Here is a 72,089-nt window from a genome sequence, read left to right as displayed (position 1 = left end):
GCCTCTGCTGTCCTCCGGCGCCGGCATCGGGCCCTATGCGGCTCACGATGCGTTCCACGGCACCGGAAGTGACGCGGACCGGAAGTCCTTTGCGTTCCATTATGCGTTCCAGGAGACCGGAAGTGCTTTTTCCGGCGTCCGGACGCATCGACCAGACCCTATAAATGGGTTTTATATTGACTGGCATTCTACCTGGGCCCAAAGCAGGCTACTGGGGGAGTCTTGGCCAGCACCAGCACTATGTAAGTCTTGCTATACTTTTTAAATCTCCTGAGAGTTATCTACTGAGCTGTGATTGATTATTATATCTTATACTGAAGTGTCCCCTTTATACTAATTTTTTTTCTAGGTATCACGTGTTGATGTAGTTATCCTGCCCTTGGTAATACTATATCTACGCTCCCTCCTTTGACCATCTATAGCTAAGTATCGGTTTAATTATATTGTCATTTTTTTGTATCATTGGTCACATCTACATCTTTGCTGGACTCTGTCCAAATGTTTACCTACCTCCTGATGAGCCTGTTTCTATACAGGTGAAACGCGTTGAGGTTTGTGTTATAAGATTGGCATATTTTTTAAAAACGTGCGTACTGTGTATTGGAGTGGAATGGTGATCCACAGAGCATCTGGACCCCCTGCCACCCACTTGTTTATATTTATTCTTGGATTCCGGAGAGGAGGGGTGGTGACCTTGGCCATCTTAACCACCGGTCCCCTCCGGTGTATAATTATATTTTTTGATACTGTCACTGTATTTCTATTATCTTTCCCTGGTTAGGGTTAATCTAGGGATTTGACAGTCCTAGGTTCGGGGACAGGGAACCTCCACCATCAGGGGGTTACCCTGGGCTGAGCAGTTTTTAGGGCTTTTAGGGTAAGCATCCTGTCTGCCCTGCCCTCCTCAGACCGTGTACTATTTTTCGATTTAATCCTCGATCCGCCTGAATCGATTGACAGTTTTTTTGTGTCACTAGCATATGTGTTAACCAGGGGTCACTACTCCCCTGTCAAAAGAATTTTATATATAAATCCTTTTGAAATTGTAGTACACCTTTTTTGGTATGAACATACCTATACCCGCACTATAACAAAATAAAGATATTTTTAAAAGTCACTAATTCCGAATAGCAATTTATGTTAAACTTCTGTGATAAATTAATCCAATAAAAATCAAATTATTAGGCAATTATTATGCCATGGAAGATTATATTAAGGAGAGCCTTGGTAAAGGGCATATTAGACCTTCTGTCTCTCCTATGGGGGCAGGGTTTTTCTTCGTTAAGAAAAAAGATGGTGGTCTTAGGCCATGTATCGATTACCGGAGATTAAATAAAATCACTGTCCAGAATAGATACTCCCTCCCATTGATTCCGGATTTATTTAACCAGGTCCTGGGGGCAACCTGGTTTTCCACAATTGACCTGAAAGGGGCATACAATCTAATCCGAATCAAGGAGGGAGACGAATGGAAGACGGCGTTCAATACTCCGGTAGGACACTTTGAATATCAAGTGATGCCTTTTGGACTCAGCAATGCCCCAGCTGTGTTCCAAAACTTCATGAATGACATTCTTAGGGAGTACTTAGGTAAATTTGTTATTGTCTATCTTGACGACATTTTGATATTCTCTCCTGACTTCGAATCCCATGTGTCTCATGTTAAACAAGTATTAGAGGTGTTGAGGGAGAATCAGCTATCCGCTAAACAAGAGAAATGAGTCTTTGGTGTACAGGAGATTCTGTTTCTAGGGCATGTTCTGACTCCTCACGCCTTCAAGATGGATCCTGGTAAGGTACTAGCAATTAAGGAATGGGTAAGACCTTCATCCTTAAAGGCCTTACAACGGTTCTTAGGTTTCGCCAATTACTATCGTAAATTTATTATGAATTCTTCCGTAATTGCTAAACCGTTGACCGACCTTACTAAGAAAGGGGCCGATTTGGAGAATTGGTCTACTGAGGCCATTTCTTCATTTGAAAAATTAAAAAAGGCATTTAGTAGCGCTCCCATTCTGATCCAGCCTGATCAGGAGAAACCTTTTATTGTGGAGGTGGATGCGTCCGAGGACGGCGTAGGAGCAGTCCTTTCACAAGGTCCTGCTAGCCTCACTAATCTGAGACCATGTGCCTTCTTCTCCAGGAAATTCTCTCCCACGGAGAGAAACTACGACATAGGGAATAGGGAGCTGCTGGCCATTAAATGGGCATTTGAGGAGTGGAGGCATTTCCTGGAGGGGGCAAGAAATTGTGTAACTGTTGTCACTGACCATAAAAACCTTATGTTTCTCGAGTCTGCTAAGAGGTTGAATCCCCGTCAAGCCAGATGGGCTCTGTTTTTTACTCGTTTTGATTTTTCCATCACGTTCAGGCCGGGAAGTAAAAATGTGAAGGCGGACGCATTATCTCGGAGCTTCCAGGCTTTTCAACCTACTGAGGTACCACCTGAATCCATCCTACCAGCAAAAATCTTCTTAGCAGCTCTTACCCAGGATATCTCGGCTTGCATTAGGTCTGAACAACATCTGGCACCGGTATCCACCCCAACAGATAGGTTGTTTGTTCCCGTACAATTTCGTCTCCAGCTGTTGGGTGAGTGTCACTATTCTGCCTTTTGTGGACATCCGGGTGTTGAGGGCACTAAGGATCTGGTTTCTAGATCTTATTGGTGGCCCACTCTAACTAGGGATGTCAAGTCCTATGTGTCAGCCTGTGAGGTTTGTGCCAGGTCCAAGACACCTAGGACTCGCCCTGCTGGTAACCTACGACCCCTACCCATTCCCAGTAGACCCTGGTCCCATATCTCGATGGACTTTATAACTGACCTACCGCTGGCGGAGGGTAAGACTGTGGTTTGGGTAGTGGTCGATAGGTTTAGCAAGATGGTTAATTTCATTCCCCTGTCTAAACTTCCGAATGCTAAAACCCTGGCGTCTATTTTTGTGAGAGAGATTGTTTGTTTACATGGCATCCCGGAAAATAGTGTTTCTGACAGGGGTGTGCAGTTTGTGTCCAAATTCTGGAGGGCCTTCTGTCAAAGATGTAAAATTTCATTGTCTTTTTCTTCCGCCTACCATCCTGAGAGTAATGGGCAGACTGAACGCCTTAATCAGTCTGTGGAACAATTCTTGAGATTGTATGTTGCTGATGACCAGCAATTATGGGTCAAATTCCTTCTGTTGGCTGAATTTGCTTTGAATAACCGTGTCAATTCTTCTGCTGGGGTCTCCCCTTTCTTTTGTAACCATAGATTTCATCCCCGTTTTCATTCTGGGTCGTCCGTCTCCTCCTCTAACCCTGAAGCGGATAAACTCTCCTCCGAACTGTGCACAGTTTGGGCCCGGGTTCAATCGAACCTAGAAAAGGCTCAATGTTCTCAAAAACTCAAGGCCGATAGGAGACGTTCAAGGGGGGTAAACTTTCAGGTTGGGGATAAAGTATGGTTGTCCTCCAAGAATCTATCTCTCAAGGTAACTTCTAAAAAATTTGCTCCTCGTTTTATTGGACCATATAAGATCATGGAAGTGATTAACCTGGTATCTTTTAGGTTGGAGCTGCCTGAGTCATTCCACATTCATAATGTGTTCCATAAATCTCTGCTTAAAAAATATTTTGAACCGGTAGTACCATCAAAAGCCTCGCCTCCGCCGGTTCTTGTTAATGATGCTGTCGAGTATGTGGTGTCTAAAATAGTGGATGTCAGGAAGGTGCGTAATTCCTTGCAGTACCTGATTCACTGGAAGGGGTATGGACCTGAAGAGAGATCTTGGGTACCTGCCAGGGAGGTTCATGCTCCTAGACTTGTTCGTAAATTTCATCTAGAACACCCTGAAAAGCCATCGGCTGAAGTCTTGGGTCCGGTGGCCCCCTCGTAAAAGGGGGGGGTACTGTCACGGGGTTCCGAAGGTGCACTCGGTCCCCCATTGCCCGCAGAACTGTTGCTTAGCTTTTGGAATGAGGTTCTGTGTTTGACCTCATTCCCAGGGCGGCTTTACTAGCTGGGTGGCTCCCTGCTCCTAGTCTGCCTTGAGCGCCGAACTGATCACTCGGTGCTCGACTGGTTGGTCTGTCGGTCATGTGACGCTGGCCACGTCACATGACCCTCACTCCCCACTATAAATACAGGCAGCCTGCTGGCTACAGGTTGCCTGTTAATTTCTAGGTTCCTGGCTATTTATTGGACTGCTGAATACTTACCTGATCCTGTTCCCTGACCATCCTTTTGCCTGCTCCTCCTGTACTGCGCTTCCGTCCTGGTATTGTGGCCTCGGCTCCCGCCTGACTACTCTCTTAGGAATCCTCTTGTACTTCTCTGCTCTCCTGGTATTTATGACCCCGGCTTCTCCTGACAATTCTCTGCTTGCTCCATTTGTACTTTGCAGCTTTCCTGGTATTGATTCGGTCCGTTCACGTCCTGTTGTTTGTCTGTCTGTCATCCCTGCACTTACTCCAAGGTAGGGATTGCCGTCCAGTTGTCCCCTGTCATTAGGACTCGCGAGGCAAGTAGGCAGGGCCAGGGGTAAGGGTGGAGCGCAGTGGTCACTTCCCTCCCCCCTGTGTGTGTGTGTGTGTACACGCGACCGTTACAGTGAACCTTTAAGCCCTTGGGGAAGTCTCCAATAACGAGGTGCAAAAAAAGCATAACAAGGTGGGTAAATATTTTATTTTTCTACACAAACATTTCTTTGAGTAGGGTTCACAGATATAACTTTGCTTTAGACCCCATAAATGCCAAGTCCACTTCTGGGAAAGTAATGCATTCCCATGTAAGACAATTTTGTGAGAAAAAAAAAACTGACACAGATTCACTAATCCTATAAATTGCATAGACAGGTGGTCTAGACTTGCACCAAATGTATCACAGGTGACCCTTATCTAACTCTTTGCTTTTCTATTGGTTAGCTGAGTTTGCGACCGAAATTTACTCCAGAATTGTGGGGCAAAATATTGCATCTTAGAGCAGGCCCCTTGGCATAAGCCATTTGGTGGTCTAGAAGCAGTAAATTTTTCTAAGCCTAGATTCACTAAATTGCTCCAATTTGCACCACATTTTGGCTCAATTTCCAATAATGTCTAGGTTCTCTAACATTGGTGAAATGTGGTCCACTGTTTCGAGAGTGACAGTTTTTTTTACATATCAGATACTGGCCTGGGAACGTATCCTGTATCTTACTTTAGACTGGAGTACACTATAGAAGTGTTCATCGCTACGCCTGGCTCAGGTGATATCGAGAAATCTAAGTGCATGTTGAATACTAAAACCCTTTGGAAAGGCAGGTATTTTCCTCCCAGCATATGCAGCTGGGCTCGTTTCCGGTTTAAGTGCCGGTCCGGGTTTTGGCAGCACCTGGCTGTCCTTAAAGGGAATCTGTCACCTAGTTTGAGCATATTAAACTGTTAACATAGCAATGTTCAGTAAAGTACCTTCATTCCAGCATGTGTCTTCTTTTTATTTTTTTTCAAGTTTTCATTTTGATCAAAAAGCGATTTTTCAAATATGCTAATTAAGCTTAAAGGTGCCTAGAGGGGCCATATTCCTCTCCTCTAGTGCCCAGTAACGCCCCCCTGCAGTGCCCAGCCGGACTTTATTTCAAGCCCAGCACGCCTCCTCATAAATTAATTTACTCCCACATCGGAGCTGAATGGCGCCGCCCCCTCCGCTACATCATGTAATTTATTCACCCCACGATCCTTGCGTCCTCCTTTCTTTCCCCATAAATCTTGCGTAGCCGCGCCTTGCCTGCGCCTGTACGATACTATGGCTCTTGAGGGCAACAGCCTCAATAGTGTCACTGGGCATGCGCTGAGCCCAGTGACGTAATCAGAGGGCTGTTGCCTCAGGAGCCGTAGTATCATACAGGCGCAGTCGGATGCAAGGATCGTGGGGTGAATAAATTACATGGCGTAACGGAGGGGGCGGCGCCATTCGGCTCCGATGTGGGAGTAAATTATTTTATGAGGAGGCGTGCTGGGCTTGAAATAAAGGCCGGCTGGGCTGATATGTTGTGGAGGGCTCTGCCACCCCTCTCTAGCACTGGATCGGCCAGGTGTCTCCTGGCAATTCCCTAGAAATGGTGGACCTGGTGGAGCGCTATGAGGCTACTAAGACTGTTACAGGGGGTTCTTTTGGGAGGGGGCAGTCAAACCCCGTAAATCTCCATCCCAGACCCGGCGACTTGTACCAACTAAACCCACCCGGGGTGTACCCTCTACGGAATTGGATCCGATAGTCTGCTGGTGGTGTCAGGAGCCGGGCCATGTAAGAGCTGACTGTCCCTATCAGGTAGAACCCATGAATACTAACTATGGCTACCGTCAGTCGCTAAATGCCAGGAAGCTGTATGAAGCAGGTACCACAAAATCTCTAAACCACCTGTGCCAGGTGGAGGTAGGAGACACTCCAGCGGAGGCTCTGCTTGACTCAGGGAGTCTGGTGTCCCTAGTAAGGGGTCCTCTGGTACGGTCAGTGGAGTGTACTGGTCGGAAAGTCGAGGTCATGTGCATCTATGTAGACTTAAAAGACTATCCCTAGTGTCTCTAACCACAAGGGCTGGAAAAATAGACTCACAAAGTGGCAGTTGCCCCAAATTTACACTACGAACTTATAATAGGGAGAGACTACCCGGCCTGCTATGAGAGTGACTGATACCCATGATACTGGGGTAACCCTAGCAGAGTGGCCCGGCTCAGGGGGGAGACCTGAGACCGAAGGGCCAGCAGTAGGGGTGATCACCACGGTGGAAGAGGGGGAGGCAACCCCACTAAGTGTGATGGTGGGAGATGTGGAGGACTTGCCGCCGGGTCCTGAATTGGCAGACATCAATGTATGTCTCCGGGGATAATTTTGGTACTGCCCAACGTCGGGACCCAACCCTATACAGCGCCTGGGAAAATGTGTTAAATGTAGATGATGAACCACAACAACCTGGGGCAGAGTCAGTGTTTTGTGGTTTATCAGGATATGTTGTATCGGGTAAACCAACTACGGAGTGAGCATATTGAACAGTTGGTGGACCCCAAGGCTTATCGCAAGCTTGTGTTAGATCTAGCCCACCAACATGTTCCCGGGGGTCACCTGGGGCTTCAGAAAACTCAGAATCGTATTCTACAGCGGTTTTACTGGCCCAGCATATTAAAAGAAGTGGAAGAGTTTTGTAAGTCTTGCCCGAGCTGTCAGATAACTAGCCCCCAGCCACATTTCCATAGTCCCCTAGTGCCTCTCCTGATTATCGAAGTACCGTTTGACCGAATAGCTATGGACCTCATAGGCCCAGTACCAAAGTCTGCCAGAGGGCATCAACACATATTAGACTTTGCCACTCGATACCCGGAGTCGGTGCCACTGCGACATACCTCGGCCAAACTCATAGCTAATGAGATAAGCAAAATAGCTTGTCGGATTAAATTCAGGTCTGAATAAGTTAAACCCTAATCAAGTGTCCTAATTGCCCTGAAAAGTCTCTCTTTCTCTAATGCTTGTTTCTCCCAAATCAAATCACACAAAATTCAAATTCAAAACTTTTGAAAAATTTGGGTCAAATTTCAGCATTTAAGGAATTTTGCTTATCTCTATCCATAATACAAACTCCGTACTTTATCATGACATGCTAGCAAAACCTTCCACAGGTTGCAGTACACATCACATCCATGGGGCGGCCACATACAGACTCATAGAGAATAAATAACTCCATTTATTGTGGAGTATGTCATGCCCAGAGGAAAGGTCACTTGTTTTGTGCATTAGGTCTAAAGAAAAGGAACAAGAAAAGTCAGGGTGTCCAGTTCTAATTCTGCTATTCTAATATGTCCATGGATGTTGTCTGACCAGTTTACCAAAGAGCCCTCACTGTAGAATATTTTATTAATATGTAAAATTGAACCTTAGTTTGGAAAATCAAACTGTGAAAGAATGAGCGCAGATTTATTTTCTGCCTGAACCGTTAAATTTAATCTACTTTTTCCTTGGTGACAGTTTATGCAAAACCTTCTTACAGTTGTTTATTTCACTGTTTTACTGCTATTTCTATTTATGTTGGATATATTAATAAGGAGCTGCCCTTCAAGATGTAAGAGGTTTAAATTTACCAAGCTTTTTTTATTTTTTAGTGGAACCGCTCTTTCCCAGAGATACAGCGGTACATCAATTATATAGTCTCGTGAACAGAACAATGGCTTGGCAACTTTGGAAATGAATTTGGTTTAGGGTTTAGCTCACAGATGCGTGATTCTTTATCATTAACATGTGTAGTGTGCTTGTATAGATGACTATAAATAAGGAAAACTACATGTTGGAGATAAGAAAAGTCTCTCATGGCTTGGTTCAATGAGCAAATCTCAGTTTTGGGCTAAAAGTATTAATTTCACCACATCACTTCACAAGTTCTTTATTAGAAGGTGAACATAACACGAATGGAAAAAGTTAATTATGTAAGTTTGTATTTTAGTATTGAAGATGTTAGTTATCACCACCACTACCAACTGGGTGGGTATGCTTAAATGAGTGCGAAAGTCCATTATTCTGGGAATCTTTGGTGGACATAACTCTTAGATACCCACCAATGTTCTGATGTAGATTGATGATATCTTAGAAGTAGACTATCAGTTTCAGACCATATACAGGCTACAAAAAAGGTGTCTTACAAGTGACTATAATGGATCTCCATCTGGCACAGAAGGGTTGGTGGCATATCAATCCATATGATATCTTAGAAGTAGACTATCAGTTTAAGACCATATACATGCTATAACAGAGGTGGCTTGCAGGTGACAATAATGGATCTTCATCTGGCAAAGGAGAACGGTTGTGGCATATCAATCTATATGCTTCATTTGGTTGTACATCAAAAGATATTACCTTTGCTAAATCAATTTTTATGGTTTTCTGACATTTTTCAAACATATGACATTTTGCTTAGTTATAGAATGTTTGTGTTGTTTATGAAGGAAGACAAGCAAAGCAAAGGATTTCTGCAGAAATGACTGTTGCTATCTACCAGATTGGTTGGAGATTATCTGGGTTGTCCAAGATTAATCTTCAATATACAAAAAATAATGGCTTTCTCAGTTGTGGGTGGGGTGAAGACTGGTCATTGCTTAAGTAATTCCAAATATAGTCTGCTTATTATTTATTAAGAATAATTGGACAGATATGAGTTATACCTTTGTATAGTATGCCTTCTAGGCTCTCAATTGGTCAATGTTAGGGTAACTAATGTAACAAATACACTTCTTATCCTCTAAAACACAATTGCTTTGCTACTGGTTACACTGTGGTGCAGAATCTATGGAATCTCTCCGTTCTTCACCCTTAAACCCTTCAAGGAGGTATGGTCTTTGCCAGTCATCTTGCCAGGTCGCTATCCTGAGAATAGTCACCGATTGGTGGCAGGTGAGCTGTATAGAAGAATTAATTAGGAAGTCCAAAACTTAACCTTTGGTTGAGAAGGGAATAGCAGTCAGGATACCACAGGAGGGAGGATAAGGTAGAACTATAGGTGGAAGTCGATACCAGAAGTAGAACCACAGGAACTAGACAGCAAACACAAACAAATCAGGCATAGCATGCTATAATTCAGATCGAAAATCAAGCTCAAGGTTACAAACAAGATCAGGAGTCAGAACAAAGTCAATAACACCGGAATACTAACCAGTCAAGGATGTAGTTTGATCTGTAGGTAAGGGATGGCAACATCTGCATTAAATAGGCCTGATGTTCTCAGAGACTGCCGGATCATCGCTTTTAATCACCACAACTCGACGGGGGAAATGGTCATGGTTCATGGCTTCAAACTAGATTGGAGAGACTATTCCACAATTCATTCTATTATGGAATGCTAAACACATAATTTTTTATCTCTTTGGAATCAAGCAATTCATTCTCTGTTTAGTTCTTGCAGTCACAAACATAAAAGAATAGAGGCAGGTAGGGAAAAATGAAGTATTGATCATCCAGTACCACGTGTGATAGACTGAAGCCATCATGATTGCCATTACAATGGAAATCATTTCCATTGCAATGGGCCATGGATAAGAAAGTTTGATTTATGATGACTTTTTACTACATTGTCAGACAGTGTCAGCCTGATCTCTATATTGGCAGTGTGCTAATCAGCATGATCTGCCATTTTTGAGAAGCATGTCTTTTCAACTGCTACTGGCACCTGGTATGTGAAAATAGCATATGAATAATCATTAGGAGATCGGGAAAGGTTATGGTACTAATGAGCCTTTTTCACACCTATATTCCAATTCAAAAACTAAATACAGACACAAAATAAAGTTAATCTTTCTGTCACCTGAAGCAAGATGGCATGGTGGAAACACAGCAGTAGACTAATAGAGATGCATAAGGATACATGTGGCAGTTTTGTTATAGTAATCCATGTGTTTATCACCAAAATGACCCCATTCAGATAAGTAATACTAATTTTCAGTCTCAGGCATTTATGCAATAAACTCACCTGTACAGGGATGATAGGTTCTGCGACTGTACAAATTGGAACATGTATTGGGTATACTTGTAGAGTAATGCAAGTGCTTGAAGTTGAATCACCTTCCATGTAGTAATGCAATCGCATGCACAGACATTGCTTGCTATATTACAACGCAACTTTGAAATCTTCGTGCTACGCGTCAAAAAGTAGTCCTAGCTTAAAGGGGTTGGCCCATCTCAGACATTGATGGCATATCGCTAGGATGTGCATCAGTGTCAGATAAGGGGCTCCCAAAGTGACGCCAAGCTATTTTTAAAGTCCCATAGCAGGGAACAGAGAGTGCATTGCACATAACATGACCACCTCTCCATTCACCACTTTGGGGGTGGGGGTAGAGGTGTTCTGGAGATAGCAGCAGATCACATCTGTGTTTGGTCCATGGTTCTCCATTGGTTGGAGATATCTTGGAAACTAATTTGTAGCCTAGCAATGTCTGAGGAATATGAATGATACACAATGACCAAATGTAGAGCATGAGCATCTTCACAAACCACTAACCATCTTGTCATGGATGTCATCACCGACGTGTGAAAGAGGCCCTAGGCAGTAGGAGGCACATATGCAAACTGTTGTAATTCCTACACCGTTCATCTGATTTGGATGTAAATACCCTCAAATTAAAGCTGACAGTTTGCAGTTTTACTATTATGCAGCTTGATTATATACAGTCAGGTCCATAAATATTGGGACATCAACACAATTCTAACATATTTGGCTCTATACACCACCACAATGGATTTGAAATGAAACAAACAAGATGTAAAGCACATCTTGTTCGTTTCATTTCAAATCCATTGTGGTGGTGTATAGAGCCAAATATGTTAGAATTGTGTTGATGTCCCAATATTTATGGACCTGACTGTATATAATCAAGCTGCATAATAGTAAAACTGCAAACTGTCAGCTTTAATTTGAGGGTATTTACATCCAAATCAGATGAACGGTGTAGGAATTACAACAGTTTGCATATGTGCCTCCCACTTGTTAAGGAACCAAAAGTAATGGGACAGAATAATAATCATAAATCAAACTTTAACTTTTTAATAATTGGTTGCAAATCCTTTGCAGTCAATTACAGCCTGAAGTCTGGAACGCACAGACATCACCAGAAGCTGGGTTTCATCCCTGGTGATGCTCTGCCAGGCCTCTACTGCAACTGTCTTCAGTTCCTGCTTGTTCTTGGGGCATTTTCCCTTCAGTTTTGTCTTCAGCAAGTGAAATGCATGCTCAATCGGATTCAGGTCAGGTAATTGATTTGGCGATTGCATAACATTCCACTTCTTTCACTTAAAAAACTCTTTGCTTTTGCAGTATGCTTTGGGTCATTGTCCATTTGCACTGTGAAGCGCTGTCCAATGAGTTCTGAAGCATTTGGCTGAATATGAGCACATAATATTGCCCGAAACACTTCAGAATTCATCCTGCCACTTTTGTCCGCAGTCACATCATCAATAAATACAAGAGAACCAGTTCCATTGGCAGCCATACATGCCCACGCCATGACACTACCACCACCATGCTTCACTAATGAGGTGGTATGCTTAAGATCATGAGCAGTTCCTTTCCTTCTCCATACTCTTCTCTTTCCATCACTCTGGTACAAGTTGATCCTGGTCTCATCTACCCATAGGATGTTGTTCCAGAACTGTGAAGGCTTTTTAGATGTTGTTTGGCAAACTTTAATCCGGCTGTATATAATCAAGCTGCATAATAGTAAATCTGCCTTTGTTGTCCATTAGTTGTCTATAGCAACCAATCAGAGCTCAGCTTTCATTTTTTCAGAGCCCTGTAGGAACTGAAAACTGAGCTCTGATTGGTTGCTATGGACAACTAAGACAGATTTACTATGATGCAGTTTGATTTGGAGTTATTGGAGGTGGCTACTTTTTTTGTGAGCCACCCTGTATATGAGAAAACACAAACTTAAGCTAATAACACACAAAGAATTAAATGTTACCATGTTTTTATTGAACACACCATGTAAACATTCACAGTGCAGGTAGAAAAAGTATGTGAACCCCTAGACTAATGGCATCTCCAAGAGCTAATTGTAGTGAGGTGTCAGCCAACTGGAGTCCAATCAATGAGATGAGATTGGAGGTGTTGGTTACAGCTGCCCTGCCCTATAAAAAAAACACACCAGTTCTGGGTTTGATTTTCACAAGAAGCATTGCCTGACGTGAATGATGCCTCGCACAAAAGAGCTCTTAGAAGACTTATGATTAAGAATTGTTGACTTGCATAAAGCTGGAAAGGCTTATAAAAGTATCTTCAAAAGCCTTGCTGTTCATCAGTCCACGGTAAGACAAATTGTCTATAAATGGAGAAAGTTCAGCACTGCTGCTACTCTCCCTAGGAGTGTCCATCCTGTAAAGATGACTGCAAGAGCACAGCGCAGACTGCTCAATGAGGTGAAGAAGAATCCTAGAGTGTCAGCTAAAGACTTACAAAGGTCTCTGGCACATGATAACATCCCTGTTAGCGAATCTACGATACGTAAAACACTAAACAAGAATGGATTTCATGGGAGGCTACTACAGAAGAAGCCACTGCTGTCCAAAAAAAACATTGCTGCACGTTTACAGTTTGCACAAGAGCACCTGGATGTTCCACAGCAGTACTGGCACAATATTCTGGGGACAGATTAGGCCAAATTTGAGTTGTTTGGAAGAAACACAAAACACTATGTGTGGAGAAAAAGAGGCACAGCACACCAACATCAAAACCTCATCCCAACTGTGAAGTATGATGGTGGGGGCATCATGGTTTGGGGCTGCTTTGCTGAGTTAGTGCCTGGACGGATTGCTATAATCAAAGGAAAAATGAAGAATTCCCAAGTTTATCAAGACATTTTGCAGGAGAACTTAAGGCCATCTGTCCGTCCACCAGCTGAAGCTCAACAGAAGATGGGTGTTGCAACAGGACAACGACCCAAAGCATAGAAGTAAATCAACAACAGAATGGCTTAAACAGAACAAAATACACCTTCTGGAGTGACCCAGTCAGAGTCCTGACCTCAACCCGATTGAGATGCTGTGGCATGACCTCAAGAAAGCAATTCACACCAGACATCCTAAGAATATTGCTGAACTGAAACAGTTCTGTAAAGAGGAATGGTCAAGAATTACTCCTGACCGTTGTGCACGTCTGATCTGCAACTACAGGAAACGTTTGGTTGAAGTTATTGCTGCCAAAGGAGGTTCAACCAGTTATTAAATCTAAGAGTTCACATACTTTTTCGATATGCACTGTGAATGTTTACATGGTGTGCTCAATAAAAACATGGTAGCATTTAATTCTTTGTGTGTTATTAGTTTAAGCAGACTGTGATTGTCTATTGTTGTGACTTAGATGAAGATCAGATCACATTTTATGACGAATTTGTGCGGAAATCCATATCATTCCAAAGGTTTCATATATTTTTTCTTGCAATTGTATGCTGACAGATGCTCCTTAGACAGGGGTGTAGCTATAGGGGAAGCAGCTGTAACAGTATTATACAATGATATTATATTTATATATATTATATATTGTCACGACCGCTATTCCAGCAGCAGTCGTGTCGCACCAGACGGAGGGGAAGGGGGACCCTTATCTACGGATGGGAAATAGAATGGCCACCCCTGAGTAACCCTAAGCTGGCACCTGTCTGCCCTGATACCCTAGACGGGGTGTGAACCCGTGCGGCGAGCAGGATGCCTAAACCCTTAGTCGCCCTAACACTGCACTGGGTAAAGGCCGATGGGAGCGCTAGTCACCATCACTCACGTCTAGGAAAACAACAGGGGAAGACAACAACAAACAAACAACAGCAGAGATAGACTTATCCAGTCACGAGCAGAGAAGGCGATCCCAAACACGACAGTCCACGCCGGACAAGAGCTCCACAGCAACACCATCAAACGATCTCCTTCCAAGGTCAGAGTAGCACTGGAAGTAAGGACTATATCTGGCAATGACTGCAAGTGAAACTGAAACTAATATAGTAGCTGGGAGTGGCAGACAGGACTCACCTGAGAAGGATGCCTACAAACTCCCAGTCAGGACAAAAAGGTTCACAAGGCAAAACCCAGATGACATACCCTGAACCACGGAGCAAACTCACAAGCTATCGCGAGTAGCAAGTCGCTGCGACCTTCTCCTCCCAGACCTGTCTGGATCAGTCACAGTCGTGACATATATGTTGTGACACAGTAAAGGGAGTTGTATGGGGAGGCAGGCCTTTTCCTCCCAGTTTGTGCTGCTTGACTGGTTAGTGGCCAAGTGGGATCAAACACCGTACTGGACTCATGTGCCGGCCCAGGTTTTGACAACACCTAGCTGCCTTTAAAAGACAGCTGGGTTCAGCAGAAAGGATCTTTATATTGGGACCTGAGGCTTGTGCTGGGCTTGGAGGTCTGAGACCAGTGTGAGGGAAAACAGGCCGCCTAAAGTCTGTTCATGGACTCTTTGAGGCAGAACTGCCAGCTGGGTGTAAACTAACACCAAAACCAAAAGGTGACTTTTTGTGTTGAATGTGACTTTTTGTTTATGAACTTGCCAAGAGTGTGAATAAACACTTAACTCTTCGATTTAAGAACTGGTTGGTGTCTCTATACTGCGTCCGCTTATCCTGTCTACCAGAGCGAATCCCCACAATGTGTAGCTAACAGATGGAGCGGCTGCCGGTCCTGGTCTGAGAGAGCGATGTTGACTAGTCACAGGAGTGGGGGATGTAAAGAAATTGTTGGGGGGGATAGTTCAAAAGTTTTTTGTGGGACCCAGTCATTTCTAGTTACGCCACTGGCAACGGATGCCCTGTTTCATTACTAGACTTGTGCACATCTACTTCATTTCATGACCACAGTACACACACAGGTTTTCTGAGATTTTTTTTACTGATGACCTATCCTCTCGATAAGTCACCAGTATCTGATCGGTGGGGGGTCCGACACCCGTTACTCCCGACGATCAGCTGTAGAAGGTAGCAGCTCCTGTGAGTGCCGTGGCCTTCTCGCTGCTTTTCCTAGGCCAATGACGTCCCGTTCATTTTTCACGTGGCCTAGGAGCATTGAAGTGAATACCAAGCATAGCCACTATATAATGTACGGCGCTGTGCTTGGTAAGCTGCAAGAAGGCAGCGGCGCTCACAGTATTACCTGTGTCTTCTCAAAACAGCTGATCTGCGGGGGTCTCGGGTGTCGGAACCCCACCGATCAGATACCGATGAACTATCTAGAGGATAGGTCATTGGTAAAAAAATAAATGTCAGAAAACCCTTTTAATGTTAACCCAACACCTGGCCATGATTTTTCTACTCAAGAAATTGTTCCTGGGCTGATTTAGTTTAGTGAATGTCCTATGACTCGGGCTTGGATATGCTAGCTGTGAGCACTTCTTTGCATTTTTAATGCTTGCGTTTTCATTTCTCCTCTATGAGATTTGAATGTTAAAAAATGATTTAAAAAATAAATAGAAACCAGTGGACAGTTTCAATGCCTTTAGGCCATTTGGGCACCGACAATTGTCCTGTGCTTTTTATACAACTGTTGGATCTTCTTCAGGATAAGTAAATATATTTTCTCTAGCTTGATAAGCATTGATAAGTTGATATTTCACCTGCCTATCTGGCTTCTTGAGCGACACAGTTGGCAAATTTCAATATACCTTCCTATCACTAGGTTTCCCAGAGCTGCCAGCTTGATATGTTTTTACTCAGCTATGTCAGCATCTTTGGAACAGGTGAGGCTAAGCTGTAACCAAGTGTAGCAGACACCGTTGAGTGAGAATTGAGGAGACAGAAAAATAGGTTTGAAGGAAAAAGGTTTTATTTTCAGCAGAATCCAAGCAGCAGCGACTGTAGCTATCAAAAGCACAAAGAACTAGTGCAAGTAAAACTGGAGTCAAGTTCTTCTTTGACAGAGTAAAACCAAGTGCACACCTTGCACAAAGTTTAGACTGGACCAATCACGTAGGAAACCTTTGGCAAAAATGAAATCTATAAGCTTTAACAAATCTCAAGATCATGAAAACTTGAAAGCATGAAAACACGCAGCGAAATGCATGAGCACGAACTCAATATAAGAACTTGTTCAAACAAGTCTGCTTCAGGTTCTTACCTTCAATAGTTTTTGCCTGTGAACATCAAGAATAAAGAAAACATATCATTATCTTCATAAGTGAATCCAAAGAAAAACATACTAAAATGGTCACAAAGGGGGCATGCTACAATTAAAGAAAAGGCTCTAAAACTGCTCCAAAATGCCACAAAAATCATTTAGTAGGATAACAGCCTTTTAAGTTGTACATGAAATGTGACTAATCTGCAGGCATCATGTCACAGACAGGGGTGCACCTAGCCTTTCTGCTGCCTGAAGCGAAAACTGAAACGGTGCTCCCCCCCCCCCCCCCCCCCCCCATTGCCAATTTCTTAACCTACCCTCTTTATCACAATGAAAGCACTCATTGTCCATGGCCCTTCTGCTGCCCCCCTCTTGCCACAACCTGGTGCTACCTGAGGTGATCGCCTCACCTGGCCTCATTGGTGGTGCACCCCTGGTCACAGACCAGGAGGAACTGAGCAGATTGATATATAGAGTTGTGTTAAAAGATTCAGTACAACTTAATTTATTAATGCAAATCCCATGTCTTTCTATACTTAGGAGTCCTTGAAAGAGGGGAGATAGGATAAAGGGAAAGTCTGAGAGATATGATGGGCTGGTGACCTGGGCTTCACTTGCTTATAGCACAGATAACAAAACAGCTGTATGGTGGTGTTATTCAGTCAGTGTATGAAAGTATTATTGGGTCACTGTATGGCACTGTTATTTAATCTCTGTAAAGTGGAATTATTCAGTCAATGCATTGCAGTTTTATTCAGTTACAGTATAGTGATGTTATCTAGTCACTGTTCGATGGCGTTTTGGGATGACACCTTTAAGGCCAGCCCTGTCACCCAGAGCAAGAAGGCCAAATACAGTAAGTAATCTGCTCATGCCCTCATCATGCATACTTACCCAGGGCCGGTGCAAGGATTTCTGACGCCCTAGGCAAAGATCCATTTTGCCGCCCCCTCATGTCACTCACTCACTGACAGACACACACACACACTGACAGACAGACACGCACTCAGACACTCACTGAATGACGTACACAGAAACTCACTGACAGACAGACATACACTTACTGACAGACACACATACACTCACTGACAGACACACATACACTCACTGACAGACAGACATACACTTACTGACAGACACACATACACTCACTGACAGACACACATACACTCACACACTCGCTAAATGACGTACACAGACACTCACTGACAGACATACTCACTGACAGACACACATACACTTACTGACAGACACACATACACTCACTGACAGACATACATACACTCACTGACAGACACACATACACTCACACACTCGCTAAATGACGTACACAGACACTCACTGACAGACATACACCTATCCACTGAAACACACACACACACGGAAACTCACTGACAGACACTCACTCACTGACAGACATACTCACTGACAGACACTCACTCACTGACAGACATACTCACTGACAGACACTCACTCACTGGCAGACAAACATACACATACTCACTGACAAACACACACACACTTACTGACCGACAGACATCCACACTTACTCACTGACATACACACACAGACACTCAATGACAGACACACATACATTTACTGACAGAAAGACAGACATACATACATACATACACTCACTGACATAAATACACAGGCAGACACTCACCCAGTCAAACACTTAAACACTCACCTCCCTGGGGTCCAGTGTGGTGCAGCTCCTCAGTCCTCCAGCGCGCCGTTTAGTATGCCGGGGCCGGAATGACGTCATATTCCGGCATCACAGAGGGCGCACGAGGGAGGAGTGGGGAGCTGCTAGAACAGCCTCCCTTGCGCCCGCCTCCTCTCCTCCGGTAATTTACTGGCAGAGCAGGCACCTGCCATCAGGGTAAGCAGATGCCTGCTCTGCCATATTTAAGAAGGACTTCCACCTCCTGGCCCCCCTGTAACGGCGCTGGGGCCGGCTCAAGAGCCGCTCACCCTGTCGCCCGGGGCTGCAGCCCTAGTCAGGGGGAGCCCACCAGGGCACCCCCAGCAGGCCGGCGCCCTAGGCGAACGCCTAGTTCGCCTATATGGTTGCGCCGGCCCTGTACTTACCAGCATTTTAGTTGGTAAATTTGGGGCATATAAGACCTCCCTGGGAACACTCCTAAACCCATCCGCGAATTAGCCAGGTCTGTCTCCGAAAATTAGGTACAGTCCCTTCAAAGTTCGAGACCCTTGGAAACCATGCATCATGAGTGCCCGAAACATCACATTTGTACGGCAACATGGTTCTTTGTAGGCTAACTATAATCGAAATTCAGGAAATGTACATGACTTGAAGGCCGAGTGTATTAAATATTCAATTATTGAGGAAATGTGCTCATTTATGCAAGATAAATAAAAAAGTCTCTACTCCTGCCACATAATACCAGTTCTTCACAATCTGCCCCACTGTCTACTCTACATGACTAATGTATAGACTGATGAAGGCTATGGTCGAAAAATTAACTAGTCTGGTCTTAACACAAAAATGCACTGGACTAATATGAGACACATTTATGAAAACTTTGATAAATGTGTTGCATCTTTGCCTTTCCGGGTGCAAGATAAGCAAATCTATTCCAGTTACGAGCTGCTGTAGATTTGTGGTGTAATTTACAAAACAGTTTTAGAAATAAATTACAGTAAATCTGCCCGGTCATGGGAGGCTAAGTTAACCCCACAAAAAATGTGGCATGTCTCAAATGAAATTGAAAAAAAGTTGTAATTTCTTTGGACCCACACAGGCATGCATTAAAATGTGCGACTTTATGGTAGTCACATACAGTGACAGAGCCTAATAGCAGTGGCAGCCCCAGCGCCTCTATAGCAGTAGCAACCACAGTCCACCAGAACAGTTTCAACCATAGTTCGCAACCAACATTCGCAACTTCTTTCCCTCCACAATTCTGGTGCATGGAACATAATAAATTCCGTCTTGTACCTATTATAAAGGTTTAGTATGGAGGTACTGTTGTGATTCATAGCAAGGCTGATATTATAAGATGACTATTCACATTTTCCTAGAATAATAAGGCTCGTTTTATTTACATACATACAATATTTTTTTATTGAAGGGGTTTTAGGGATTTTGAAATTGCATAAGTCAGGGATGCTCAACCTGAGGCCCTCCAGCTGTTGCAAAACTACAACTCCCAGCATGCCTTAATAGCTGTACTTTTGCAACAGCTGGAGGGCAGCAGGTTGGGCATCCCTGGGATAGGTTATCAATATCAGATAAGCGGTGGTGTCACTCCCGGCATCCCCAACACTCTTCCTCGGCCATGTGACATCACTTTCATCAGTCACATGGCCTAGGTGCAGCCCAGTCCTATTCAAGTGATCTGGACTGAGCTGCAATACCAAGCACAGCCGCTATCAAATGGACGGCGCTGTGCTTGGTAAGCTGCGAGGAGACTGCAACTCTAACCGGAGCTATGGTGGGCGCCGTGGCTTCCACAAGAAGCTGATCGGATGTATTTTGAGGATAGTCCATCAATATGAAAATCCCAGAGAACCCCTTTAAGTGATTGCATACCAATAGGATATGCCAGCACTTTATTATCAGAGGGGGTCTGGCCTAGGGGGATCCTGAGAATAAAGGGAGTTTAGAACTAATTTATCAATGTGTTCCGGTCAAGATTTTCTCTGTACAGATGTAGCAAGTGTTATCCTGTCTCCAGACATGCCACGATGTATGATGGTAATGTATTACCATACAGTATTACATGATTTGCTGCATTACTGAGATATGATTTTGTTGCGTTAAGCCTGTCAAGATAACATTGGCTACATCTGTACATTGGTTCTACCGGCCACCTAACTGCAGGCGACTGTAGCTTGACCCATTCACTTGAATGGAGCTGAGTTGCAGTTCCCTTCATAGAGATGCCATAGTGGAGGATACAGCGCCCCCAGAGGCCAGACCCCCATAAAGTGATGGCCTGTTTTAGGAATAGGCCATCACGTCATAAGATGATGCTTTGTGCTCTCTTTGCCGTTTTCCCATTTGATTGCTACTGACAACACAAGGTTGGGCTCCTTCATTCGCCTGATGAGTCAGGTTACCCTGCCATGATTTTATTTGCTCTGGTTAATCATCAAAGCATTTTTCACCATTCGCCGCTATATTTGATGACCTGGAACAAACCTAAACTGCTAAAACAAATCCTCTGACCCCGACGATGAACTACTGCTCCATGCACTGCCGCGTAATAAAATCATTTCTCAACCAGCTGGAGTCCTGCAGTGGCCTGATTTTACTTTAAAAGGGACCAAATGAATGCATTAAAAGGCAAACAAGCCATAATCGATCGGCCAGCAGAATGAGTTTATCCAGCGCGGTGTGAAGATTTGTTGCTTTAGCTGTAAGCACTTTGCAGCATCTTTCTTATGTGTGATGCATGGCAGCCTGAACATGAAAATATGGAGCGAGGAGTAACCAGAGATTGTGACCCAGACAGTTTGCTAGGCCCAACGTGGGTGTGGAGGGTGTTAAGGTGCACCATGACACAGTGTAGTCTGAACTAAAAGACTGTCCTGTGGATAGTAGTAACTGCCTGTTAAACCTATAGTACGTACATTGTCAGCATGAAAAGAGACTGTCCAGTTTGGAGAAACTGCCTGGTATGAGTACCCTGTGTGTGGAGTATAGAGACTGTCCTGTTATCAGTGACAACCATCTGTTTAGTATATATACTGTCCTATTATCAGTGACAGTTATCTGTAGAGTATAGAGACTGCCCCGTTATCAGTGACAATTATCTATGGAGTATAGAGACTGTCCTATTATCAGTGTCAGTTATCTATGGATTATAGAGACTGTCCTATTATCAGTGACAATTATATATGGAGTATAGAGACTGTCCTGTTACCAGTGACAGTCATCTGTAGAGTATAGAGACTGTCCTATTATCAGTGACAGTTATCTGTGCAGTATATAGACTGTCCTGTTACCAGTGACAGTCATATGTAGAGTATAGAGACTGTCCTATTATCAGTGACAGTTATCTGTAGAGTAGAGACTGTCCTGTTACCAGTGACAGTCATCTGTAGAGTATAGAGACTGCCCTGTCATCAGTGACAATTATCTATGGAGTATAGAGACTCTCCTATTATCAGTGACAACTATCTATGGAGTATAGAGACTGTCCTGTTACCAGTGACAGTTATCTGTAGAGTATAGAGACTGTCCTATTATCAGTGACAGTTATCTGTAGAGTAGAGACTGCCCTGTTATCAGTGACAACTATCTATGGAGTATATAGACTGTCCTGTTACCGTGCATACAACATGTTGTTTCTGTATGTGTGTGCACTGCTCATGTTTCCTGGCCTCTCCCCAGTCTGGTGGTTATGGGGTTAAGGTGTGGATCTTGGTGTGGCCTCATGGCTCTACTTATTCTAGTGCTGTGAGCTTGAGGTCAGTGGTTTTCCAGCCTTGGTTGGTGATGGAGCTTTGCTCATGTCTGGATATTCCATCTGTCCAGTGTGAGGGCCACCTAGTTAGACATACTGTCACGGTGCAGTGTGGGGGAACTCCACACCGAATACCGATGGGAAGCGGAAGACGAAACTAGGCCTGGATACTGGGATAAGGGAGCAGGACACCTCGTATTGAAACCCTGATCCTAGCCCTGACTCCTAGATGGTACAAGCACTCATACACAGGAACCTCAGACCCTTAATCGCCATGATGATCCCTGAAATTAAGGTCAGGAACTAGAGACGACATGTTCCTCCACAACACGAATGAACAGGGGTCTCCACAGGCCTAGCAGCAAAGATAGGGGAAATTACAATTACAATTCCCAAGCCTGTTATAAGGATTACAGCTAAACCAATGAGTCATATCTTTATGTCATATAAATGAACTGTGCTGACTACCTGGAGACAAGTGATCTAAGTAAAAGTTCAACTGTTTTATTACAACCGACTCCTCGTCTTTTCCACTATCGACCTTTGCACCTAACGGTGCTGGCGTCACGAACACCAGGGTCCCAGCCTCAAAAGCACCTTAAACACTTACCCCATCAAGGGCACCTCAACTACCATCTGGCTGGTGATCCCTGCACTAGAGAGTGCCCCGGAGAATTTAGTGCTGTCTTCCTCTTCACTGCACGGGAGGCTCTGATAACCGTGAGTATAGACTACTACTACCCTCATCAGCCCACCGTAGCCTCACGTGTTGCCACTGCGGACCCGGTCGCTGCATATAGAGACTGTCCTGTTATTAGTGACAACTATCTATGGAGTATAGAGACTGTCCTGTTACCAGTGACAGTCATCTGTAGAGTATAGAGACTGTCCTGTTACCAGTGACAGTCATCTGTAGAGTATAGAGACTGTCCTGTTATCAGTGACAGTCATCTGTAGAGTATAGAGACTGTCCTATTATCAGTGACAGCCATCTGTAGAGTATAGAGACTGTTCTGTTACCAGTGACAACCATCTTTAGGCCCCTCCCTTTTAGACGAGCGAGTTTTCCGCGCGGTGCAATACGTGATGCAAATGCATAGCACCCGCACTGAATCCTGACCCATTCATTTCAATGCGTCTGTGTACATGAGCGTTAATTTTTCACGCATCAGTTCTGCGTTGCGTGAAAAACACAGCATGTTCGGATGCAATGCATTTTTCACTGATGGTTGCTAAGAGATGTTGTTTGTAAACCTTCAGTTTTTTATTACACAATGAAAAATGCATCAAAACGCATTGCACTCGCACGGAAAAAAAACAGAACAACTGAACGCAATCGCAGACAAAACTGACTGAGCTTGCTTGCAAAATAGTGTGAGTTTCAATGAACGCATCCGGACCTAATCCGTATTATTCGTGTGAATGAGGCCTTAGGCCCCTTTCACATGAGCGAGTTTTCCGCACTGGTGCGATGCGCAACGTGAACACATCGCACCCGCACTGAATCCTGACCCATTTATTTCAATGGGTTTGTGTACGTGAGCGTTTTTTTTTTTTCACGCATCAGTTCTCATCATGCTCTATGTTCTGCGTTTTTCACGCAAACCTGGACCCATAGAAGTTAATGGGGCTTCAGTGAAAAACGCATTGCACCAGAGCGGAAAAAACTGAACGCAATCGCAGACAAAACTGACTGAATTTGCTTGCAAAATGGTGCGAGTTTCACTGAACGCACTTTGAACACATCCGGAGCCAATCCGCCATGCTCGTGTGAAAGAGGCCTTAGAGTATATACAGTCGTGGCCAAAAGTTTTGAGAATTACATAAATATTGGAAATTGGAAAAGTTGCTGCTTAAGTTTTTCTAATAGCAATTTGCATATACTCCAGAATGTTATGAAGAGTGATCAGATGATTTGCATAGTCCTTCTTTGCCATGAAAATTAACTTAATCCCAAAAAAAACTTTCCACTGCATTTCATTGCTGTCATTAAAGGACCTGCTGAGATCATTTCAGTAATCGTCTTGTTAACTCAGGTGAGAATGTTGACGAGCACAAGGCTGGAGATCATTATGTCAGGCTGATTGGGTTAAAATGGCAGACTTGACATGTTTAAAGGAGGGTGATGCTTGAAATCATTGTTCTTCCATTGTTAACCATGGTGACCTGCAAAGAAACGCGTGCAGCCATCATTGCATTGCATAAAAATGGCTTCACAGGCAAGGATATTGTGGCTACTAAGATTGCACCTCAATCAACAATTTATAGGATCATCAAGAACTTCAAGGAAAGAGGTTCAATTCTTGTTAAGAAGGCTTCAGGGCGTCCAAGAAAGTCTAGCAAGTGCCAGGATCGTTTCCTAAAGAGGATTCAGCTGCGGGATCGGAGTGCCACCAGTGCAGAGCTTGCTCAGGAATGGCAGCAGGCAGGTGTGAGCGCATCTGCACGCACAGTAAGGCGAAGACTTTTGGAAGATGGCCTGGTGTCAAGAAGGCAAGCAAAGAAGCCACTTCTCTCCAAAAAAAACATCAGGGACAGATTAATCTTCTGCAGAAAAAATGGTGAATGGACTGCTGAGGACTGGGGCAAAGTCATATTCTCCGATGAAGCCTCTTTCCGATTGTTTGGGGCATCTGGAAAAAGGCTTGTTTGGAGAAGAAAAGGTGAGCGCTACCATCAGTCCTGTGTCATGCCAACAGTAAAGCATCCTGAGACCATTCATGTGTGGGGTTGCTTCTCATCCAAGGGAGTGGGCTCACTCACAATTTTGCCCAAAAACACAGCCATGAATAAAGAATGGTACCAAAACACCCTCCAACAGCAACTTCTTCCAACAATCCAACAACGGTTTGGTGAAGAACAATGCATTTTCCGGCACGATGGAGCACCGTGCCATAAGGCAAAAGTGATAACTAAGTGGCTCGGGGACCAAAACGTTGACATTTTGGGTCCATGGCCTGGAAACTCCCCAGATCTTAATCCCATTGAGAACTTGTGGTCAATCCTCAAGAGGTGGGTGGACAAACAAAAACCCACTAATTCTGACAAACTCCAAGAAGTGATTATGAAAGAATGGGTTGCTATCAGTCAGGAATTGGCCCAGAAGTTGATCGAGAGCATGCCCAGTTGAATTGCAGAGGTCCTGAAAAAGAAGGGCCAACACTGCAAATACTGACTCTTTGCATAAATGTCATGTAATTGTCGATAAAAGCCTTTGAAACGTATGAAGTGCGTGTAATTATATTTCACTACATCACAGAAACAACTGAAACAAAGATCTAAAAGCAGTTTAGCAGCAAACTTTGTGAAAACTAATATTTGTGTCATTCTCAAAACTTTTGGCCACGACTGTAGACAGTCCTGTTATCAGTGACAGCCATGTACAGAGTATAGAGACTGTCCTATTATCTGTGACAGTTATCTATGGAGTATAAAGACTGTCCTGTTATCAGTAATAGTCATCTGTACAGTATAGAGACAGTCCTGTTATCAGTGACAGCCATGTACAGAGTATAGAGACTGTCCTATTATCAGTGGATTCAGTGACAGCCATGTATAGAGTATAGAGACTGTCCTGTTATCAGTGACAGCCATGTACAGAGTATAGAGACAGTCCTGTTATCAGTAACAGCCATGTACAAAGTATAGAGACTGTCCTGTTATCAGTGACAGCCATGTACAGAGTATAGAGACAGTCCTGTTATCAGTGACAGCCATGTACAGAGTATAGAGACTGTCCTATTATCAGTGGATTCAGTGACAGCCATGTATAGAGTATAGAGACTGTCCTGTTATCAGTGACAGCCATGTACAGAGTATAGAGACAGTCCTGTTATCAGTGACAGCCATGTACAGAGTATAGAGACAGTCCTGTTATCAGTGACAGCCATGTACAAAGTATAGAGACTGTCCTGTTATCAGTGACAGCCATGTACAGAGTATAGAGACTGTCCTGTTATCAGTGACAGCCATGTACAGAGTATAGAGACTGTCCTGTTATCAGTGACAGCCATGTACAGAGTATAGAGACAGTCCTGTTATCAGTGACAGCCATGTAAAGAGTATAGAGACAGTCCTGTTATCAGTGACAGCCATGTACAGCGTATAGAGACAGTCCTGTTATCAGTGACAGCCATGTACAGAGTATAGAGACTGTCCTGTTATCAGTGACAGCCATGTACAGAGTATAGAGACAGTCCTGTTATCAGTGACAGCCATGTACAGAGTATAGAGACAGTCCTGTTATCAGTGACAGCCATGTACAGAGTATAGAGACAGTCCTGTTATCAGTGACAGCCATGTACAGAGTATAGAGACTGTCCTGTTATCAGTGACAGCCATGTACAGAGTATAGAGACAGTCCTGTTATCAGTGACAGCCATGTACAGAGTATAGAGACAGTCCTGTTATCAGTGACAGCCATGTACAGAGTATAGAGACAGTCCTGTTATCAGTGACAGCCATGAACAGAGTATAGAGACTGTCCTGTTATCAGTGACAGCCATGTACAGAGTATAGAGACAGTCCTGTTATCAGTGACAGCCATGTACAGAGTATAGAGACAGTCCTGTTATCAGTGGATTCAGTGACAGCCATGTACAGAGTATAGAGACAGTCCTGTTATCAGTGACAGCCATGAACAGAGTATAGAGACTGTCCTGTTATCAGTGACAGCCATGTACAGAGTATAGAGACAGTCCTGTTATCAGTGGATTCAGTGACAGCCATGTATAGAGTATAGAGACTGTCCTGTTATCAGTGACAGCCATGTACAGAGTATAGAGACTGTCCTGTTATCAGTGACAGCCATGTACAGAGTATAGAGACTGTCCTGTTATCAGTGACAGCCATGTACAGAGTATAGAGACTGTCCTGTTATCAGTGACAGCCATGTACAGAGTATAGAGACTGTCCTGTTATCAGTGACAGCCATGTACAAAGTATAGAGACAGTCCTGTTATCAGTGACAGCCATGTACAGAGTATAGAGACTGTCCTGTTATCAGTGACAGACATGTATAGAGTATAGAGACTGTCCTGTTATCAGTGACAGTCATGTACAGAGTATAGAGACTGTCCTGTTATCAGTGACAGCCATGTACAGAGTATAGAGACAGTCCTGTTATCAGTGACAGCCATGTACAGAGTATAGAGACAGTCCTGTTATCAGTGACAGCCATGTACAGAGTATAGAGACTGTCCTGTTATCAGTGACAGCCATGTACAGAGTATAGAGACAGTCCTGTTATCAGTGACAGCCATGTACAGAGTATAGAGACTGTCCTGTTATCAGTGACAGCCATGTACAGAGTATAGAGACAGTCCTGTTATCAGTGACAGCCATGTACAGAGTATAGAGACAGTCCTGTTATCAGTGACAGCCATGTACAGAGTATAGAGACTGTCCTGTTATCAGTGACAGCCATGTACAGAGTATAGAGACAGTCCTGTTATCAGTGACAGCCATGTACAGAGTATAGAGACAGTGCTGTTATCAGTGACAGCCATGTACAGAGTATAGAGACAGTCCTGTTATCAGTGACAGCCATGTACAGAGTATAGAGACTGTCCTGTTATCAGTGACAGCCATGTACAGAGTATAGAGACAGTCCTGTTATCAGTGACAGCCATGTACAGAGTATAGAGACTGTCCTGTTATCAGTGACAGCCATGTACAGAGTATAGAGACTGTCCTGTTATCAGTGACAGCCATGTACAGAGTATAGAGACTGTCCTGTTATCAGTGACAGCCATGTACAGAGTATAGAGACAGTCCTGTTATCAGTGGATTCAGTGACAGCCATGTATAGAGTATAGAGACTGTCCTGTTATCAGTGACAGCCATGTACAGAGTATAGAGACAGTCCTGTTATCAGTGACAGCCATGTACAGAGTATAGAGACTGTCCTGTTATCAGTGACAGCCATGTACAGAGTATAGAGACAGTCCTGTTATCAGTGGATTCAGTGACAGCCATGTACAGAGTATAGAGACAGTCCTGTTATCAGTGACAGCCATGTACAGAGTATAGAGACTGTCCTGTTATCAGTGACAGCCATGTACAGAGTATAGAGACAGTCCTGTTATCAGTGGATTCAGTGACAGCCATGTATAGTGTAGAGACGGCCCTGTCATCAGTGACAATCATCTGTAGAGTTTGCAGACTGTCCTGTTACCAGTGACACACATGGCTACACATTCCCTATTTGCTTGCAAGGAAATTAAAATGGTGCTGCCTTCTGACTTGAGGCCTTTACAGTACAAGGCCGTACATACCTAATCAACTCTCCCACAAAGCAATCGTGGTGGACAAGTCCTATCTTCTCAACAGACAATAGACACTGCTGTTTCATCTGGGAACTCAAGAATCACTATGCCTGGGAAACAGCTAGGTGCCCATGCTGTGGACTGCAAATAGCTGTTCACAATGCACGGGCACCAGCTGTGTGAATCCAGGGGGTCATACCATGTGGGAGTAATAAAGCCCACCATAATTCCCCCCAGTAGAAATAATTCTCCTTATAATGTGACAATGCAAAAAATACCCCCTTGTAATGCCCCAGTTGAGCTAATGTCCCCATAATGTGCCAGTATAAAATTCCCCTATATAGTGCCCCCAGTAAATGCCTCCATAGTGCTCCTCTCCCCCCTTCCTCCTAGTGCCCCCCATAATGTACCAGTATAAAATGCCCCAGTAGATGCCCTCAGTGTCCCCCATAATTTGCAAGTACAAAATACCCCTTCTTAGTGCCCCCCGTAGATGACCCCATAGTACTCCTCTCCCCCCTTCCTCATAATACCCACCATAATGTGTCCCAGTATAAAATTCTACTGTACGGAGCCCCCCATATAAAACACCCCTTCTTTGTGGCCTCAGTAGATGCCCCTATAGTGCCCCAATAATGTGCCAGTAATAACAGCCCCCCATCATGTGCCAGTAATGACAGCCCCCCCATCATGTGCCAGTAATGACAGCCCCCCCATCATGTGCCAGTAATGACAGCCCCCCCTTGTGCCAGTAATGACAGCCCTCCTTGTGCCAGTAATGACAGCCCCCCATTATGTGCCAGTAATGACGGCCCCCCATTATGTGCCAGTAATGACGGCTCCCCATTATGTGCCAGTAATGACACCCCCGCATTATGTGCCAGTAATGACGCCCCCCCATTATGTGCCAGTAATGACAGCTCCCCCATTATGTGCCAGTAATGACAGCCCCCCCATTATGTGCCAGTAATGACAGCCCCCCATTATGTGCCAGTAATGACAGCCCCCCCATTATGTGCCAGTAATGACAGCCCCCCTATTATGTGCCAGTAATGACAGCACCCCCATTATGTGCCAGTAGCCAGAGACCCCCATTATGTGCCAGTAGCCAGAGACCCCCATTATGTGCCAGTAGCCAGAGACCCCCATTATGTGCCAGTAGCCAGAGACCCCCATTATGTGCCAGTAGCCAGAGACCCCCATTATGTGCCAGTAGCCAGAGACCCCAATTATGTGCCAGTAGCCACCCGTATTGTACACAAAAAAAATAAACAAACACTTATACTTACCTCCTTGGCAGCGATGCGATGCAGGCCTCTTCCGGCCTGTGTCCCGCACTGTACGGCTCAGGCGGCGCGATGACGTCATCGCGCCGCCGGCGTCGGCCTCTGATAGGCTGCAGGCACTAGGCCGGCAGCCTATCAGAGGAAGGGAAAGGGACACACCCCTCCCTCCCCTGCCTCAGCACAGTCATCTGTATCGCTGTCCTGAGGACGGCGATACAGATGACTATGGAGATGAACGCTTCCACAATGCAAGGGTTCATCTCCTTGTGCCCCGCCGCCCCCCCACTTCTGAGCAGCTCTGGTGGGGGGGGGAATTGCCCCCCCCTGGATCCGCCAGTGCCCTAGACGGGTTTTTCACCCGTACGCCGATCACGTGCCTGAACCCTGGCTTTCCTTAAGATGAGCCCTAAGTAGTGAATAGGGCGGTGGGAACACTAGTCCGCACCACTAACACTAAAGGAAAACACCAGGGAGAGGACAGACAATACTGACGAAACATATAATCCCAGGAGGGCAACAACAGCGGACAACAAAAGACCAACAGGGATCCAGAGGGTAATGCTCTGGTACGACAACCAGGAATAACAGCTACACAGCTCCAATGGGTCAGTATAGAAGTCCAGGCAGGAAGCTCTATATCTGGCAACCAGAGAAGTGGGAGAGGGGAATATAAGGAGGTTGGGAGTGCCGGAGAAGAAACAGCTGAGGAGAAGAAGCTACGGATCCCTGAGTGAGACAAAAAGGATTGCAAGGCAAACACAGAAAGCTACCATTAAGTAACAGTGCGATCTTTAGACATAGAGCGCGCAGTCACCCGCTGTGACTTCCTGACCCCGGGTATAACGGAGTCAGACGTGGCTCTTGACACCCTCGTGACATCCGTATTGTGATGCGGACCCATTGACTTGAATGGATAATCACTAACGCAGATGTGAAAGAAGCCTAATACAGCGCCACATACCTTGTACATCCAGTGACGTCTTTTTAGATCTTCTCTTTCCTCATCTTCTTCTTTCAGAACAGACCACCATGATGATTCCTTTCAGCCGTCTCTTCTCTCTGCAGAGTTTGACAGACAGACATCTTAGTTTCCTACTTTTCCAACATCCTCCAACCTTCTGAACACCCCATCCTATGCCTGCTGTGCTCCCCAATACTATACTGCAGAAACAGACAAACCCCCTGAAAATACTAGTACAATAGTGCCCCTTAGTGCCCTAAAAAATAACTGCGCCCAGCAAATAGTGTCCCTGACACTACTAAACATAATGTCCCCAAAAAATAATGATACAAAAAAATGCCCTGTTGTGTGGCAGTAAAAAAAAAGACCTCCTCTTAGTGCCCCTGGTAGAGCCAAAGTCCCTATAGTGCCCTCATAATGTGTGCCAATGCCCCCTACTGTGTGCCCCAAAAAACCCTCTTAGTGCCCCCAGTTGAGCTAATATCCCCATAGTGTCCCATAATTTTCACCAGTATAAAATATTCCTACATAGTGGTCCCAGTAGATGCCCACATAGTGCTCCTCCCCCCGTGCCATGGTGCCTGACATAATGTGCCAGTAAAAATGCCCCTATAGAGTGCCCCAAGTAGATGCCCCGATAATGTTCCTCTCCCCCCTTTCCCATACTGCCCATATAATGTATGCCAGTATTAAATTCCACTATGGTACTCATCCCAAACCCCCATATTCACATATAGTTTGTGCCAGTATAAAATTCCCCTATATAATGCCCCCAGTAGATGCCCCCATAGTGCTCCTCTCCCCCACTTCTCCATAGTGCCCCCATGTGTGACAGTATATAATGTCAATATATAGGGCCCCCAGTAGATGTCCTCATATGGCTCCTCTCCCCCCCATAGTGCCAGAATAATTCTAATATATAGGGCTCCCAGTAGATGCCCCCATAGTGCTCATCTCCCCCATGTGCGCCAGTAAATAATGCCCCCTAGTAGATGCCCCCATAGTGCTCCTCCCTCCCATGTGTGCAAGTAAATAATACCCCCTTGATCCCCTTGTAGATGCTCCCATAGTGCTCCCTCCCATCTGTGCCAGTAAATAATGCCCCCTAGTAGATGCTTCCATAATTCTCCTCTCCCCCATGTGTGGCAGTAAATAATGCGCCCTAGTAGATGCCTCCATAATGCTCCTCTCCCCCCATCTGTGCCAGTAAATAATGCCCCCAAGTAGATGCCTCCATAATGCTCCTCTCCCCTATCTGTGCCAGTAAATAATGCTAGAAAATTATGTGAACTGGGTATCTTAAAACATAACTTTTACTATGTATTGTTTAAAATAGGTATAGAATAAACCACATTGTTGTGAGACAAAAAACACAATTAGATAAAAGCGCCACTTACTTATTCCACAGGATAAATGGAAAAAGAAAAAAGGGTGGATCTTACCACATCCAGTAGAGAGATCTACACCTGGTGGCGTGATGGTCCTTTTGTAGAGTGGCAGAAGGACACCGGTGACACTCTTGTAGTCAAGGCGTTTGTTTATTCTACTGTTATACCCTAGAACAAGGCCCTACCTATGTAAAGGGTAGGGGGCTAAACAGGTATCCTGCCTAACAAACACAGAGCACACGCCCCGACAGGGGCGACCTATGCAGAACCTTTACCTGTATTGGGGCCTAATCCCTACTTGTACCCTATTTATAAAGCCCTACATGCCATGTTTCATCCCGAATTACCGGAACTCATCAGGGGACTTCAATGAACTTTCAGGGAATACTAAGAAAGAAAAAAGAGGAACACAAAGTACACAAAATATTGGTCACTAACAGTCCTGGGTAACGGACTATATATAAAACTAAATGCTAGATCATCAATGTTAGGATCTACTTACTGGAATCGACTGAAGGTAGGTTCCCCGTCGTATTCACTGTATGGACTATCAGTGGCAAATGTCCATACTAGGTGTAGAGAAGTGTCCCCTAGGGACACTTCCCTACACCTAGTATGGACGTTTGCAACTGATAGTCTATACAGTGAATACGATGGGGAACCTACCTTCAGTCGATTCCAGTAAGTAGATCCTAACATTGATGACGTTTGCCACTGATAGTCCATACAGTGAATACGATGGGGAACCTACCTTCAGTCGATTCCAGTAAGTAGATACTAACATTGATGATCTAGCATTTAGTTTTATATATAGTCCGTTACCCAGGACTGTTAGTGACCAATATTTTGTGTACTTTGTGTTCCCCTTTTTTCCTTCCGGTAATTCGGGATGAAACATGGCATGTAGGGCTTTATAAATAGGGTACAAGTAGGGATTAGGCCCCAATACAGGGAAAGGTTCCGTATGGGGTCGCCCCTGTCGGGGCGTGTGCTCTGTGTTTGTTAGGCAGGATACCTGTTTAGCCCCCTACCCTTTACATAGGTAGGGCCTTGTTCTAGGGTATAACAGGAGAATAAACAAACGCCTTGACTACAAGAGTGTCGGTCACCAGTGTCCTTCTGCCACTCTACAAAAGGACCATCACGCCACCAGGTGTAGATCTCTCTACTGGATGTGGTAAGATCCACCCTTTCTTCTTTTTCCATTTATCCTGTGGAATAAGTAAGTGGCACTTTTATCTAATTGCATTTTTTGTCTCACAACAATGTGGTGTATTCTATACCTATTTTAAACAATACATAGTAAAAGTTATGTTTTAAGATACCCAGTTCACATAATTTTCTGACAATTTGTTTGGGTTGTGACATTATACCTCTACACGCTCAATTTAGTGTGGAAGGTAGAACAAATATTTGATCATACGATTTTCAGTAACTAATGCCCCCTAGTAGATGCCCCCATAGTGCTCCTCTCCCCCTTCCCATTCTAGGCAACAGCATAGTGTTAAAAAAAAAAAAAAATAACTCACATACTTGCCTCCATGACACTCTCAGTGAAGCGGTGAAGGCCTTTTTCGGCCTGTGTCCCGCGCTGTACGGCTCAGGCGGCGCAATTACGTCATCGCGCCACCTGCACCAGCCTCTGATAGGCTACAGGCCTAGTGCCTGCAGCCTATCAGAGGAATGGGTAAGGAAAACACCTCTCCCCTGCCCCACTGCAGCATCCATCTGTATCGCTGTCCTGAGGACGGCGATACAGATGAATATAGAGATAAAAGCGTCCACAATGGAAGCTCTCATCTCTCCCTGCCCTGCCACGGAACCTCTCACAGGCCCCCCTACTGCACTGGGCCCCTGTGCAGCCGAACTGGCTGCACAGGCGGTATGTCCGCCCCTGGCTCCATCCACAGCTGCATAATGAAATAATTTCTCAACTAGCTGGCGTCGAGCAGTGCCGTGATTTCACTTTAAGAGATCAAACGAATGCATTAAAAAATGAACAAGCCAGAATCGATCTGCCCACACAATGAGTTTATACAGCGCTGTTTGCAGTAGTGTTGATCGAGCACCAAAGTGCTCGGGTCGAACACATCGGGATGCTCGGGTGCTCCACCGAGCACAATGAAAGTCAATAGGAGAACCCGAGCATTAAAGCAGGCACCCCCTGCTCTGAAGAGGGGAGGGTGTCTGGTTCATAAGAAAAGGTCATAAATTGATGGAAACACCACCAAAATGGTTCAGGAACAGCATGGGGAGGATATCTGGATGCATCTTGGACTCCCAGGTCGCTGCTGGGAATGATGTTGTCCGAGTAGTACGCCACTTTTACAGACTCACAATAATATGCACAAAACCAAAGATAAAATCAATTTTAGAAGAAAAATATTGTATATTTACTTGTATATAAAGTGCAAGTGCTGCCAAAAATTACACGGAAGAGGCACTCCAATACAACCTGTACATCACATAATGGAAGGCCTCATTCACATTGTGGTACAATTGTTCAGGTAGTGGGACTCCTACACTCATAAAGCCTATGCACTAAGTAAAAAGGCTTCCAAAAATTACAATGAACCATCACTTCAATACACCCTTTATTACACATAAAGGAGGGTATCATTCACCCTTGAAAAATTATGATTGATGGCCTGCTGTGACCCTCAAAAGGGCCTGCTGCTGAGCTGACCATCTAAAACATTAGGCGTGAGGGTCTGCTGCAGAGCTTACTCTCTAAAACATTAGAGGCGACTGCCTGCTGCTGATCTGAGTATCGAAAAAATTGTGGGTGAGTGCCTGCTGCTGAGCTGACCATTGAAAAAATTATGGGCAAGAGCCTGCTGGTGAGCTGGCCCTGTAAAACTTTATGGGCGAGGGCCTGCTGGTGAGCTGGCCCTCAAAACATTATATGCGAGGGCCTGCAGGTGAGCTGACCCTCTAAAAGATTGTAGGTGAGGACCTGGTGGGGAGCTGACCCTCTAAAACATTATATGCGAGGGCAGGCAGGTGAGCTGACCCTCTAAAAGATTAGGGGCGAGTGCCTGCTGCTGAGCTGACCATCTAAAACATTAGGGGTGAGGATCTGCTGCAGAGCTTACTCTCTAAAACATTAGGCGCGACTGCCTGCTGCTGATCTGAGCATTGAAAAAATTGTGGGCGAGGGCCTGCTGGTGAGCTGGCCCTGTAAAACTTTATGGGCGAGGGCCTGCTGGTGAGCTGACCCTCAAAAACATTATATGTGAGGGCCTGTAGGTAAGCTGACCCTCTAAAAGATTGTAGGTGAGGGCTTGCTGGTGAGCTTACCCTCTAAAACATTATATGCGAGGGCCTGCAGGTGAGCTGACCCTCTAAAAGATTGTAGGTGAGGACCTGGTGGGGAGCTGACCCTCTAAAACATTATATGCGAGGGCAGGCAGGTGAGCTGACCCTCTAAAACATTAGGGGCGAGTGCCTGCTGCTGAGCTGACCATCTAAAACATTAGGGGTGAGGATCTGCTGCAGAGCTTACTCTCTAAAACATTAGGCGCGACTGCCTGCTGCTGATCTGAGCATTGAAAAAATTGTGGGCGAGTGCCTGCTGCTGAGCTGACCATTGAAGAAATTATGGGCGAGGGCCTGCTGGTGAGCTGGCCCTGTAAAACTTTATGGGCGAGGGCCTGCTGGTGAGCTGACCCTCAAAAACATTATATGTGAGGGCCTGTAGGTAAGCTGACCCTCTAAAAGATTGTAGGTGAGGGCTTGCTGGTGAGCTTACCCTCTAAAACATTACATGCAAGGGCCTGCAGGTGAGCTGACCCTCTAAAAAATTGTGGGCGAGTGACTGCTGGTGAGCTGACCCTCTAAAACATTATATGCGAGGGCCTGCAGGTGAACTTACCCTTTAAAAGATTGTAGGTGAGGGACTGCTGGTGAGATGACCCTCTAAAACATTATATGCGAGGGCCTGCAGGTGAGCTGACCCTCTAAAAGATTGTAGGTGAGGGCCTGCTGGTGAGCTGACCCTCTAAAACATTATATGCGAGTGCCTGCTGCTGATCTGACTATCTAAAATATTAGGGGGCGAGGGCCTGCTGCTGATCTGACTATCTAAAACATTATGGGCAAGGGCCTGCTGGTGACCCTCTAAAACATTAGGGGTGAGGGTCTGCTGCTGAGCTGACCCTCTAAAACAGTGGTGCCCAACCATTTTTCGTCTGAGGGCCGCACTAGACGTGGTATAAATTTTGCGGGCCAGAACCAGGTAGCTTTGCCAGAAAGAAATGCAAACACTGTGAGGGGGCACATGTGAGCATTACTAAAATACTAGGCCTTCAAATCTGCGTTGGAGGCTGCGTTTGGAGCCTCTGTTGCAGATTCTGTCGAAAGACCAGACAAAAAAGCCTTGTATGCAGCACTTTTTTGTCAGGTAAAAAGACAGATCCTGAACAGAAGGAGTCGGTGGAGTCTGTTCTGTTTCTTCCCTGTGGGGTGACAGGAAGAGGGGGGAGCAGGGTCACTAGTGGGGTGACAGGAAGAGGGGGGAGCAGGGTCACTAGTGAGGTAACAGGAGGAGGGGGAGCAGGGTCACTAGTGAGGTTACCGGAGGAGGGGGAGCAGGGTCACTAGTGAGGTGACAGTAGGAGGGGGGAGCAGGGTCACTAGTGAGGTGACAGGAGGAGGGGGGAGCAGGGTCACTAGTGAGGTGACAGGAGGAGGGGAAGCAGGGTCACTAGTGAGGTTACAGGAGTAGGGGGAGCAGGGTCACTAGTGAGGTGACAGGAGGAGGGTTGAGCAGGGTCACTAGTGGGGTCAAGGAAAAGGGGGGAGCAGGGTCGCTAGTGGGGTGACAGGAGGAGGGGGAGCAGGGTCACTAGTGGGGTCAAGGAGGAGGGGGGAGCAGGGTCGCTAGTGGGGTGACAGGAGGAGGGGGAGCAGGGTCGCTAGTGAGGTGACAGGAGGAGGGGGAGCAGGGTCACCGGGGACCAGTCATATGAGTCCACGGCTCCATACCTCTCCAGCGGACCTGTCATGTTTCCCAAGGTCCTCGGGCAGCACCCCACTCTCTACTTACAACAGCCACCCCCTCCTCCTTCCAGCTCCCGCCGGCTTCCCCTGCTGCAGGATCTGTATAGCTCCGGCGCACGCCTATAGTATACCAACTAATAACAAAGCTCCTTGCTGTAAGGAGATTTGATATTGGTTATTTCAGGCACAGGCAGCATTGCTGCTCTGCCCGTGTTGTTCACTGCGCTCACTGCGCTAAAGAATGTGGGGGAAAAGTCTAAGGCGTATTGGTACACCTTAGACTTTTTCCAGGGAGTCGCACAGGCCGGATTTTGCCCACGGGCCGTAGGTTGGGCATCACTGCTCTAAAACATTAGGAGCAAGGGCAGCCTAATAAGCATGTTGATATGATGGAGGAGGAGGAGGAGAAGGAGGAGGACAAGAAATGCATGATTGAACCATATACCCTTTTTGTGGTTGAAGGGGTGCATGGGAATACAGTGTATTCAATTCAAAATGAAAGCCACATTTAAAGTGCCTTTATGTTCAGCCGCTATTCTCTGGTGGAGTAGAGAAGTCTGGGGCAATCCAGGCCTTGTTCATTTTGCTAGGAGTCAGCATTTTCAGTTAACAGGCGGATGCGCTTATCAGTTATTATGCCCCCAACAGCACTAAATACCCGCTCTTACAAAACCCTGGCAGCAGGGCAGGCCAGCACCTCCAAGGTGTAGAGCGCCGATTCATGCCATGTGTCCAGCTGCCTCTTCCAGCCTGTTGCGGTGCTGCGGAACCCTCCTCCTCTGTTCTTCTGTCCTCGCTCGGCTTGCCACCTTCCCAGGTTGGGTCAGTGACTTCATCATCCACACCTCCTCTTCCACTTCCTCATTCTGGTTATCCTCCTGACTTGTTGAGCTAACAACAACCTCAGTTATTGACAACTGTGTCTTATCCTCATCATGAACCTCTTAATACACTAATTGCCGTTGACTTTTTGGCAACTGTGTCTTATCATCATCATCATCCACCTCGTGAAACACTAGTTGCCGTTCCCCACCGTCATCTTCTTGTGACTGTGGATGCTCAAGAGTTTGGGAATCAGGGCACAAGATCTCATGTTCCTCTTCAAGCGGGCTTGTCGAGAGGCCCAAATGAATGAATGGCGCTGAAAATATCTCCTTGGAATATCCGAGTGTGGGATCACTTTTTTGGCAAGACTCTCCATGGTGGGAGGAAGGAGGATCAGGGTGAGGATTGTGTTGACCAGACTCTTGGCTACTGAGACTGGACTTGGTGGAAGACAGGGTGGCGCTTAACCGACTGGAAGCATTATCTGCTTCAATCCAATCGACCACCTGGTCTCACTGGTCTGACTTCGAGACTGTTGTCCTGCGCCGCCCTGAAAACTGGGACATGAAGCTAGGTATCGTGGATGATTATTTTTTTGTGCTCTGGCAGCAGGCACAGTTTCAACATGCCAAGGGCCACGGCCTCTGCGTGCACCATCAGCATCACGGCCATTTCCCTGTCCCTTACTGCTCACCATCTTCATATTAAATGTTATATATACTTTAAAGTCTGTCACACGTACAGTAGCATAGGATTTGTAAGTGTATGCGCAAAAAAATACAAAAAGGTATTTGGTATGTTTAAACGTCACACAGGACATATACCACAGATAATTTCGCTGATGTCAGCAGCGGTTAATATAAAATTACAGGGAATGTCACAGGTATTTTGGATGTGGAAACGTTATACAGGAGATGTACCCCAGGTAATGTCACTGTCCGCAGCGGACACAGTCTACGGAAAAAATACACTGGATGTCACTGATATTGTTTGGACGTGCACACGTTACACTGGAGATGTGGCGCAGCTAATTTGCTGTCTGCAGCGGACACCGTCTACGGCAAAAGTACACTGGATGTCACAGATATTTTTTGGATGTGCACACGTTACACAGGAGATCTAGCGCAGCTAATGTCGCTGATAGTATGAGGCTGGGATCACACTTGAGCGTTTTACAGCGCGTTTTTCAGCGCTGTAAAACGCTCAACACATGAAAACCAATGCTTCCCTATGGCCCTGGTTCTCACTTGAGCGTTTTACAGCGCTGAAAAACGCGCTGTAAAACGCCCTACGCTCAAACAAGTACTTGAGCTTCTTTGGGGCGTTTTGACGCGCGTTTGTGGCCATAGGACATTGCAGTCAATCACACAAACGCGCGTCAAACGCGCGTTTACTATTGCAAAAAACGCTCGTCAAAAACGCGCGTCAAAAACGCGCGTTAAACGCGCATATCAAAGACGCTCAGGTCTGAACCCAGCCTCAAGGTTTGGTGGCTCACTCACTGATCACAAATGGAATAGGTGCACTGCCACACAGCACTCCCTGTTGCTGTAAGGCTGGGTTCAGACCTGAGCGTCTTTGATATGCGCGTTTAACGCGCGTTTTTGACGCTCGTTTTTGACGAGCGTTTTTTGCAATAGTAAACGCGCGATTGACGCGCGTTTGTGTGATTGACTGCAATGTCCTATGGCCACAAACGCGCGTCAAAACGCCCCAAAGAAGCTCAAGTACTTGTTTGAGCGTAGGGCGTTTTACAGCGCGTTTTTCAGCGCTGTAAAACGCTCAAGTGAGAACCAGGGCCATAGGGAAGCATTGGTTTTCATGTGTTGAGCGTTTTACAGCGCGTTTGAACGCGCTGTAAAACGCTCAAGTGTGAACCCAGCCTTAGAATGCAAAATTTGAAATAGAGTTGGGCGTCACTCAATATCGGGCATCAAACAGACAGAGATAGAAATGATGTCTAAAAATATTATTTATATCACACTTACAACATGTTGCATAAAATACAAATAAAATAGCATAAAATACTCTAAAAACCCACATATAACTTCCTAGGAATCACTATATTGGACCCTTATATTAGGTCTCTAGATTCCATATTATTTCAATGTCCTTAATGGTTCATATAGTGATCACCAAGGTAGAGCCAAAGAGTTCGTATTGGTTTTATGGTCCACAAAAGTACTTTAGCGTTAGTTATAAAGGTACTTTACCACTCCTATAGGCCGCTTGTCCTTCGAAAATGCGACAATTTTCGAAGGACAAGCGGCCTATAGGAGTGGTAAAGTACCTTTATAACTAACGCTAAAGTACTTTTGTGGACCATAAAACCAATACGAACTCTTTGGCTCTACCTTGGTGATCACTATATGAACCATTAAGGACATTGAAATAATATGGACTCTAGAGACCTAATATAAGGGTCCAATATAGTGATTCCTAGGAAGTTATATGTGGGTTTTTAGAGTATTTTATGCTATTTTATTTGTATTTTATGCAACATGTTGTAAGTGTGATAAAAATATTTTTAGACATCATTTCTATCTCTGTCTGTTTGATGCCCGATATTGAGTGACGCCCAACTCTATTTCTAATGTCGCTGATGTCAGCAATGGCTAATATAAAATTACAGGGAATGTCACAGGTATTTTGGATGTGGAAACGTTACACAGGAGATGTACCGTAGGTAATGTCACTGTCCGCAGCGGACACCGTCTGTGGAAAAGTACACTGGATGCCACAGATATTTTTGGGATGCGCACATGTTACACAGGAGATGTAGCGCAGATAATGTCGCTGTCCGCAGCGGCCTAACTATTGCATGCGATTTAGCGCAGGATGCGCTAAAAATAGATATTGCTGCCACAGACAATAGTCCTTAAAAGGGTCTGTAAAGTTTTAGGCCCCTTTCACACGGGCGAGTTTTCTGCGCGGGTTCAATGCGTGAGGTGAACGCATTGCACCCGCACTGTATCCGGACCCATTCATTTCTACGGGGTTGTGCACATGAGCGGTGATTTTCACGCATCACTTGTGCGTTGCGTAAAAATCGTAGCATGCTCTACTTTGTGCGTTTTTCACGCAATGCAGGCCCCATAGAAGTGAATGGGGCTGTGTGAAATCACTTGCTTGCGGATGCGGTGCGATTTTCACGCACGGTTGCTAGGAGACAATCCGGATGGGAACCCGATCTTTATTATTTTCCCTTATAACATGGTTATAAGGGAAAATAATAGCATTCTGAATACAGAATGCATAGTACAATAGGGCTAGAGGGGTTAAAAAAAAATTAATTTTTTTTTAACTCACCTTTATCCACTTGTTCGCGCAGCCGGAATCTCTTCTGTCTTGTTTTGTGAGCAATAGGACCTTTGATGACGTCACTCCGTTCATCACATGGTCCGTCACATGATCCATCACCATGGTAAAAGATCATGTGGCGGACCATGTGATGAGCGTAGTGACGTCATCAAAGGTCCTATTCCTCACAGAACAAGACAGAAGAGATGACGGCTGCGCGAACAAGTGGATTAAGGTGAGTTAAATTTTTTAAAAAAATTTTTAACCCCTCAAGCCCTATTGTACTATGCATTCTGTATTCAGAATGCTATTATTTTCCCTTATAACCATGTTATAAGGGAAAATAATACAATCGACACAACCTTGAACCCAAACCTGAACTTCTGTGAAGAAGTTCGGGTCTGGGTACCACCACAAACGCATTGCACCCGCGCGATAAAAACTGAAGAACGGAACGCATTTGCAGTCAAAACTGACTGCAACTGCGTACATATTCGCGCGGGTTTGCCGCAACGCATCCAGACCTTATACGGACACGCTCGTGTGAAAGAGGCCTTAGCAATTTAGCGCAGGTTGCGCTAAAAATATATATATTGCTGCTGCTACATACAACAATTTTGGGTCTCTAACAAGTTTTTCTAATGGAAAAAAAAAATTCACTCCCTACACTTTCTTTCCCTTCTTCAGCACATCTCTCCCTGACTAACACTGAGCCGAACACATGTCATCGGGTGCTAAACAGCACTCGATGATGCGTTTCGGCCAGCCAATCACTGTAATGGCAGTAACCAACATGGCTTCGGCATTACAGTAAAGGGCAGTACTTACCTGCACGTTTATTGGCTGCTCGCCATGTGCCGAGCATCGAGATGCTCGAGCCGAACTGGTGTTTGGCCGAGCATGCTCGATCAACACTAGTTTGCAGATTTATCTGGCGATTGGCCTCGGAGCAGATTTGTTGCTTTGGCTGTAGGCATTTTGCAGCGTCTTTCTCTTGTGTGATGTGTCCTGGGAGATTCGCTGCATCACTCAGTGCCAATGAGAACAATAACAACTAATCCAATATCCGAACGCTGTATTTCAGGCCCGTGTGACGATAGTCTATTGCAACCTGTCCAAATAATGCCAGGAAAGAAAAAAAAAAACATTCAGGAAATGACAAAGATTGCACTAAATGGAGGTTGTAAAGGGCACTCCAATTACATTTCTAGACACTTCCGCTAATTTATTGGAACTGGGACAATGCATAAAATATCACCTTTATTTCAGCTCTTCACTTCAATGATGCCGCAGTCACTAAGCAAGGTAAAGAAGAGGTTCTGCACAAGTGAGCACTGGTATTAGCGACATATGGAACCCATATATAAAGAAAACAGACGTGATCAAAAGGCCTCATGCACGCGACCGTAGTTTCGGTCCGCATCCGATTCGCCGCATTTTTTTGCAATTCGGATCCAGACCAATTTCTTTAAATAGGGTTGCAAAAGATGCGGACAGCACACCGTGTGCTGTCCACATCCTTATGACCGTTCCGCGGCGCTGCAAAAAAAAAAAAAAACAAGAAAAAATAAAAACAGGACATGCCCTATACTGCAACATACTGAACATACTGCGGAATCTGCGGAAGAAAAAATGGGGGATGCACACGGCCATTATCCGTGTTTTGCATAGTTGCATGTTCTATGGGCCAGGTCATAAATATGGGGAGCTCACAGAGCCTTGGTAAATGTTTACCTGCTGTTAGTTAGCAGTGAAGAGTAGGGATGAGCGAAGCAAGCTTCGGATCCAAGACCCGAAGTCGCTTTACTCTAATATTCATTTTAATGCTGTATGGAAATCCGTCTTCGGACAGCATTAAAATGTATGCGTCCCGTCGAGGCAAAGTGAGTTATAATAACTTTGGTATGAGCTGGCTCTGTTTGTTCAAGTGCATAAGAAAGAACGGTCCCATAGAAGTGAATGGGGACACCATACTTGTAATTACACCTGCTCGCCACTGCAATTGCTGCGACGAGCAGGTAAACAGAGCAGAGAAGGCAGTGCTGCTTTCTCCTAAAACAGCTGATTGTCAGGGATGCCGGGAGTCGGACCCCTGCCGATCTGATATTGATGACCTATCCTGAGGAGGGGTCATCAAGAGAAAAAACGGACAACCCCTTTGAGCCTGTTATAAGTACACTCAGCATGGAAATAGTTTATCCTGTTGCTCAGAGAAAACAGAGTAACCTGTTTGTGGAGTATAGAGAATGTTCTATTACAAGTGACCAATATCTGTAGAGTATAGAGACTGTCCTGTTACGTTACCAGTGACAACTATCTATGGAGTACAGAGACTGCTCTGTTGGTAACTGCTTATGGGCAAACTGTGAACACCCTAGTGGAAAAAAAGATAAAAATGCACAATTTGTCATTTTTAAAGGGAACCTGTCACCGGGATTTTGTGTATAGAGCTGAGGACATGGGTTGCTAGATGGCCGCTAGCACATCCGCAATACCCAGTCCCCATAGTTCTGTGTGCTATTATTGTGTAAAAAAAAACGATTTGATACATATGCAAATTAACCTGAGATGAGTCCTGTCCCTGGGATTTTTAATTTTTTTTTAAACCCTAGACAAGTTTTGTATCGCTGTAATTTGACCGACCTGTAGAATAAGGATGTCATTTTTAGCACACATTGAACACTATAAAAGTATGAGATAAGTGTCCATTAGTGTTGGGCGAGCATGCTTAGCCGAACACCATTTTGACTCGAGCACCGCGTGTGCTCGAGCACGATGCTCGAGTCTCCTCCCCGCACGTTTGTTGCTACGCAGCCAATAGATGTGCGGGGAAGTACTGGCACTCACTGTAATGCCGTAGCCATGTTGGTTACTGCCATTACATTGATTGGCTGGCCGGAACGCGTCATCGGGCGCTAAATAGCACCCAATGACATGTGGTTCGGCTCAGTCTTAGTCAGAGAGAGCTGCAGCAGAAGGGACAGATAGTGTAGGGACAGGAATTGTTTTTCTTTTTTTTTCAGGCAGGGTTTCCTGTTGAAAGGTGTTAGAGACCCAATTGTTTTATCTGGCTGTAATATATATTATTAGCGCAACCTGCACTAAATTGCGTGCAATAGTTTGGCCGCTGCTGACAGTGACACAACCTCTGCTACATCTGTTGTGTTACATTTGCGCATCCTAAATATCTGTGACATTCAGCGCAATTGTTTGGCCGCTGCTGACAGCGATATTACCTGCGCTACATCTCCTGTATAATGTTTGCCCATCCTAAATATCTGTGACATTAAGTGTAATTTTTCTTAGCCGCTGGTGACAGTGACATTACCTGCGCTACATCTCCTGTATAACGTTTGCGCATCAGAAATATCTGTGACATTAAGTGTAATTTTTTCACCGCTGTTGACAGCGACATTACCTGCGCTACATCTCCTGTATAACGTTTGCGCATCCTAAATATTTGTGACATTCAGTGTAATTTTTTCTTAGTCGCTGGTGACAGCGACATTACATGGGCGCTACATCTCCTGTATAACGTTTGCGCATCCTAAATATTTGTGACATTCAGTGTCATTTTTTCTTAACCGCTGGTGACAGCGACATTACCTGCGCTACATCTCCTGTATAACGTTTGCGCATCCTAAATATTTGTGACATTCAGTGTAATTTTTTCGCCTCTGGTGACAGCAACATTACCTGTGCAACATCTTCTGTATAACGATTGCGCGTCCTAAATATCTGTGACATTTAGTGTAATTTTTTTGCCGCTGCTAACATATATGCAATTTAATATGTTCAAGGCGAGCAGTAAGGGACGGGGAAGTGGCCGTGCTGCTGATGGTGCTCGCAGAGGCCATGGCCCCACACTCATCCATGATACCTAGCTTCATGTCCCAGTTTGCAGGGTGGCGCAGGACACCACTTTAGAAGTCACACCAGTGCGACCAGGTGGTCGGTTGAATTGCAGCAGATAATACTTCCAGTCGGTTAAGCACCAGCCTGTCTTCCATTAAGTCCAGTCTCAGTAGCCAAGAGTCTGGTCAACAGAATCTTCACCCTGATCCTCCTTCCTCCCACCATGGAGAGTCTTGCAAACAAGTAATCCCACACTCGGATATATTGAGGAGCTCTTTTCAGAGCCATTCTTTGATTTGGGCCTTTCGCCAAGCGACTTGAGGAGATCTTGTGCACTGATTCCCAAGTTTTTGAGTATCCACAGTCAGAAGAAGATGACGGTAGGGAACGACAATTAGTGTTTCAAAAGGTGGATGATGATGATGAGACACAGTTGCCAATAAGTCAATGGCAAATAGTGTGTGAAGAGGTTGATGATGAGGATGAGACACAGTTGTCAATAAGTGAAGTTCTTGTTAGGTCAACAAGTCAGGAGGATGAGCAGAGTGATGAAGTGGAAAAGGAGGTGGTGGGCGGTGAAATCACTGACCCAAACTGGAAAGGTGGCAAGCCGAACAAGGACAGCAGTACACAGGGGGAGGGATCTGCAAAACCGCAACAGGCTGGAAGAGACAGTGGGGTGGCAAAAGGGAGAAGGTGGGCCACACCAAACAGGCCCGCAACTGCTCCCTGGAGCACCCCCTTGCGGAAATCTCCCTTGCCAAGCGGTAGGTGTTCTGCAGTCTGGCGCTTTTTTGAGGAAAGTGCGGATGATAAAAGAATTGTCATTTGCAACCTGTGCCGTACCAAAATGAGCAGGGGCGTGAAGACTAGCAACCTCAGCACCACCAGCATGATCCGCCACATGGCATCAAAGCACCGTAATAGGCAGGCCGAACGCCTGGGTCAACAATCAGTGTCTGCGAGTCACACCACTGCCTCCTCTTCCCCTGTGTTACGTGCTGGGCAATCCACTGTCCAAGACGCAGGCCTGGATGCCTCTCGCCCTGCACCTGGACCGTCGCAAGCACCATCAGCTAGCACATCCACTTCTGTGTCCCAACGCAGCGTACAGATGTCCATACCCCAGGCCTTTGAACAAAAGCGCAAATAGCCAGCCACCCACCCACAGGCCATAGCACTAAATGTGCACCTTTCCAAATTGCTGGATCTGGAAATGTTGCCATTTAGGCTTGTGGACACTGAGGCTTTCCGCAGCCTGATGTCGGTGGCCGTCCCTTGTTACTCAGTCCCCAGCCGCCACTATTTTTCCCAGTGTGCCATTCCTGCCTTACACCAACATGTGTCCCGTAGCAGCATCACCCGTGCCCTGACCAACGCAGTTATTGGGAAGGTCCTCTTAACGATTAACACATGAACAAGTGCTTTTTGCCAGGGATGCTACATTTTCATGACGGCACAATGGGTGAACGTTGTGGAGGCCGGGAGCGAGTCATACCCTGGGATGGCACAGGTGCTACCGACGCCAAGGATTGCGGGCCCTACTTCCATCAGGATTTTCGCCACCACCTACATTAATGGCTGCAACCACCCTTCTCCTCGTCCACCTCCTCCTCCACTTCCATCTCTGAATTCTCATCTTGCAGCACCAGTCAGACATTAGTCAGTAGCTGGAAGCAGTGTAGCACTTCAGTGGGGAATCGGCAACAGGCCGAGCTGAAACTAATTTGCTTAGGTGACAAACAGCACACTGCCGCAGAGCTGTGAAAGAGACAAGACTGAGCTGTGGCTCTCGCTACTTAATCTACAACCAAGCATGGTTGTGTCTGATAATGTCCGTAACTTGGTGGCGCCTTTGAAGCTCAACAAGCTCACACACATACCATGTCTAGCCCATGTGTTCAACTTAGTGGTTCAGCGGTTTCTCAAAACCTATCCCAATTTGCCTGAGCTACTGGTGAAGGTGCGCCGCGTGTGTGCCCATTTCCAAAAGTCATCTACAGCTTTGGCCGGTCTGGCAACCGTTTTTACAATTGCCAGCTCACCAACTGTTGTGCAACATGAGAACTCGCTGGAACTCCACGTTCCGCATGTTGGCGAGGCTTTGTCAGCAGCAGAGGGCAGTACTGGAATACCAGCTGCAACATGGTCGTCGCTTGCTTCACAAGCGACGAGTGGGCATGGATGTCTGACCTCTGTGAGGTTTTACGCAACTTTGAGGAATCAACACAGATGGTAAGTGGCAAGATAGACGAGGCGGCAAATCATAATGAGGTGGTTATTATGGGGGACTTCAACTACCCAGATATAGACTGGGAAACTTGTATATCTCATAAGGGAAACAGGTTCTTGGCAATAACCAAAGACAATTACCTCTCCCAACTGGTTCAGGCCCCGACTAGAGTTAGTATTAACCAATAGGCCTGACAGAACAACAGACATGCAGGTTTGGGGACACCTGGGAAATAGTGACCATAAAGTAATAACCTTCCAATTATCATTCAAAAGAGCGTTTCTACAGGGAGGAAAAAAAATACAAAAAATTCAAAAAAGCGAAATTTAGCCAACTAAGAGAGGCCATAGGCCTAACTAACTGGGACAAAGTCCTCAAAAATTATAATACAGCCACAAAATGGGATATCTTAAAAAACATCCTAAAATCTCATTGTTAGGAACAAAAAGAAACCAATGTGGATAAATAGAACTGTAAAGAAAGCAATAAATGACAAAAAGAAAGCATATAAAACACTAAAACAGGAGGGTAGCACGGAAGCACTGAAATACTATAAGGAAAAAAATAGAACATGTAAAAAACAAATAAAAGCGGCCAAACTAGAGACCGAGAGATTAATTGCCAAAGAGAGTAAAACTAACCCTAAAATGTTCTTCAATTATATAAATGTTAAAAAGTATAAATCTGAAGGTGTCGGCCCTTTAAAGAGTAATGAGGGGGGAGTTGCAGAGAGCGACGAGGAGAAAGCAAAGCTGTTAAATATTTTTTTCTCCAGTGTATTCACTGAGGAATATAAACTGTCAGATGACATGCAGAATGTAAAAATAAATTCACCATTAAAAGTGTCATGTCTGACCCAGGAAGAAGTACATCAGCGACTTAAAAAGATAAAAATTATACAAATCACCAGGACCGGATGGCATACACCCCCGTATCCTAAGGGAATTAAGTAATGTCATAGCCAGACCCTTATTTCTGATATTTGCGGACTCTATACTGACAGGGAATGTCCCACAGGATTGGCGCGTGGCAAATGTGGTGCCAATATTCAAAAATGGTCCAAAAACAGAGCCTGGAAACTATAGGCCGGTAAGTTTAACATCTGTTGTGGTTAAACTGTTTGAAGGTTTTCTTAGAGATGCTATCTTAGAGCATCTCAACGGAAATAAGCAAATAACGCCATATCAGCATGGTTTTGTGAGGGATCGGTCATGCCAAACTAATTTAATCCGTTTCTATGAGGAGGTAAGTTCTAGACTTGACAGCGGTAAATCAATGGATGTCATATATCTGGACTTCTCCAAAGCATTTGACACTGTACCACATAAAAGGTTAGTATATAAAATGAGAATGCTCGGACTGGGAGAAAACGTCTGTATGTGGGTAAGTAACTGGCTCAATGATAGAAAACAGAGGGTGGTTATTAACGGTACACACTCAGATTGGGTCACTGTCACTAGTGGGGTACCTCAGGGGTCAGTATTGGGACCTAGTCTCTTCAATATATTTATTAATGATCTTGTAGAAGGCTTGCATAGTAAAGTATAAATATTCGCAGATGACACTAAACTGTGTAAAGTAATTTACACTGAAGAGGACAGTATACAGGGAGTGCAGAATTATTAGGCAAGTTGTATTTTTGAGGATTAATTTTATTATTGAACAACAACCATGTTCTCAATGAACCCAAAAAACTCATTAATATCAAAACTGAATATTTTTGGAAGTAGTTTTTAGTTTGTTTTTAGTTTTAGCTATTTTAGGGGGATATCTGTGTGTGCAGGTGACTATTACTGTGCATAATTATTAGGCAACTTAACAAAAAACAAATATATACCCATTTCAATTATTTATTTTTACCAGTGAAACCAATATAACATCTCAACATTCACAAATATACATTTCTGACATTCAAAAACAAAACAAAAACAAATCAGTGACCAATATAGCCACCTTTCTTTGCAAGGACACTCAAAAGCCTGCCATCCATGGATTCTGTCAGTGTTTTGATCTGTTCACCATCAACATTGCGTGCAGCAGCAACCACAGCCTCCCAGACACTGTTCAGAGAGATGTACTGTTTTCCCTCCTTGTAAATCTCACATTTGATGATGGACCACAGGTTCTCAATGGGGTTCAGATCAGGTGAACAAGGAGGCCATGTCATTAGATTTTCTTCTTTTATACCCTTTCTTGCCAGCCACGCTGTGGAGTACTTGGACGCGTGTGATGGAGCATTGTCCTGCATGAAAATCATGTTTTTCTTGAAGGATGCAGACTTCTTCCTGTACCACTGCTTGAAGAAGGTGTCTTCCAGAAACTGGCAGTAGGACTGGGAGTTGAGCTTGACTCCATCCTCAACCCGAAAAGGCCCCACAAGCTCATCTTTGATGATACCTGCCCAAACCAGTACTCCACCTCCACCTTGCTGGCGTCTGAGTAGGACTGGAGCTCTCTGCCCTTTACCAATCAAGCCACGGGCCCATCCATCTGGCCCATCAAGACTCACTCTCATTTCATCAGTCCATAAAACCTTAGAAAAATCAGTCTTGAGATATTTCTTGGCCCAGTCTTGACGTTTCAGCTTGTGTGTCTTGTTGAGTGGTGGTCGTCTTTCAGCCTTTCTTACCTTGGCCATGTCTGTGAGTATTGCACACCTTGTGCTTTTGGGCACTCCAGTGATGTTGCAGCTCTGAAATATGGCCAAACTGGTGGCAAGTGGCATCTTGGCAGCTGCACGCTTGACTTTTCTCAGTTCATGGGCAGTTATTTTGCGCCTTGGTTTTTCCACACGCTTCTTGCGACCCTGTTGACTATTTTGAATGAAACGCTTGATTGTTCGATGATCACGCTTCAGAAGCTTTGCAATTTTAAGAGTGCTGCATCCCTCTGCAAGATATCTCACTATTTTTTACTTTTCTGAGCCTGTCAAGTCCTTCTTTTGACCCATTTTGCCAAAGGAAAGGAAGTTGCCTAATAATTATGCACACCTAATATAGGGTGTTGATGTCATTAGACCACACCCCTTCTCATTACAGAGATGCACATCACCTAATATGCTTAATTGGTAGTAGGCTTTCGAGCCTATACAGCTTGGAGTAAGACAACATGCATAAAGAGGATGATGTGGTCAAAATACTCATTTGCCTAATAATTCTGCACGCAGTGTACTACTACAGAGGGATCTGGATAGATTGGAGGCTTGGGCAGATAAGTGGCAGATGAGGTTTAACACTGACAAATGTAAAGTTATGCACATGGGAAGGAATAATGCAAGTCACCCGTACATACTAAATGGTAAAACACTCGGTAACACTGACATGGAAAAGGATCTAGGAATTTTAATAAACAGCAAACTAAGCTGCAAAAACCAGTGTCAGGCAGCTGCTGCCAAGGCCAATAAGATAATGGGTTGCATCAGAAGGGGCATAGCTGCCCGTGATAAGAACATACATCCTGCCACTTTACAAATCACTAGTTAGACCACACATGGAGTACTGTGTACAGTTCTGGGTTCCTGTAAACAAGGCAGACATAGCAGAGCTGGAGAAGGTCCAGAGGAGGGCAACTAATGTAATAACTGGAATGGGGCAACTACAGTACCCTGAAAGATTTTTAAAATTAGGGTTATTCACTTTAGAAAAAATACGACGGAGGGGAGATCTAATTAATATGTATAAATATATCAGGGGTCAGTACAGAGATCTCTCCCATCATCTATTTATCCCCAGGACTGTAACTGTGACGAGGGGACATCCTCTGCGTCTGGAGGAAAGAAGGTTTGTAAACAAACATAGAAAAGGATTCTTTACGGTAAGAGCAGTAAGACTATGGAACTCTCTGCCTGAGGAGGTGGTAAAGATGAGTACCATAAAGGAATTCAAGAGGGGCCTGGATGTATTTCTGGAGTGTAATAATATTATAGAATATATCTACTAGAGAGGAGTCGTTGATCCAGAGAGTTATTCTGATTGCCTGATTGGAGTCGGGAAGGAATTTTTTATTCCCCTTAAGTGGGGAAAATTGGCTTCTACCTCACAGGTTTTTTTTTTTTTTGCCTTCCTCTGGATCAACTTGCAGGATAACAGGCCGAACTGGATGGACAAATGTCTTTTTTCGGCCTTATGTACTATGTAACCATCCCACTTCTGTGTCTACTGAAACGCTGCTCACAATGAAGTCGGACGCTTTCCATGTGGAAGAGGTGGAAATGGGGGAAGACAGTACACAGGGTAACCACCCTCAGTTCGTTTTCTCAGCGAGAATTGGATGATGATGAGGAGGAGGAGCAGGAGACGGTTGCCTCCGCTACAGAGGGTAGTACCCATAGCAGGTTTATTTAATCTGTTCAGCATGGATGGGCCAAAGTAGAGGATGAGGAGATTGAGAGTCATCCTCCTGATGAGGACAGCAGAGTCTTATCTGTTGCTACTCTGGCTCACATGGCTGACTTTATGTTATGCTGCCTTTCCCGTGACCCTGGTGTTATACGCATTTTGGCCAATATTAATTACTGGTTGTTCACCCTTCTCGACCCCCGCTACAAAGAGAACTTCTCATTCAGGACAAGCAAAATGGTGCAATACCAGAAGGTCCTTGTGGAAAAATTGTTCCAAAAATTTCCAGCTGACTACACTGACGGCAGAGTACGTAGTTCCTTGGGCAACCGAGAAGGGGAGTTTCATGACACCCCACCAGCACCCTCACGCTGATGCGCGGCCTAGTGTCAAGGAGGGAAAAGTTTTGGAAGATGGTGAAGGAGTACGTAGCAGACTGTGTCAGCGTCCTCAGTAATCTCTCTGTGCCTTACAACTACTGACAGGTTGACTCTTATCAAAATGAACAAGGCCTGGATTGCCCCTGACTTCTCTACTCCACCAGAGGAAAGCGGCTGAACATAAAGGCACTTTAAATGTGGCTTTTATGGTGTATTGAATACACTGTATTCCCATACACCCCTTCAACCACAAAAAAGGGTATATGGTTCAATTTTCCATTTCTCGTCCTCCTCCTCCATCATATCAACATGCTTATTAGGCTGCCCTCGCTCTTAATGTTTTAGAGGGTCAGCTCAGCAGAAGGCCCTCGCCCATAATGTTTTAGATGGTCAGATCAGCAGCAGGCCCTCGCCCCTAATGTTTTATATGGTCAGATCAGCAGCAGGCCCTCGCCCCTAAAGTTTTAGAGGGTCAGCTCAGCAGCAGGCCCTCACCTTTAGAGGGTCACCAGCAGGCCCTTGCTCCTACAGTTTTTGAGGGTCACCAGCAGGCCATCAATCATAATTTTTCATAGGTGTGTATGCTGCCCTCCTTTATGTGTAATAAAGGGTGTATTGGAGTGCCGGTTCATTGTAATTTTTGGCAGCCCTTTCACTTAGTGCATAGGCTTTATGAGTGTAGGAGTCCCACTACCTGAACAATTGTACCACAATGTGAATAAGGCCCTCCTTTATGTGATAGACAGGTTGTATCGGAGTGCCTCTTCCTTGTAATTTTTGGCGGCACTTGCACTTTATATACAAGTAAATATACAGGAAGGAATGTTTCCTAACAATTATTCCTCTAAAATCGATTTTATCTTCGGTTTTGTGTGTATTGTTGTCAGTCTGTAAAAGTGGAGTACTACTCGGACAACATCGTTCCCAGCAGCGACCTGGGAGTCCAAGATGCACCCAGACATCTTCCCCATGCTGTTCCCGAACCATTTAGGTGGTGTTTCCATTAATTTCTGACCTTTTCCTGTGAACCAGACACCCTCCCCTCTTCAGAGCAGGGGGTGCCTGGTTTAATGCTCTGGTTCTCCCGTTGACTTCCATTATGCTCGGGTGCTTTGTAGAGCACCCGAGCATCCCAAAGTGTTCTACTCGAGCACCAGAGCACTCTAGTGTCCATAAATTATGCCTTAACTGGGCCAGTTCCCTGCCCCTATTTATACCCACACCTGAACACACAATGGCATCAGAAACAGTGGCTTGTTCTGAACGAGCATCCAAAAATTGGACATTAATGGGGGCACAATGCCTTCACATATTCATACACCAACAAATGCTTATTGTCATAAGAAACAGTGGTTTGTTCTAAAGAAGCCTGTAAAATTTCTCCCTTTTAACTGGGAGCAGCAGCTGTACAGTGTAGATATAGAAAGGGTAGGATGAAAGTGGCATGTGGCTGCAATAGTAGCGGCAGCAATAGCAAAACAGCATGGAACACACAAGGCAGTAAATGTGTGTGCGGCTGTTTTTGTTGTTGTGGTAGTAATGATGGGTGTGCAGTGGTAATGGTAGTGGCAATAGGTATGATGGAAGTGGCAGTAGGGGGATTAGCAGCAGGGAGTAGCAGCTTTGCTGGTGGTAGCAGCAGCAGCCATACAGCACAAAACATGATGGTACTCAAGCAGACAGTGGCAATGGCATAATGGCAGCAGAGGTAGTAGCCATACTGTAAAGAATTTAATGGTAAGCAGGCAGACAGCGGCAATCACTTTATAGGGATCAGCAAAGGCAAATCTAATCATCAGAGGCAATAGAGCCATGGTGCCTATGTTTGTTTTTAAACGCCCATGGCTCTTTTTAAATCTGCATATCTTATACATGGCAATGTGAGAAAAAAAAACCTGCCAGATGGGATATATTTGCACAGGAGATACTTGACTGACACGTTTTAAGTATGCTCCCAGAGTATAAGCGGCATCACCAATTCCTGAGCTGACCGTGATAGATGCAGATTTGACCCTGGCATTTTTGGGGAGGTTGTTGCCATATGTTGTCTCTGCTCTTTATTTCTACCGCTGCTACCACCCTGCTCCTCTGATGTTGACTCCTTTTCAACACCCCTATCCGGCTCCTGGGTCCTGTCTAACACAAATTCATTGCCATCCTCATTCTCCACACTACTTTTCGTGGATATGCCATTGTGGACTCCTTGGTCCCCCTTATTCCCTCCTCTGTATTTGCCTCCAGTGCCACTGTTGCTACCAATGCCTCTACCACCACCGTGGCTACAGGTGTCACTACTACCACCAACACCATAACTATGCATGCGGTCCCCCACCTCCCTTTGAACATCCTCCTCATGGCAGTCCCAAAGTTAACTGTTCTCACAGAAGTCATCAACAGGGAGACTATCTTGAGTATTTTTTATAGTACATGGATGTTTTTTTCCCTTTTCTTAGGAAAATAGAAGGCGCCCCACTAAGGGGGGAAAGTGAAGACAGAGATGATGCAACTGAAAGGCATGATGCAACTGAAAGGCTTCTCGGAGGTAGGAAGGAGTAGGAGCAGGAGGAATGTTGCGACCTCTGGCTTCAAGTCACTGTGTCAGACTTAATAGTGACATCTACAGGGTGGGCCATTTATATGGATACACCTTAATAAAATGGGAATGGTTGGTGATATTAACTTCCTGTTTGTGGCACATTAGTATATGAGAGGGGGGAAACTTTTCAAGATGGGTGGTGACCATGGTGGCCATTTTGAAGTCGCCCATTTTGGATCCAACTTTTGTTTTTTCAATAGGAAGAGGGTCATTTGACACATAAAACTTATTGGGAATTTCACAAGAAAAACAATGGTGTGCTTGGTTTTAACGTAACTTTATTCTTTCATGAGTTATTTACAAGTTTCTGACCACTTACAAAATTTGTTCAATGTGCTGCCCATTGTGTTGGATTGTCAATGCAACCCTTTTCTCCCACTCTTCACACACTGATAGCAACACCGCAGGAGAAATGCTAGCACAGGCTTCCAGTATCCGTAGTTTCAGGTGCTGCACATCTCGTATCATCTGAAGGCAATCCTCTATGCTGTGAAGATACGAGATGTGCAGCACCTGAAACTTCGGATACTGGAAGCCTGTGCTAGCATTTCTCCTGCGGTGTTGCTATCAGTGTGTGAAGAGTGGGAGAAGAGGGTTGCATTGACAATCCAATACAATGGGCAGCACATTGAACACATTTTATAAGTGGTCAGAAACTTGTAAATAACTCATGAAAGAATAAAGTTACGTTAAAACCAAGCACACCTTTGTTTTTCTTGTGAAATTCCCAATAAGTTTTGTGTCACATGACCCTCTTCCTATTGAAAAACTAAAGTTGGATTCAAAATGGCTGACTTCAAAATGGCCGCCATGGTCACCACCCATCTTGAAAAGTTTCCCCCCTCACATATACTAATGTGCCACAAACAGGAAGTTAATATCACCAACCATTCCCATTTTATTAAGGTGTATCCATATAAATGGCCCACCCTGTACATCATCTTGCTATGACTGAGAGGTGGAGTAAGCCATATAGCCCAGATTCTTATCCTCTTTATCCTCAATAACAATTTGATGCCTTTCGAAGCCAAGGAGAACTGTGTCCTACTACTAATATTGGTCTGATGGCTAGTGCTTCTACTGCTCTTACTACCCATTTTCTAACTTTAGGAAGACGAGGCCTGGGTCTTTTATTTTCCAATCTTCCATTTTTAAGACATTTTATAATGTGGTCAATATATGAAAAGTCATGGGTTTCCTATAAAAGAAAAGTCATCGGTTTAGGACAATTAAATGGTACTAGCATAATTGCAAGTGTATTTTTGTAATTTAAAGACAAATGCAAAATTAAATGTCCCTCCCTCCTCTATAAGCACTCTGAAAGGTGTTCAATATCACAGGTATATCACAGGTATAACAATGCAATTTTTGTAGTAAAATGTCTTTGAACTACACAGTCTGATGTGTTCAACTGATACAGATATAACAATGCAATGTGTGTGCTAAAATGTCTTTTAAATATACATTCAATAACACAGGTATAAAAATCGCGTCATTGCTGTACAATGCTTTTGCTATAAGGCAACACATTTAATAGCACTGATATAATGCACTTAAATGGCTTTTAGAAGAGAAAAAATGTGCAATTACTCAGGGTTTGCAGCAGAATGCTATGGGAGTGATGTGCTGTCAATAAGCCTATGAACTGTAGAAATTTCAGGTTTTAAAAAAAAATAACTGTCTCTGTTCAAATATAGAAAAGAGTTTATTTTTCTTATAGGGGTTTTGTAATGTAGAATGCTGTATCAAACACAGTGTGACCAGCCACTCACTTCCTCAAATGTTTTGCTGATGAAATTCTCTAAAATCTACACAATTATATCTCTCTATTCTCTCCCTATAGTGTGTATATTACCCTACATTAGTGGCTTGGGTCTGCAATTCCTTTTTGTCAGAAACCAGCAGACATATCCTTCCAGGTCAGAAGTGTAACGGGGAGCCGGCGACGCGGTTCCTCCTTTCTGCGCCGTCGGCATCCCGCTTCTGTGCAGGAGCACAAAGAATATTTTTGGTAAACTTAAAAGTGCTATTAAAAAGTACAACTTATTCTGCAAAAACAAACCCTTATATGGCTATGTGAACAAAAAACGAAAAAACTAAAATAAAATAAACTTATGACATTTTGAAGGCTGGGAAGAAAAAACTTAAATGAAAAAGTAAAAATAGGCTGTGTCCCGAAAATGTTAATTTGGCCTATGTATTTAGCCTGTATTCTACACTGTGTTACATCTATGTTTTATTATTAAGGCAATGTGATATGTTAGATCATATGGCTTACGAGAAAACAGTGTTCCTATCCCTATCTGTCCCACTATCAAACGTCAAGGCCTCAGAGGGAACATTAATCAGAATCATAACTGACCAGTAAACAAAGACAGCACTGCACAAAATGAGAAACCAAGAAAAACTTTTTTTTGAGAGAATATAGTTTTAATTATAACTGAAACATAATGAATGTAAATATTTATGTCAAGTTCCATCTGGTAAATTACAGAATTATTTTAAAATTCTGCCTATAATTAATTTTCTGATTTGCCCGCAATGTGTGGGCGTCAGTGATTTTCTTTTTTCTTGAATCTCATCCTTAGTGTTTGATAATAGTAGAGGGAATAACTGCTATGAGCTGGTGGAATAACAAGAATAAGAGATGTTTATTTTTCTGAACAGTGGCATAATTCTGAGTGGTTCTGTGGGTCCAGCAGTCAGGAATGCTGGCTTTAGCCTGTTCTGGTATGAGCCTCTAGGAGGCTACTCCCAGCTTGTCCCACCTAGGTGTTTCACATAGGGTTACACAGTCACTTTTGAAAATGCAGCTTTGGATCACAGTGGGCCTTGTGATCTTTAGGCCACAATCTTTCATGGTTTACTTGCCTATCCACGGCTGTGGACACAATATTCTTTGTTAACTAGAAGATAGTCCTGAGCCACCAGGTGGATAACTCTGCTTCAGTCCAAGACCTTATTAGTAAGGGTTATCAATTGGTTAAAGAGCTTGTGCAGTGATAGCATATTGATGACCTATCCTCTGGATAGGTCATCAATATCAGATTGGTGAGGGTCCCATTCCCAACAGCCCCACTGATCAGCTGTTTGAAGAGGCCACACCAGTCATGCTAGTGCTCCGGTCTCTTCACTGTTTAACTGCACTCTGTGTAGGTCAGGGATCAGCAACCTTCGGCACTCCAGCTGCTGTGAAACTACAACTCCCAGCATGCAAACATGCTCAGCTGTTCTCACAACTCCCATAGAAGTGAATGGAGCATTCTGGGAGTTGTAGTTTTAGAACATCTGGAGCGTGGGGGTTTCTGATCCCTGGTGTAGATTATAACGGCGTTGCAATGTAATTACAACTGCTCGTCTCATTCTGTAGCCTCTTCAAGCAGCTGATTCTCAGGGGTCCCAGGAGTCAGACCCCTGCCAATCTGATATTGATGACTTATCAATATACCAGAGCTGCACAACTCCTAGACCAAAGGGGTTCTCCGGGCTTTTAATATTGGTGATCTATCCTCAGGACCCTCGCCGAACAGCTGTATGAGTAGATGGCTCATGTATAACAAACTACATGCACAAAGACATGCCTGTGCATTAGCACAGGTAAACAAAAATGCACACAGATAGAAACATGTATATATGGATAAACACACACAGCAAAACCTTCCTTGCTCCCTTAGTGTCCAGTGCATAATAACTAAAGATGACCAAAGTTTTCAAAAATTTGAATTGGATGGTTCGCCAAATTTTTTCCAAAAATGTGATTTGTTCCGAATTAATTTGTCACAAAGACCGTTAAATCAACTATATTCTGGCCTACAGGGAGAGTGAATCTTGGTGTACATTACGGTACTTTGCATTGGAGCAACATGCATAGCTAGTCCTTTCTAGTAGTGAACCCAGTCACTGTGCATCAGTATGACAGGCAGGTGACAGGCATCACTCTTAGGCTCAGTTCACACTTCACTTATTTGCTCACTTATGAGTCAAAAACACAAAACAGGTTCAGATCTTTTCATGAAACATTATCTGCTAGTAGGATTGTCTCCTGAGTTTGGCTCACCATACAGTAACTGCTGGAATTAACCGACCAAATAACTAAAGTAGGAACTCAGCCTTACAGTCAATGTTAGCGTCCGGTGTAATGTACTTAACCATGGAATGGCCCAAGATGCTACTACAGAGTGAAAGAGCAGCCTCACTTTACACCCTCTACTGCTTCCACATAGATTGTGGAGTGGCCCCATGTAAGAGTGGGGACGGGGTCAGCAGTTTGTGTTGATGTCACTGCTTATTTTTTCCTTCTTCTGATCCATCAGAAGAACAAAAAAAATAAAAATGGATCCTGTCTTTTGAGCATCCATCTTCACACGATCAGTATTTGGTCAGTAATTGATCACTATTAATAAGGCAAAAACAGGAGTGGATCCAAAACAGAGATGACACGTAATGGGATTATTTGCATGTCTTCTGTGTTTTGGACCTACTCCTGCATTTATATTCCAAATCATGATCAAATCCCGATGCAAAATACTGACCGTGTGATAGAGGCCTCATGCTCAATTTGCATTCATTTTGGCTATTTGCCTCCAAATTGATTATATTCAGATGGAAAAAAGAAGTCCTGCATGCAGGACTTTAATGGCCTCTATCACACGGTCAGTATGTGGTCAATTTTTTACATCAGTATTTGATCAGTATTGTTGAGGCAAAAATAGGAGTGGATCCAAATCAGAGATGACACGTGAATGAAATATTTGCAGTTCTTCTATGTTTTGTACCCACTTCTGCTTTTATATGCCAAATAATGATCAAATTCCTGATGCAAAATACTGACCGTGTTATAGAGGCCTTATGGAGGTTACAAAGACATGATCCGTTGTATTTTTCATTTTTTTATTCTTCTGACAGATCATAGAAAGGGTAAAATAAACGTTGATGTCAACAAGGCCAAAGAGGGACACTAGTGGTCCCGTCACAAAGTAATGAGGGTGGCAACAGCATGAGGAGCCGACATAGTGGCCTAGTAACAGAGTGGGGAAAGTGGCAACAGAATGAGGAGTCAACATTGGGGTGTCCACCTTGTTTAATAGATAAGCAGTTCCATTAGGCTGACACCACATGGATGAGGCTTTATAGGACTGTGACATCAAAGGGGCTGGTTAGCTGCTGATTGGCTGTCTGCATGGCATTATGGGTGATCTTACGTTCCCAGGCTTCTTACTTTTACTTTGTAACACATGTAGCTGCCATTTTAGGAAAAATATGATTCTTGCCCATGGGCCCCACAGCAGTGGTGTGGTCTGCCTCTATTAGAGGTACGCTACTGAATGTAACACTTGGAGGGATTATACTCTATTGTTCTCTATACAAAGTAAGACAGTGAGCTTAAAGGGATTGTGCAGGCATTATATACTTCTCCTCAGGGTAGGTCATCAATATCTGATCTGCAGGGGTCCGACACCCAGAACTCTCACAGCTGTTTGAAGAGGATGTGGCACCCCATGCCAGAGCTACTTCCTCCTCATTGCATGGACCGTAACCTCTCTTCCAGTGGTGGAGTAGTGTAATTAGAAGTACTAGCTCCACTAAAGTGAATGGAGTGAATACTTGTAATTACACTGCATTTCTGAGATAATGGGCAGTGTAATGAAAAGGAAGCAGTGCTTGCATGGAGCACGGCCTCCTCATCGAACAGCTGATTGGCAGGTGTGCCAGGTATTGGACCCCCGAAGATCAGATATTGATTAGCTATCCTGATGATAGGTCATCAATATATATCGCAGGACAAACCCTGTAATGGTTACAACAGTCTCTTCTTAAGAGCACAGACTTAGATACAGGGCACAGGTTTGGTGAACAAATAGCCTCTATTTGTGTCAACTGGCTTACTGTCTTCATAAATGATGAGCTCTGGTCAGACAGTCTTTCTCCAGTCTATCTCCCTTCAGGCGTTCCCCCACAGCTTCAGTGTGTGATGACATTTTTAATATAGAGTGCCCCTTTCAGTGGTGGCAATGAAGATAGTTTGGCTGCTTGTCACAGACCATGGCAACTCTCCTTGTGGAACACTTTCCTTGTGCTCACTTTATTACAGAACATGGCTACTGTCCAGACATCATCATCTCCATGTTGCATATTTGTCACGATTCTATAGGGATAGTGCAGCCCTAAGCTCCACCCGCTCCACTATCCCTACCTACTTGCATGGTCCGTTCTAACCGACAGCAGTCCCTAGCTTAAGTACGTGCAGGGGTCTACAGGGAGGGAACAAGGTGGGAGAAAACAAAAGACTAAGACAGAAACGTAAGCTACCAGGCTGGGTAGTAACCAAACAAGCAAATAACCAACTATAAGCAAAACCAGAATAAAATGGAAGCCACGGTCAAGTACCAGGAGGTCACGTCAGTACAAAGGAATAACACAGGATCAAGGTCAAATACAAGTCGAGGTCAGGAGCCAGGAGATCACGTTAGTACATAGGGATTACACAGGATCAAGAGTCAAATACAAGCCGAGGTCCAGTTCACAAAATCACACATGCAGGAAAATGCTAGTGGAGTAGTAAGACCAATCACAGGCAACTTGTGGCCAGCAAGTTGCCTGATAAATAGGCCAGACTGAATGAGCATGTGACATGGCCAGCATCAGTTGACCCTGCGTAAGCCCCAGCCAAAACCCTGAGCGCGATTCATATTGCTCGGCGCTCGTTCCTACCCCTGCTCGTTGACTAGGGGATGGAGGCTGCCATCCGTGCTATGGAAACGTGCGCAGCCAGGTCCTCCCCACCCCTTTGTTGCCAGGGAGAAGAGGATGCAGGCCACGTCTGACGCCGGCTCCTCCCCCCTCTTTATCAGCGGGACGCCGGTGGTGCTGCAAGGAGGGAGCTCACCGCCAGTTCCCTGTTACAGTACCCCCCCTTCCACGAGGGGCCACTGGACCCTTACTCACCGGAGTTGGTTTCTCAGGGTGTGCCAGATTAAATTTTCTAATCAAACTAGTAGCATGCATTTTATTCACTGGCACCCAAGACCTCTCTTCCGGACCAAACCCTCTCCAGTGAACCAAATACTGCAAAGAATTAAGAATTTTCCTTACATCAAGGATTCTAGAAAACTTGCCGACTCCTCCTCCCTCTTTATCAGCGGGATTCCGGCAGTGCTGCAAGGAGGGAGTGCACCGCCAGTTTCCTGTTACAGTATCCATGCACATTCTACATAAGGTCATGGTACCTTTCCTCCCAACACACTCAAAACTCAGTGCATCAGCACTTCAGACTGTTTCTGCTTAGCATAGTTGGTATGTTACACTCTACATGTGCGTTTCCACACTAATATGAGTTGGTTGATTTATTCCTCCTTGCCTGACTATTCACAGGTCCACTAATGCTCATAGGTGTGGAGGATAGGAAGTTCACATCGGCTCCCCCTACTACCGTTTATCCTTCTACTGCAGGTGTTACTAATTTCCAAGCACCAATCAGCTCCATTAGCTAGCTAACTACCATGCAGTATGTGGCTTGTTCTGTCTCCACCATTGGCTACAGAATCTCTCGGCACTCTGCTGTACTGTGCCTGACCATGAGTTCCTGTTGGGCACATTTCCGGGAACAGGCTACACAGGGTGGGGGCATTTTGCAGCAGTACCAGATTAAACCAGTTTGACCCCCATATCTACACCACCCCAAAAAAAAAAAAAAAAACATTGCTAACTGAATGCTGGGGATTACATGAGGTATGGTAAATCCCCAATACTATGTTTAGTAGTATTTTGTTTGCCCATGAATGTATAAGACTTATCCATGTTTTGGTCTACTTAGCTATCCAGAGAGAGCTGGAAAGATAGATAGATAGATAGATAGATAGATAGATAGATAGATAGATAGATAGATAGATTTAAAGGGGTAAAATATTTGTAAAGCATCAAAATGGCATAAAAACCCAACAGAAGACATAATCACCTGGCTATATCCACCACTGCTCCTGTTCTAACATTTCCTGGGTCTCTTCTGATCTCTATTTTCTGGTCCCTCTTAACACATAGGAGCTGACTGCTCAGCCAATCAACAACTGAGAGGAGGTCACTGCTGTGTCCAGTGATTGGTTGAGCAAGGAGGAAATCATATAACTATAGTGGCAATGAGATTAATTAGAAATCATTACGTTGTTTTATAAATTGTGGTTTTGAGGCTGAAATAACCATTGACATTCATAATACATTCATAAATAGAAGAATGTTGGTGATAAATGAAATGAAACACACACATAGATGAGAACAATGTAAATGCTTTCATGTCAAGTAAATGTTAACAAAAGATAATAATGTACTTAGTTCTTGTGCAAGGAGATACTGTTAAAGTCAAGCAGTTTCGAGATTTTCTGCTCTGCCATTGAACATTTCCCATGTTATTACTTAGCAGCTGCAAGGTTGTAAACATACAATATTAAGCAAATTTTCTCAAGAACATCAAATACGGTAATTTTTTTAAATTAATGCTGTTTTAATCAGGGGTCGGCAGAAAACACATGAGTAAGATTTGTATGAGGGCCCTCTTTCTTTCAAAGGCAACAAGACCACAAAAATACCATGCTCCCATACTAGACATACGCTGAACATGTACTACTCATATATTGGACATTAGTGCTGAGCGACAAAGGCAATATTCGTTTTTGCGATATTTCGCGAATTTTTCGCATAATATTTGCATTAAATTAGCGAATTCTAGAATTCCCGATCTCCAGTCATAATTTTCATGATTGTGCAAATCGGCACTAATAATGCACATATTTTTTGCGCAATAGGTGCAGCTTCACATTTTATCAGGTCTGAGTAGATATTACTGATTGGTGCACTAGTTGTTGTTGTGACATGACAACACTGTGTCTAACAGAGACACTAATCCCTATCACAGCACAGTAATTCCTATCACACTACCTAACACCCTGCACTGGAACCTATCAGCTACACTATATCACTATCTAACCTACACTGACTATCTCCCACTAAATATATATTATATATATGAGCTAACTATATAATGTAATTAAATAAGGATCCAGATGAGTCTGCAAAACACAGAGCACAGCAATGACACTTCTCTCTCTTTCTCTCTCTCTCAAAACTCCATAAAACTACAGAAAAGGGCTGCTGGGGAGGTTCTTATATAGTAAGGGGTAGGCAACTTTCCTATTGGTTGCTAGGGATGTTGCTAAGCTCTGACAAAGATATTGCAGCCTTCTCATTGGCCCACAAGCAAGAAGGGAGGTTACTGATGAAAAAAAAAACATCTAGAATATTCACGATTACGAATATATACAGTGTGGAACAGAAGTATTTGAACACGCTGCGATTGTGCAAGTTCTCCCATTTAAAAATCATGGAGGGGTCTGAAATTCACATTGTAGGTGCATTTCCACTCTGAGAGACAGAATTAAAAATAAATAAAAAAATTCTGGAAATCACATTGTATGATTTTTAAATAATGTATTTGTCTTAGACTGCTGAACATAAGTATTTGAACACCTGAGAAACAGCAAGAATTCTGGCTCTCAAAGACCTCTTATTGTGCCTTTAAAAAGTCCACTTCTACTCCACTCATTAATCTAACTTAGTATCACCTGTCTGAGCTCTTTTAAGACCCCTGTCCACCCCACAGTCAGTCAGATGCCAACTACTACCATGGGCAAGACCAAAGAGCTGTCAAAAGACACCAGAGACAAAATTGTGGACCTCCACAAGGCTGGAAAGGCCTACGGGGCAATTGCCAAGCAGCTTGGTGAAAATAGATTGACTGTTGAAGCAATTGTTAGACAATGGAAGAGGCTAAAGAAGACTGTCAGTCTCCCTCGGACTGGGACTCCATGCAAGATCTCACCTCGTGGGGTATCACTGATGATAAGAAAGGTGAGGAATCAGCCCATAACTACAAGGGAGGAGCTGGTCCATGACATGAAGAGAGCTGGGACCACAGTTTCAAAGGTCACTGTCAATAGAACACTACGCCCTCATGGTTTCCAATCATGCATTGCACGAAAGGTTCCCCTGCTCAAGTCATCACATGTACAGGCCCGTCTGAAGTTTGACAATGACTATCTGGATGATCCAGAGGAGGCATGGGAGAAAGTCATGTGGTCAGATGAGACCAAAGTAGAACTTTTTGGTCTAAACTTTACTCGTCGTGTTTGGAGGAAAAAGGAGGATGAGTTGCATCCCAAGAACACCATCCCTACTGTGAAGCATGGGGGTGGTAACATCATGCTTTGGGGCTGCTTTTCTGCGAAGGGGGCAGGACGACTGCATTGTATTAAGGAGAGGATGAATGGGGCCATTTATTGTGAGATTTTGAGCAACAACCTCCTTCCCTCAGTCTGAGCATTGAAGATGGGTCGTGGCTGGGTCTTCCAACATGACAACAACCCGAAGCACACAGGATAACTAAGGAGTGGCTCCGTAAGAAGCATATCAAGGTTCTGGAGTTGCCTAGCCAGTCTCCAGACGTAAATCCAATAGAACATATTTGGAGGGAGCTGAAACTCTGTGTTGCTCAGCGACAGCCCCGAAACCTGACAGATCTAGAGGAGATCTGTGTGGAGGAGTGGGCCAAAATCCCTGTTGTAGTGTGTGCAAACCTTGTGAAGAACAACAGGAAACGTTTGACCTCTGTAATTGCAAACAAAGGCTTCTGTACCAAATAGTAACACTGATTTACTCAGGTATTCAAATACTTATGTACAGCAGTGCAAGACAAATACATTCTTTAAAAATCATACAATGTGATTTCCTGAATTCTGTCTCTCAGAGTGGGACTGCACCTACAATATGAATTTCAGACCACTCCATGATTTCTAAGTGGGAGAACTTGCAAAATCGCAGGGTGTTCAAATACTTCTGTTCCTCACTGTAGCACTATATTCTAGATTTTTGCGAATTCTTGAACTGCCAATATTAGCGATAAAAATTCACGATTAGAATATTCGCGATCAACACTACTGGACATGTGCCACTCATGTCACTCACACGATGTCACTCATGTCACTCACACGCTATCACATGCTATCACATTGTCAGAACTCATATCTACCATACTTCCAATGCTGATTACAGGTAGAATCCCTGCAGATGCCATAGACCAGGCATCCTCAAACTGCGGCCCTCCAGCTGTTGCAAAACTACAACTCCCAGCATGCCCGAACAGCCTACAGGTATCAGCCCACAGCAGGGCATTGTGGGAATTGTAGTTTTACAACAGCTGGAGGGCCACAGTTTGATGCCTGCCATAGACATTATTTATAAGGTCCCTCTCGCTGGTAATCCACTCCCCTTTCATGCATTCTTGATGACAACCTTTACTGTAAACCTTTTTATGGCAGAGAGGACTCCCGTCAACTCATATGCTTTTGCACTGGCTGCATCAGTGGTATGTCCGTGACCACCAAATTTAGCAAAAAATGATTTTTAGAGTCAATGACAAAATAACAACCAGAAGATCAAGGATTCAAGTGGGAATACTGTTGTGGCATAGAAAGCCAGCAGTTAAGAACCAGTCAGTTTTATTTTTTATGGCTCATTATTTCATTTTAGACACATCTTTAATGTAATTTAATTTAAACTACAACTTGAATAGAAGTAGTGATCTATTTCATATAAATCACCAGCTTGTCTGCTGTAATACAGTCTGGAAACTCTTGAGCCCATACTGAAAAACTCTACTTGCCAATGGTATATACTGTACTGTACCTATCTCCACGACCAGGCTAAGATCAGACTAGTATTAGGGTGATCTTTAAGCCTTGTAATTTTCTTTATTCTCAATAGGTAAAGTTAGAGATGAGCAAATCAATTCTAAATTAATTGGATTTGTTATGAATTTCACAAAAATGTGTCCACCAAGCAAATCAGAAATTTTGGTGATATCTTTGGACGAATTGTGCAAAAACAGCTTCCAGTGTCATTTTACTGTAAACATTGGTGGGGAAACAGGAGGGAAGAATAAGATGAAGGATCACATGACACTGGGAGCAAAGCAGTGGAGCAGAGAGTTTGTCCTGATTAGCTCACAGGCTGACAGACAGCCTGATCAGCCAATCAGGAGGCAGTATCAAGTCAGGTCCTTCTGCTGAGAATGAGCCAAACACCATTCAGTTCTGGTTTGTGGATGTGACAGGATGTGTTGTGACTTTGTCTGCCAAAAAACAATAGCAGACACAAGCCAGTCACTAGGAACACTATAGGGACACTATAGGGTCACTATAGGCAGTGTCACAAACCAGGGTGTGTGAACCCACTGCGCCATGTGTCCTAGCTCCTTTAAGGGCGTTGTCTAAGTGAACCACTTCACCTTCACAGTACCCCTGATGGTGGGGATAGACTTTCCAGAGGGGGAAAACAGGTCGCTACCTCTTGAGGAGGATACGCACACAAGGCAGCTGGTACAGGAGGACCAGGAGGTACCTGAGCAAGGTACAGAGGTACAGACGTAGTCAGCAGGCCGAGTTGTAACCAGGATCAGCAGTGCAACACCAAAGGATGTGGCAGAGGCAAAGTCAAAAAAGCAATAGGTCATGGCAGGCGGTACAGGTACAGGTCAGGCAATCCGGGTCGGCAATAGGAGAGTCAAGGCAAGGAGGCATGGATCAAAAGGTAGCAGAGTCCAGGAACACAAGCACGGGTCAGGTACACAGAAACACAAGCAGAGATATCAGCAACCTTAGCAGGGCAGAAGGACCTTGGTGCTGAGGCATCTGGGAAGGGGGCTGAGCCACTTATATATGTGCAGAAGGGCTAGGATTGGTCAGCGAGGTCACATGATCTAACCCATAAAGCACAGGAGGTGACGCGCTCCGGCCCTTAAGGAAGTCCTTCAGGGAACAAGTAGCAAGCATGCTGTGGCCAGGGCTGAAAGAAAACTGTGGAGCAGATCCCAGAACAAAATGTACCTAGAAGGACAGGGCCTAGGACTGCAGTGGTGAATGAGGAAGCACTGGTAGCAGATCACCACTGAACATGGTGTCTGGGACTGTGGTGGTAAGCAGGCCGAACAGCGGAGTGCAGCAGCTGCTGTTACAGGCAGACAACTGGAGATACCATATAATTGATAGTGTTGAGCGCAAATATTAGAATTGCAAATTTTAATCGCGAATATCGCCACTTTGAGAATTCGCAAAGATTTAGAATATAGTGCTATATATTCGTATTCTCGAATATTCTAGTTTTTGTTTTCATCAGTAACCTCCCTTCTTGCTTGTGGGCTAATGAGAAGGCTTCAATGTCTTTGTCTGAGCTTAGCAACATCCCTAGCAACCAATAGGATAGTTGCCTACCCCTTACTATGTAAGAACCTCCCCAGCAGCCATTTTCTGTAGTTTTATGGAGTTCTGAGAGAGAGAGAGAAAGAGACAGCAGTGTCATTGCTGTGCTCTGTGCTTTACTGTTTAATTACATTAGATAGTTAGTTAGTTAGATTATATATTGTGAGGGGTAGCTTTCTTTCAGGGGATCATCCTCACAGGTACGGCTTCAGGACACCAGGTTTCAGGTCCAAACAGTGCATTTATTGTGGCACACCAGCACAAGCAAAACAACAAAAATAATAAACACTCGCCCGTCCAGGCTCTAGCTAATACATTATATCCCTGACTCACCTAAGTCACCGTTCACACACAAGTGAACCCATGCGGCTTTCCCAGCCTAATGTCCATCAGCCTTCTGGCTGTTACCACATCGGTGTATTTTGGGGGATTGTGGTCTAGTTGTCCGCCCGACGCTGACAATGCAACCCTTATCCCTAGGCATCGCGGGACCCCCCAAACCTCAGGCTAAACCCAGCCTTACGGTCTCTCAGCCCTCCCGTCTCAGACCACACAGAACCACTCCAGGCTTCTGTGTGCAAGACCCCACCCCTCTCACTCTGAGGATTCCTTTATCCCCAGGTGATTACTGCACCTGGTCTTGCTTCAGACCTGGTGATTGTGGGGGAAGACACAGCAAATCCTGCCAGATATCTCCCCTAACAATCATGAGGCCTGTCACTGCCTCACAATATATAATACAGATAGTTAGTGGGAGATAGTCAGTGTAGGTTAGATCGTGATATAGTGTAGCTGATAGGTTCCAGTGCAGGGTGTTAGGTAGTGTGATAGGTTCTGCTGTCCATACATACATGCTACATAGACATAGTGCTGTGATGTCACAAGTCCACAACAATACTTAATGCACCAATCAGTAATATGTAGTCAGACCTGCTAAAATGTGAAGTTGCACGTATTGCGCAAAAATAAGCGCATCAATAATTGCCTATTTGCGCAATTGCGAATACATTGGAGCACTCTATCTGCATATAAAGCTATTGGAATGTTCTGCCGTGCCAACCATTTTCTCCAGTCTCAGGAATTTTCTAGCAGCTTGAAAAATGTAGCAACAGTGACGCACGCCTGTATTGCACGCGCAATATATGCATATTACATTGCCGATTTTCGCTATCAAGAAAATAATTGCAAATTTGAGAATTCGCGAATATATGACAAATATTCGGCCAAATATTTGCGAAATATCACAAATTCGAATATTGCCCCTGCCGTTCATCATCACTAATAATTGAGTAGATTTTAGAGTTTTAACATGGAAAGCTTAGCATAGAGAGTGAGGGACTTGTCACTCTCCCAGTTGCTTCATACAGCTTGCTGGCAAGTTCTGAATTATGTAATCCTGCAAGAAACTCATATTTTTCTGAATAAACAACCAGTCTGTTTTTTATTTTTATTTTGTTTTGTAAAAAAATGTCTACAGTTCATAGGCTTTTTGACAGCACCTCAATAGAATACATTCTGCTCCAAAAATTGAGGAATTGCCCCTTTTTTTTTAAACTGAAAATGTACTGTATATTTCTGCAAGATACCATCAGTATAATGACAAAAACAATATTGCTTTTGTAAAGTAAACCCATTATTATTCCCATGTTATTGAACGCGTTGTATTTTACAGCAAGATACCGTTCTGTATTATAGCAAAATTAATCTGCTATAATGCCATTAATCTCCCTGTGTTATTGAACTCATTGTATATTACTGCAAGATACTGTACAGTGTTATAGCAAAAGCATTTTACTGCAATAACACAAATTTTATACCAGTGTTTTTAAAAACAAAGTATATTACTAACTCCAATCTACAAAGCGAATGCACACTTGTCACCAAAGGTTAATAAAATATTTCAGCTTTATTAGCAATACATGATTAATAAAAAATAAAAATAAAACAATAATAATGGATAGAAAGTAATTCCACAAGAGTGGTGCCATACCATGGTCAAAGTACAGTGCAGATAAAGAAATACATTCACATCAATCAGAATCCAAAAATTGAGTAAAAGTGAGATATCCACCTAAGCAAAATATCATATAATATGTTACAGACCCAGAAGTGGCACCTATACAGTCCCCAACACATGTTTTGTGTTTTTTCCTCAGGGGGACCGTGGGGAGTGGAGCCCAAAATAACTGGGTCCTTGGGCATTCTGGCAAGTATTGCAAGCTGTATGCTTGCTTGCTTGCTTGCTTAAGTACTGACATTCGCAATCTGATGAATACTGGATAGCCATGCTTTTAGGTCTTTGCTATAAAGAAAAATAGGGGAATATTTTCATGTTGCCAAAAGGGAAGGCCAAATTGCTTTCTTTTACCAGTATACAGTCGTGGCCAAAAGTTTTGAGAATGACACAAATATTAGTTTTCACAAAGTTTGCTGCTAAACTGCTTTTAGATCTTTGTTTCAGTTGTTTCTGTGATGTAGTGAAATATAATTACACGCACTTCATACGTTTCAAAGGCTTTTATCGACAATTAGATGACATTTATGCAAAGAATCAGTTGGCCCTTCTTTTTCAGGACCTCTGCAATTCGACTGGGCATGCTCTCAATCAACTTCTGGGCCAATTTCTGACTGATAGCAACCCATTCTTTCATAATCACTTCTTGGAGTTTGTCAGAATTAGCGGGTTTTTGTTTGTCCACCCACCTCTTGAGGATTGACCACAAGTTCTCAATGGGATTAAGATCTGGGGAGTTTCCAGGCCATGGACCCAAAATGTCAACGTTTTGGTCCCCGAGCCACTTAGTTATCACTTTTGCCTTAAGGCATGGTGCTCCATCGTGCTGGAAAATGCATTGTTCTTCACCAAACTGTTGTTGGATTGTTGGAAGAAGTTGCTGTTGGAGGGTGTTTTGGTACCATTCTTTATTCATGGCTGTGTTTTTGGGCAAAATTGTGAGTGAGCCCACTCCCTTGGATGAGAAGTAACCCCACACGTGAATGGTCTCAGGATGCTTTACTGTTGGCATGACACAAGACTGATGGTAGTGCTCACCTTTTCTTCTCTGGACAAGCCTTTTTCCAGATGCCCCAAACAATCGGAAAGAGGCTTCATCAGAGAATATGACTTTGCCCCAGTCCTCAGCAGTCCATTCACCATACCTTCTGCAGAAGATCAATCTGTCCCTGATGTTTTTTTTGGAGAGAAGTGGCTTCTTTGCTGCCCTTCTTGACACCAGGCCATCTTCCAAAAGTCTTCGCCTCACTGTGCGTGCAGATGCGCTCACACCTGCCTGCTGCCATTCCTGAGCAAGCTCTGCACTGGTGGCACTCCGATCCCGCAGCTGAATCCTCTTTAGGAGACGATCCTGGCGCTTGCTGGACTTTCTTGGACGCCCTGAAGCCTTCTTAACAAGAATTGAACTTCTTTCCTTGAAGTTCTTGATGACCCTATAAATTGTTGATTGAGGTGCAATCTTAGTAGCCACAATATCCTTGCCTGTGAAGCCATTTTTATGCAACCCAATGATGGCTGCACGCGTTTCTTTGCAGGTCACCATGGTTAACAATGGAAGAACAATGATTTCAAGCATCACCCTCCTTTTAACATGTCAAGTCTGCCATTTTAACCCAACCAGCCTGACATAATGATCTCCAGCCTTGTGCTCGTCAACATTCTCACCTGAGTTAACAAGACGATTACTGAAATGATCTCAGCAGGTCCTTTAATGACAGCAATGAAATGCAGTGGAAAGGTTTTTTTGGGATTAAGTTAATTTTCATGGCAAAGAAGGACTATGCAATTCATCTGATCACTCTTCATAACATTTTGGAGTATATGCAAATTGCTCTTATAAAAACTTAAGCAGCAACTTTTCCAATTTCCAATATTTTTGGCCACGACTGTACACTGTGTACACAGCTTTCCGCAGCTTTTGGATTTTGTGTTTCTGACTCCTCTGCAATGCACGCCGAGTCACTCAACTTCCACCTTTTTCTCCTCCACAAGCAGAATAAGCGGCAGCCTCCAGTTCAGTATCATCAACATGATGGGGCAGCCTTCTCATACGCCGCGCTGGGCTGACGCTTGAACAACAATGTTCAATCGTAAATGGACTGCTGTCTTTCTCCGGTGCATACTGTGTTCCCTGACCCCATGAACTTCTTTGAACTTCTTAGCAAGCAGATTGGAACAGTGGCCAGAACGGGTCCAGTCTGCTCTCTTGTCAAGCCTCCAGTGTCATCTCAGAGAGGGTTTTCTGTGCAGCAGGTGGCATTGTTACACTCTTCAATTGCACAAAACATCACTTTTGTCAAAATGAATGAGACAT

Source organism: Bufo bufo, chromosome 1, assembly GCF_905171765.1.
Source record: "Bufo bufo chromosome 1, aBufBuf1.1, whole genome shotgun sequence".
NCBI classification, from domain to species: Eukaryota; Metazoa; Chordata; class Amphibia; order Anura; family Bufonidae; genus Bufo; species Bufo bufo.
The sequence above is the reverse complement of the archived record's forward strand: the minus strand, read 5'-3'. Positions refer to the sequence as shown.